This window comes from Rhinoderma darwinii, chromosome 2 (genome assembly GCF_050947455.1).
Source record: "Rhinoderma darwinii isolate aRhiDar2 chromosome 2, aRhiDar2.hap1, whole genome shotgun sequence".
NCBI classification, from domain to species: Eukaryota; Metazoa; Chordata; class Amphibia; order Anura; family Rhinodermatidae; genus Rhinoderma; species Rhinoderma darwinii.
In genome coordinates, this window is record NC_134688.1 from 252600263 (window position 1) to 252672351 (window position 72089).

The following is a 72089-nucleotide window of genomic DNA, read 5'->3' on the forward strand; positions in this document are numbered from 1 at the left end:
TTTCCACTTTTATTAGATGTGAACAATAAATGGCGAACACAGGAAGTGTAACAAGGTGGTTAGAATGGCAAATAGATAAAAGCCTACGCGTTTCGAGCACGATCCATGCTCTTATTCAAGGGCTGATTCCCTTGTGGAATAATCTATTTCTCCCCAAGCTCCTGACTTTCCTAAGCACCTCTGGATAGATAGCCGGGGGAGGGGGCTGATTATGGGGGACGTATGTGTCTGTGTGGGGGGGGTTCCAATCTTTTCAACAGCTCAAAGAGGTTTCTTCTCACTAATGACTTTTATTTACCTTATCTCCAACTAAGGCCTCATGCACACGACCGTGTTTTTGCGTCCGCAATTCCCCCGCAAATCCACGGGAGAATTGCGGACCCATTCTTTTCTATGGGGCCGTGCACACGACCGTAGTTTTTGCGGTCCGTGCACGGCCCGGGAACCCGGACCGCAGAAAGTACGGACATGTCCTATTATGGTCCGGAGTTGCGGTCCGGGCTCATTGAAAACAATGGCCCGGCCATGTGCATGTGCGGGCGGCTTGCGGCTGACAGTCCGCTGACAGTCCGCAGCCGGCCGACACGAAAATCACGGGCGTGCACACGGCTACGGTCGGGCTACGGTCGTGTGCATGAGGCCTTAAATGTGCAACCCATACTCATTTCCCTGGAGACCAATTAAGCGAGGTAGTCTTTCCCGTCCTTAACACCTTTACGCCATGCACAGTACTATTACGTCGAGCTGAGCGCACCGTTCGCAGTCACCCTCATAATAGTAGGTTGGGGCTTTAACCCAGCGCCATTCCCCCCACCCTGACACATGTAAGAGCTGTGATAACAGCTGTCTCGAGCAGTAATCACAGCTCATTCCCCAGGGACTGATTGCGGTGGTCCCCTCTGATTAACCCCTTAGATGTCGCGGTCAATTGAGACCGCGTCATCTAAGGGGCTAGAACACCATCAGCAATGGCTGCAATGCCAGAGGCAGGACCTGTGTGAAACTGACAGTTATAATACACTGGAATACATAAGTATTGAAGTGGATTATAACAGCGATCGGATAGTTGGACCTTCAAGTCCCCTAATGGCAGGGGAGTATGCAGGGGTACTTAAGCTGGGTTCACACTGTGGCTTTTTTTTTTTATGAACTAGTTTATCCACCAAAACAAAAACGCAAGATAAAACCGCAACAAAGCACACAATATGAAGCCAGCCTAAGGCTATGTTCACACGGGGTATTTTGCCGAGTTTTTTGACGCGGAAACCGCGTCGCAAAAACGGCCCGAGAACGCCTCCCATTGATTTCAATGGGAGGCGTCGGCGTCTTTTTCCCGCGAGCAGTAAAACTGCCTCGCGGGAAAAAGAAGCGACATGCCCTATCTTCGGGCGCTTCCGCCTCTGACCTCCCATTGACTTCAATGGGAGGCAGGAGAAAGCGTATTTCTCGCTGTTTTATGCCCGCGGCGCTCAATGGCCGCGGGCGAAAAACGGCGCGATAGTCGCCGCGAAAATCGGCGTAAAGGGAGAGGAATATCTGCCTCAAAGTTCCAAACGGAATTTTGAGGCAGATATTCCTCCCCCAAAATACTCCGTGTGAACATAGCCTTAGGCCTCCCCATGATGCTGTTAGTTCGGGTCAACAGACACGTGGTCGGGTAGTGAATAGTGACCGCATCACAATGAGGACTAAAACACGGGTACATTACGCCCGTCTGTTAACTGTGTAAATACAGATAAGAACCCTAAAATGTGGTGTTGTTTTAACGACCTAGAATGAAACGCCATTATCCATACAGCTCTTTGACGTTCCAGCAGCGCACGCAGCTCAGCCAGCACTGCAAGCCACGCATGCTCAGTGAAGAATCTGGCCTTTGCGTTTAGGCGTGTGATGTCATCACGCACTCAGGCGCGTTTCCCTTACGAACTGGGTCTCGTTGCGCGTCCTCGCACTTTATGACACAAGGCGCGTTCCCGCCGGACAGAAGTGGTGAGTGTTTGGGGGGGGGGGGGGGGTATTGGCTGCTGAACCTTTTGGGAGGCAAAGTAAACGAGGCCTAGGGTGCGCGAATTGGTCTGGTCCTGAGTTCCTAATATTGGGTATTTTGGTGTACAGAGGTGGTAAGAGCCTGGTGGTTTTATGTGGAGCTATTTCTGGGAGGTAGAACGCAGTGTGATACATCTTGTGGCACCGCTCCTTACTGCTGGACACTTGTGCATTGCTACTATCCCCTCAGCTTCTGCATGCTGTAGTGACTGTGCGGCTGGCTTCTGCCATGTTACGGTTGGTTTTATATCTGACTGCACAGTAATGATACATCTTGAATGCTTGTGGTCACTTTTAAGCGTTGCTTCACCATTTGTCACTTTTGGGTAGTTGCTTAAATGCCACTTCCATAATATATATTCTCACTATCAGAATCAATAATTTCTGATGCAAATGTAGGGCTGCTGAGGCCACTGCCCTGTGAATCAGTCATGTAGGTCCTGTTTATATATAGTTGTAGATTCTGTCATACTTTATGGAAGAAATAGCGCAGCACAACCTGACAGACCCCATTATATGTCAATAGAGACTGTCATTCGACAGATCAGGTACTGCGTCCTGGTTTCTGTTATGAATGAAGACCATGAAGCAGATGTGAACAGAGCTTTATAAGCCTGTATTTCTGTATATGGAGCCTGGGTATAAAAGCTAGTGCAGATGGGAAGCAGAGGTGTTGCCTTTAGGGGCCAATCAGATCTTGTCTTTCATTTTGTGATCTGTATTGAAAAAGTGAAAGATCGACTGTGCTTGAAGTGGCTAAGGCTTTGTTCACATCTGAATTGGTGTCTGTCATAGAGTCCGTAAAAAATCCCAGATGTTGCACAGCATGCACTAAAAATGCGGACACGGACATAAGGGCCTGTTCACATCAGCGTTGGCTTTCCGTTGAGGGGTTCCGTCTGAGGTTTCTGTGGGGAGTACCCCTCAACGGAAAGGCAAACGGAAACCTTAGCTTGTGTTTGCATCACCATTCCGTCAGGTTTCCGTTTTTTCGACGGAATCAATAGCGAAGTCGACAACGCTATTGATTAGTTTAAAAAAACGAAGACAAGGTCACGTTCTGGCCCCTGCCACATCTCCCCTGCTTACTAGATGCAAGTTAATTTAAACACGAAATATAAGTACGGGATACACTTTTACCGAGGTGGACTTGCTATCCGTGTGTATTGCTATGTGGTTCCAGCAATTCTGCCGAATGAAGGTGACACGTTCAGCTCTTCACAAGAGCGCTGAGATCTGCACGTGTCACCTGCGTGTCTTAAGTTCTGTTGCTAAGCAACAGTCCTAACGCACTCAGGGCATGACCTGAAGGTCCATATAATTGCTTGTTTAGGAGTTGTATTTATTGAGTAATTGAAGTGGGAAACACCAATTTTTATAAGAGTTTCCATTGATATGTGCACATGCAATATCCCTTTATGTAATGATGTTTTTTTTTTATATTTGATGTATTTTGTGCAACAGCAGGTCCATCAACCATATATGTCTTGTTTGTGACTGAGATAAGCCCAGACATGGCTGGGGGCCGCCGGGGCCCGAATCGGACATCATACTGCCGAACTCCCCTTTGTGACCCTGGATCTGCAGGAGGTGCCGTCCATGGTGGAGCTCCTACTGTGAGCGGAGTGAGATCCAGAGCCAGGTAGTGGTCAAAAAAAGTTGGATCAATCTTTTTTTAAAGGAATAATGCCAACTCTTCATGATTTATCAAAATGTTTGTCCATTAGATCAAATCCAGTTATCTGTATACTTACTACTGGTGGCAGGCCTGTGACAACCCAGTAATGAAGTGTTACGCTCCAGCACCTGCATTTTTCGTTCAGGCAGTACTCGATAGATTTATATTCAAAGGTGTTGTTTGCGACTAGAAAAACCTAGCTTCTTCCAGAAATGGCCCCACGCCTGTCAATGGGTTGTCTGTTATTACAGCTTTGCTCCATTGAAGTAAATGGGGCTGAGCTGCAATACCACACACATTTGGACAGCAGTGGCGCTGTTTTTGGAAGTAAGCAGCAATGCTTTTTTTCTAATCCTGGACAGCCCTTTAAGGGCTATCACACAAGAATGTATTGGCGATGCGTACCAGTTCTGTGTGGTATGGATCCCGAATACGGCTGTTTGTGTTATGCTTTGCCGCTATGTATAACATGGTATTTCTGTGCAGATCCCACATATAATATGTCATTTTATGCTCTATTGTATTCACAACCTAGAAGCACTTTAATGGTGCGAAAATTAGTTCTGATATATGGCACGCAGCATGGCCAGCAAATTGTCAAAATACAGTGCGCCTTATGGATCCATATTGGACACGGTAATGTGCATGAGGTCTTACTCAACCATGATTTAAAGTAAATGGATTATGCCTGTACTTTTACATTAGCGAAGGAAAAGATGAATTACTGCAGAGTTAAAGGGGTTATCCCACGAAGGACATTTATCACCTATCCACAGAATAGGTGATAAATGTCTGATTTCCTGGGACCCCACTGATCACCAGAAATGGTGAACCCCCATTCCTCCCCGCTGCACGACCGCAGTAAGGAGTTTGAATGGAGTGGTGGTCACACCTGCTCTGCCACTTTATTCAGTGTCTATAGGCTGACAGAAACAGCTGAGTATAGCGTTTGGCTGGTTTAGGTCAGCCCCATAGACATTGAATGAAGCTGCAGGGGGACATGCAGGACCACTACTCTATTCAAACTCATCCTTACTGCAATCGTGCAGTTAGGAGGGGGGCGTTGTTCCAGGGGTGGGGGGCCCCTAGTGATCAGACATTTATCACCTATCCTGTATATTAGTTCTGCACCGAGATGAGACGACTTTCCGACTATCTGAGAGGTGAGTTGAATAAAATACATAGGAGGTCTCGCCACCTATCTCGTAGCATAATACAGTCCCAATTTTGAAATTTGTGTCCTTGATGCTGTTGGACTCCACCTCGGCGTCTCAAATCAAGGCGCTTGTCCTTCACCAACTACAGATCCTCGTACTGGCCAGAATTTCACAGAAGTCGCTCCACTCCCAGAATATCCGATCAGCTGGTATGAACCGCACTGCATATGAGGAATGCAGCAACAATGCATGTTACCATTTTAAAGGTAAACAATCTGCCAGTTTTATTCTACTCACAAAATAAAACCTTGCATGACCGCATATCTGATTTAAAATCCCGTCACAGACGGTGCCCGACCGGTTTCACCTACCGGCTTTCTGAAGGGTTTAACCGCAGCGAGGACTCCTAAAGATGATAATCTGTACTGTATTACGCAGGAGCCGTGAGTTAGCCCTGTGGCGAGACTTGATGTATTTTATTTGTTTAATTTTAAAACCAAACTAGGAGTAGTTTGGTATATAACCAACTAGAATTCAAGTCGATAGTGCAGTGTGGAGCTCTGAGATAAAAAAATATATACATATTTCTATAGATGATACATGTCATTTGTGGAGTAACCCCCAAAAGACTGCCTATTTTGTACCAAAGGACACAGCAACATTTTTGTTTTTTCATCTCTGCATTCCAAAAGCCATAACTTTTTTTTTTTTTTTTTCTGTCAAAGTAGCCATATAAGCACTTGTTTCTTTAAGGGATGCATTTTTAATGGCACCATTTTGTGGTTCATACTATTGATTACGCTTTATTCAGTTTTTTTGGAAGATGGGACGATCAAAAAACAGCAAATTTAGCATTGTATTTTATTTTTAACGCCATTTACGGTCTGGGATAAATATTGTTAATTTTATTGAACTGGTGGTTAGGAATGTGGAGATACCAAATATGTATAGTGGTTTTTTTTTTGGTTTTTTTTCAAAACAAACTTGGAACATCTGACACTCTGATCGCTCACATAATACATGGCAATACTTCGTTATTGCAATGTATTAAATGTCTCCGTGTAAAACAGACAGGCAATCCAATAGGCTTCTGCATATGGCAGACCTGGTGTCCATTGTTAGACACCCAGCTGTCATAGCTACCCATCGGCGCCCCACAATTGCGGGGCACAGATTGACCGAGGGAGCCCCCTCCCTCTGTCTAACCATTACGGCGCGGTCAGCCTTGACCAGGTACATAAGGGGTTAAACGGCCGGGATTGGAGTAATGGCGCAGGCTGAGCTCTTGAGCCTGCGCCATCACATCGTAATAGTACAGCTGCTCTTTTTATGTAACCGTAAGCACAACGTAATATTACGGCGCAGAGCCGGAAGGGGTTATGGGAGCGGTGAGGCCAATATTTTTTAAGTAGCCCAACAATAAGAACTTTTGTAGACCTAATTTAAAAACAACTCCAAAAGATATGTGCTATAGCATGTTTCTAGGCGCATTGGCTATTGGATTTGTCCTGCCCTACCATGAACTTACTTGATAGTCCATGAGTAAATTCATTACGGTAAGCAGCCCTTCGGTAAAATGAATACCACACAACTTTAGCAATTTGATGATACTTCTGAACTACTCCCAACATCTTGGTAGGTAGTGATTCTCCTTGCAGAGATCCAGCTGGTAGGGTTGGAGTCTTAAAGTCAGGGAACGGTGCTGTCTACAGATGGGTGTCTCTGGTTTGTCTATAAAATTGAGTCGTGTTTCAAAGCTCTATAAAGGGTCAGACATTGACTTGCAGGCTAGTCACCTATAGGTGGCAGTAGAGAGACTGTTTTCTTCCTTCTGATGGAGAGCTAATTTGCATACTCCCACCATGTCTAAAGTTTCTACCAATAATTTATGTAAATTCATATGACTTTTCTGAATAGTAAATGAGTAAGAGGAACATGCAGAGGAGAACTTTTTCTATAAAGAAATGATTATAAATCCCTTTTGATACCAAGAAAATTCACTAGTGTAGTCGAAAAACCTGATTGTATATTAGTTCTAGCTGGCCATAGACACTGTTGTTGTTGTTGTTGTTGTTGTTGTTGTTGTTGTTGTTGTTGTTGTTGTTGTAGTAGTAGTAGTCTCTGCGGTACCAAAAGCCAAAAAGGTTCTAAGACAAATTATTCAGATAATGTTTCATGTGAAGTGATACAATGTCATATTCAGCATTTGTAAGGGGCCCGCGGCATGAGGGGGCCTGTGTCGCCCGCCGACACGGCCCCCCCCATGCCCGGTGGCGCTGCTAGCAGCCATTATGACTGCTACAGCGGTAGCAACGCCACTACAGGGCCCGTGTCGCCTGGCCTCTAATGTTTATGGGCCGGGGGCACAGGAGGGGGCCCCGGTGCTAGCGACAGCCACCCCCCTTGCAGTAATTGTACCTGCGTCTATAGCACGCAGGTACAAATACATGCATTAGTGCTGAATGACACCCGACCATTCAGCTCCTTACAATGACGGGGCAGAATGACTTGCCCCGCCAATCGGTGACTTTCAACTACGCTAGCGGCGAGATGATCTTGCGTCGTTCAGCCCCAGCAGACCTGGTCGGAAGAGAGCAGGTCTGCATTGGCCACGGACGGCGCGGGAACGGGATCATGTGAGTATGTAAAGTTTTTTTGTTGTGTTTTGTTTTTTGTTTTTTTTATAAATCTGTGAGTGGCATTCTCTACAGGGGGGGTCTATATGTGGGGATGTGGAGCACTATATACAGGGGGAGCTATATCAGGGACACTATTCTGGGGGCTATATGTGAAGCACTATCCACAGGGGGAGCTATTTGTAGGGCACTGTCTACAGGGGGAGCTATTTGTAGGGCACTGTCTACAGGGGGGGGCTATATGTAGGGCACTGTCTACAGGGGGGCTATATGTAGGGCACTGTCTACAGGGGGGCTATATGTAGGGCACTGTCTACAGGGGGGCTATATGTAGGGCACTGTCTACAGGGGGGCTATATGTAGGGCACTGTCTACAGGGGGCTATATGTAGGGCACTGTCTACAGTTTTTTTTTTTTCATATTCAAAATTTTTATTGAGTTTCAATACACACAGATACAGAACACAGTGGAGGGAAGGCCTCCATACATTAAAGAAAAACAATAAATAAGGCCAAAGCGAAAGAAAAATAAAATAAATAAAAATACAGGGGGGTTTTATGAAGGGCACTGTCTAGAGGGGGTCTTTATGTAGGGCACTGTCTACAGGGGGTCTTTATGTAGGGCAGTGTCTACAGGGGGTCTATATGTTGGGCACGGTCTACAGGGGGTCTATATGTAGGGCACTGTCTACAGGGGGTCTATATGTAGGGCGGTGTCTACAGGGGGGCTTTATGTAGGGCAGTGTCTACAGGGGGTCTATATGTAGGGCACTGTCTACAGGGGGTCTATATGTAGGGCAGTGTCTACAGGTGGGCTTTATGTAGGGCAGTGTCTACAGGGGGTCTATATGTAGGGCACTGTCTACAGGAGGGTTATATGTAGGGCACTGTCTACAGGGGTGGGCTATATGTGGGACACGGTCTATATGGGAAGCTATATGTAGTAGGGATGCACGATGCATCGAAACTTCGATACTGTGCATCCCTAAACGGTTCGATACCGCTATTTCCTGTATTTCGATACTTTGCTGCGCAGCCGCACAGCTCAGTATAGTAATACATGAATGTATGAGAGCGGGGCTGCAGCTGTGTGATACAGCCATTGCTCCGCTCCGGAGTCCTGATAAGTGCGCGGGGTCACGATGATGCGGCCGGCGCTGCACTAATGACCGGCGGCACTGAAGACAGAACATGGCGGGCGCGCTGCAAATCACCCCCATGTTCTGTCCTCAGTGCCTGAACCGCAGCTCATTAGTGCAGCGCCGGCCGCATCTCCTCATGCTGACCGCGTTCACGCACTTCCTGTCAGGAGCGGGGCAATGGCTGTATTACACAGCTGCAGCCCCGCTCTATAACGGCGGAGATCAGAGAAACCTCACCTCTCCACCGTTATTCCTCTGAATGCTGCGATCACAGCTGACTGCAGCATTCAGCAGAAAATGAGAAGGGGGGATGCCCGTGGATCGCGTCACGGGGAATTCCTGTGACGCGATCGAGGGCCATACCATATATGGGCAGACAGCCCAGGATCTATTGACGGACCCCAGGGCTGTCTTACCATTTTTCTTGTTGTTAGGGCATACTGAGGTATGTCCTAACAACAGCCTGTGTGCTATCCGTCCACAGGCTAATGTACTGGCACATATCTGATATGTCAGTACATTAAAGTTTAAAAATAAAGTAAAAACAAAGTATTGTTACATTTAAAAAAAATACACATACACATTTTTTACAATAAACATTCAAATAAGTCTCAATACATAAAATATACACATTCAGTAATGGCGCGGCCGTAATAACCTGCACAACTATTTTTTTGCATCATTTATGATGTGTACGCTCTAAAAAAAATGAAATAAACACGGCTTTCATTCACTTATTAATGTGAGGCGCGAGGTGCGATGAATTTAACCTCCATGTTCCTCACATTAATAGTAATTAACCCCATCATGTACCTCACACATTAACCCATTATGACTGACAAACAGGATGGGATTAATTACTATTACGGTGAGGCGCATTCAAAATTCATCACACGTCGCGCCTCACATCAGAAAACAGAACAATTTTTTTTTTTTTATTACTGTTGGTAAAGTATCTAAATCGCAATACTAAACTAAGTATCGGTATCGAAGTTCAAATTCTGGTATCGTGACATCCCTAATATGTAGGGCAGCACGGTGACTCGGTGGTTAGCACTATTGCCTTGCAGCTCTGGAGTCCATATATGGGCACGAACTACAGGGGGCTGTTTGTGGGGCACTATCTACAGGGGCTTCTATGTAGGGCACTATCTACAGGGGGTGTGTGTGGGACACAGTGTACGGTGTTATTATAATCAGGGACACAGTGTATGGCGCTATTACAGTTAGAGGTGCAGCTTATGGCACTGTTATATTTAGAGTTGTTGAGAATTTTATCTTCGTTTATAGGTGCAGAAATGTTTTAAAAGTGAGAAGCTGAAGACATCTGAGCAGAGAACTACAGAAATGGGTCGTGGCAGGGAGTCATCATAGAGGTCTGGACCCGGGCCATCTACAGGGGTCTGTGTGGCGCAATCTACAGGGGTCTGTGTGTGGCACTATCTACTAAGGGGGGGGGGGCTGTATGGCACTATATACAGGGGGGCGTTTATGGCGCTATCTACAGGGGGGGGCTGTATGCCACTATCTTCAAGGGGGAGGTGGGGGTGCTATCTACAAGTGGGGTGTGACACTGTATACAGGGGGGGGCTGTATAGCACGGTCCACAGAGGGGCCGTATGACACAATCTACGTGGGGCACTATAAGGGGGGCCGCGTGTGGCACCTGGGGGGGCCCCTAGTCAAAAGTTTGCTATGGGGCCCAGTATTTCCTACTTACGCCCCTGCCCCAATAAGTACAAAAAGAAATTGAGACAGCACTACCAAATATTCAAAACGAAGATCCTTTTATTCCACGTGTGTGCACACACGTGGAATAAAAGGATCTTCGTTTTGACTATTTGGTAGTGCTGTCTCAATTTCTTTTTGTCCTGATTGAGGGGTCACTCTTGGACTGTGACCTAGGAGGCGTGCACCCGCTTGAAAAATTGTCTTGTGCTGCTGATCTGCATCTATCTACTGCCCCAATAAGTAGATGTTTCCATATGGGGTAAGAAAAGTGATCTTTTACTGTAAGGCTCAGTTCACATCTTGTGCACATGTTTGTGGTATACGACGACGTTTACGTTTTTAAAGTTACCAAAACGTGTGCATTTGTAACATACGCTTAAGTTTTTTTGTAGTGTACGTTTATACATTTGTGTCCGTTCTTTCTTAGAAAAACGTATACGTTTGTAAAGTCAAGATTTGCCATATAAGATTACAAAACGGTATATGTTTTACGTATGCAAACGTAGTGTTTAATATTGCATACGTCATCCATACGTCATTGTTGACTTCAATACAAATATCAAAAACGTATACGTTTTTGAGAAGTACTGAAAATGACCAATATCAAAATATAATAAAACCTGCAAATATATTTCTAGAGACCACAGACCATATACAAAACACCAGTAATTAATATAGATAATATGAACCTTTTATTATATATATTACAACCGTGGCAGATTGTTTCAATGAATTTGATACTCACGTTGCCTTGTCTACAGTCCCTCCGGGGCCAACAATCCGGACATCTTGAAAATTTAAAAATATCAATTTATTAAAAACCCTCTTATTATACGTTGTATCTCACCAAAATCCTACACATATTTTTAAAAATAATTTCGGTTTAATGTAATTAATACCGGACATATACTAGAAGTCACAATAAAGTTCTCAGACAATTAAACATTGTGGAAACCAAGTTTTAGTGTATAATAAGGATCAAACTTGTATTCCATATAAATATAAACACATAATAATTACATTACATATATTTGTCATAAAAAATAGAATAAAATCCGTCTTCGATAATATCTCCCACAAAAAGAGCAATTTTTTATACTCACGTTACACACACTCACACTTGTTTTTAACCAGTCAACATTTCCGGTACAAGACTACCACTAGGGACGCAATTTTCATAATGTCTATAATAAAGTTCTTTATAAATACTATAAAAATACAATGACAACCAAGGTATATAATTAATAATATCCTCATAAAATTATACAATAATAGAAAATGAAGAATAAAAATTATTTACCTGAAGATCAGATACGAGAGACTAAGTTCACTCGTTTACCTGTTCTATGCAAATTTCCTCCCGTAATACAGGAAGTGATTTGCGTTCCAGGGAACTCCAAGGAGTTCCCTAGATGAACCGCAATCAACTGTTACTAAAAATAGACCGGATATAAATTGACAGACTGCTAGCGAGATACACCAGAAGCCATGACTAAGGACGCAGTCAGCGTCAGAAACGCGTAGGCACCGCTCACACTGCTCATTATCCCTCTATTTTGTACTCTGGAAATAATTTTATTTCACCGCACTTGTTTTTATCCTCTTGTCAATAAAACTTGGAAGAAGTTTCCTATTTTAAACAGACCGAAAGGACTCAACGCTGGATCCAATTTTTGCTTTTTTCCTATACTGAAAAACGTAGTAGACTACGCTTTTCAGGACATGGGGGAAAAGAAAAAGTATAGAACGTAAGCACACAAAAGGTAAGCACAAACTACACCATTAGCACATCCGTCCTCACCATAGAAATGAATGTGCACGCTGTGGTAAACCTTTTTACACTGTTTTCTCATGTCAAAACGGGCACATCAGACGTACAGTAAAAACGAGATGTGAACGTATGTAGAATAAAGATGAGATGCAGGATTGAGTCTAAAGAAAGTAGGAATCTGCATCCTTTAAAATATAAAGATATTATCTGGAAGTATGGTTAGGCTATGTTCACATGGAGTATTTTGCAGGAGGAATATCTGCCTCAAAATTCCGTTTGGAAGTTTGAGGCAGATTTTCCTCTCCCTGCACGCCGATTTTCGCGGAGTTTTTCGCCCGCGGCCATTGAGCGCCGCGGGCATAAAACACTGCTAAATACGCTTTCTCTGCCTCCCATTGAAGTCAATGGGAGGTCAGAGGCGGAAGCGCCCGAAGATAGGACATGTCGCTTCTTTTTCCTGCGAGGCAGTTTTACTGCTCGCGGGAAAAAGATGCCGACGCCTCCCATTGAAATCAATGGGAGGCATTTTCGGGCCGTTTTTGCCGAGTTTTGCGACGCGGTTTCCGCGTCAAAAAACTCGGCAAAATACTCCGTGTGAACATAGCCTTACAAGGTTTTTGTCAAAATATTTATTATTATTATTATTCTTCCTGCAAAAATGGCTCCAGACGTTTTTTGCACAGTGGTTTGACAAAAACTCGTCAAAACACTCGTCGAGCTGTTTTTTTACCCTTTCTGACTGATTGAAATGGGCGGAAACTGCCTCAAGATGGGTCATGTCGCTTCTTTTTACCGCGACAGTTTTTTTGCTCGCGGTGAAAAAACTCGTCCAACTCCCATTGAAATCAATGGGAGGCATTTCGGCCATTATTTGACGAGTTTTGCGGAGCAGTTTCCGCGCCAAAAAACATTAAAAAAAACTCTGTGTGAACAGGGCCTTAGGGTATGTTCACACAGAGTTTTTTGCAGGCAGAAAATTCTGCCTGGAAAAATCAGCTCCGGTTTTTTGTTTTTTTTAAAGAGGCTCTGTCACCAGATTTTGCAACCCCTATGTCCTATTGCAGCAGATCGGCGCTGCAATGTAGATAAGAGTAACGTTTTTAGTTTTTTTTTAAAACAAGCATTTTTGGCCTAGTTATGACCATTTTTATATTTATGTAAATGAGGCTTGCAAAAGTCCAACTGGGCGTGTATTGTGTTCGTTACATCTGGGCGTGTATTATGTGCGTACATCTGGGCGTTTTTACTTCTTTTACTAGCTGGGCGTTGGGTATAGAAGTATCATCCACTTCTCTTCAGAACGCCCAGCTTCTGGCAGTGCACGGACACAGCGTGTTCTCGAGAGATCACGCTGTGATGTCACTCACTTCCTGCCCCAGGTCCTGCATCGTGTCAGACGAGCGAGGACACATCGGCACCAGAGGCTACAGTTGATTCTGCAGCAGCATCAGCGTTTGCAGGTAAGTCGATGTAGCCGCTTACCTGCAAACGCCGATGCTGCTGCAGAATCAAATGTAGCCTCTGGTGCCGATGTGTCCGACACGATGCAGGACCTGGGGCAGGAAGTGAGTGACGTCACAGCGTGATCTCTCGAGAACACGCTGTGTGTCTGTGCACTGCCATAAGCTGGGTGGTAACGAAGAGAAGTGGATGATGCTGATTCGTCAGCATCATACACTTCTATTCACAACGCCCAGCTAGTAAAAGAAGTAAAAACGCCCAGATGTAACTAACACAATACACGCCCAGTTGGTCTTTTACTTTAAACACGCCCAGTTGTACTTTTGCAAGCCTCATTTACATAAATATAAAAATTTTCATAACTTGGCCAAAAATGCTCGTTTAAAAAAAAACTTTACTCTTATCTACATTGCAGCGCCGATCTGCTGCAATAGCAGATAGGGGTTGCAAAATCTGGTGACAGAGCCTCTTTAAGTGGTTTTGCACCACACGCGTTTTTTTTTCTCCATGTTTTAGGCTTTTTTTTTAGCTGTCTCTTCAACAGAAAGATGGAATAACCGCAAGCGTTTTTTGCCGAAAAACGCTGCAAAAATCGTGTTTATTTCCGTCTCCCATTGATTTCAATGGGGTTTTTGAGGCGGAAAACGCCTCAAGATAGGGCATGTCGCTTCTTTTTCCCCTGAGCGTTTTTTTTTTGCTCGCCGTAAAAAAAAACGCTTCCACCTCTCATTGAAATCAATGGGAGTCCATTTCGGCCGTTCTTTGCCGCGGTTTCCGCGGCAAAAACCTCTGCAAAAAACTCAGTGTGAACAGGGCCTTGGGGTCAGTTCACACGGCCAAAATCGCCCACCAGTGATTTCAATGGGAGGCAGAGGTGTTTTTTCCCCGGATGGCTTTTGGCCGCTTACAGGAAGAAAAAAAGCTGCATATTCTTTCTTGGAATCATTAGGAGGCAGAAAAAACCCATGGCACGCCCACAGTCCTTGCATTAGATTCAATGGCCGCGGGGAAAAAAACAAAAACTGGCAGTTCAAAATCTTTCTTAAAACTCCTGGCATATTTTTTTTCTGCCTGCAAAAAACTCTGTGAACAGGACCTGGTTTTTCTATAGGCAATGAACTGGCATCTTACGTTTTTATTTTTATATGGTGATCCCTTTGAAATGACTGCGTATGACAAACTATGGCTTTCAAATAAGGCCTTTACACTTCTGCCAAATAAACTTTTTAACTGTGTATTCCAGTTCAGGTTCTGATTCCAAATACTTGGTTAAGAAATTGCCAATTCAGGTTATTTTTTTTCTTTTCCCCTTAGGAGTAGTTCCAACACAGGATTGTCAAGTCCCCCTCTTGCTGCACAGACTGTAGTACCCCTGCGACATTGCAAGATCCCTGAACTACCTGCCGAGCGCCATCTACTTTTTGAGCTCCAGCTATTTCTGTGTCACTTGATTGCCTTGTTTGTGCACTATATCAATATCTACAAGACTGTTTGGTGGTACCCACCATCCCACCCACCTTCACATACTTCTCTGGTGAGTAGCCAGCACTGAAGTAAGGGTATGCTCACACTACCTATTTTCGGCCGTTTGTCGGGCCGTAAACACCCGAAAAAGCGTTTTTCGCTGCGTTTTTTTACGCGTAAAAAAACGGCCGTGAAAAAGAAGTGCAGAACACTTCTTGGGACGTTTTTGGAGCCGTTTTCCATAGACTATTGAATAAAGCCCCAAAAACGCAGCGAAAATCGCGAGTGGCACAAAAAACGTCTGAAAATCAGGAGCTGTTTTCTCTTGAAAACCGCTCCGTATTTTGAGACGTTTTCAACTGCGTGTGAACATACCCTTACAAGGAGAAATGTTTACTGTTTGTTACTAAACATTAGAATAAAAGTACTTGATAGTGAAGGCGCTGCGCAATGTCCATTATAAGGGAGCATGTGCATGATTTTGGTAAGTGAAGAATATGTGCATGCTGAGTACCCATTTAAAAGCTTTTGACATCCAGAATAAGATATGCAAATGAATGTTTGTGGTCTCAAAGTAATTAGATTCATCTAAGGGTATGTTCACACGATAGCAGGCATTTACGGCTGAAATGACAGACTGTTTTCAGGAGAAAACAGCTGCGTTGTTTCAGACGTAAAAGCTCCTCATCGCATTATGCCAGGCGTCTATGACGCTCGTATATCTTGAGCTGCGCTTCATTGAGTTCAATGAAGAACGGCTCAAATTACGTTGCAAAGAAGTGTCCTGCACTTCTTTGCCGAGGCAGTCAATTTACACGTCGTCGTTTGACAGCTGTCAAACGACGACGCGTAAATGACAGGTTGTCTGCACAGTACGTCGGCAAACCCATTCAAATGAATGGGCAGATGTTTGCCGACGTATTGTAGCCCTATTTTCAGACGTAAAACGAGGCATAATACGCCTCGTTTATGTCTGAAAATAGGTTGTGTGAACCCAGCCTAAGGCCTCATGCACACGACCGTAAAAACTCCCGTTATTACGGGTCGTAATCACGACCCGTAATAACGGGCTCATAGACTTCTATTGGCGACGGGTGCCTTCCCGTTTTCTCACGGGAAGGTGCCCGTTCCGTTAAAAAAGATAGAACATGTCCTATTTCTGGCCGTAATAACGGCACGGACAGTCCATAGAAGTCTATGGAGCTCTCGTAATGACGGGTGGCTACATGTGTGCACCCGTCATTACGGCAGCGTTGCTAAGCGACGTCAGTAAATAGTCACTGTCCAGGGAGCTGAAAGAGTTAACTGATCGGCAGTAACTCTTTCACCCCCCTGGACAGTGACTACCGATCAGTATAAACCTGTAAAAAATAAAAATAAAAGACGTTCATACTTACCGACAACTTCCTGCTTCCTCCAGTCCGGTCTCCCGCCCGTTGCCTTGGTGACGCGTCTCTCTCGACATCCGGCCCGACGTCCTGGATGACGTTTCAGGCCATGTGACCGCTGCAGCCAATCACAGGTCAATCACAGGCTGCAGCGGTCACATGGACTGCCGCGTCATCCAGGGATGTCGGGCTGGATGTGAAGAGAGGGACGCGTCACCAAGACAACGGCCGGTAAGTATGAATTTCTTTAACTTTTATTACAGAAAAGGCTGTCCCTTCTCTCTATCCTGCACTGATAGAGAGAAGGGGCTGGCGATTAGTGCAGTGCTATTTTGCCGCCAAAAACGTGCTCGTAAATACGGGTGGAATACGTGTGACACCGGACCCATGTTTACGAGCACGGGTTCGTAAATACTGGTGCAAAACGGGTGGAATACGTGTGACACCGGACCCGTATTTACGCCAGTATTTACGGGTGGGAAAAAATACGGTCGTGTGCATGAGGCCTAACAGGTAGGTCAATTAGAATTAAAGATGACTTCTTTAAAAGTAATCACATATGTTTTCTTGCCAAAAGTCCTGAAATGCTGGTAATGGCTTTTTTTTTTTTTTTTTTTTTGTTTTGCAGTGTTTCTAGCATATAAAAATAGCTTACTTGTGTTTTTTGCTTCCCTGGTGCTGCTGCCAATCTGTGCTGCTGGGGGAGGGGCTCTGAGCAGAATCAGTCTTTGCTTTCTCTCTGGCAGCTGACAATCTAGTCAATTTTTACTTCCGCTGCAGAAGTCTTCTCTGTTAAATTGGGTTCCCACAGTACAGATTTTGCATGTATTTTTTTTTATTTTTTTTATTTTATTTTTTTTAAAGCCAAAACCAGGAATGGAACCTAAACAGATGAACTATATAAAGGAAGTCCTTATAGGGATCCAATTCTGGTTTTGGCTTACAAAATGCAGGCAAAATCTGCTCTGTGGAAATCTAGCCTTAGGGCTCATCCACACGTAGTGGAATTGCTGTTTTCTTTTCCATCCGGAATTGCGGACGGAAAAAACGCAGCAGAATACAGTAGCCGCAAAGTGGGTAAGGCCTCATGCACACGGCCGTGCCTTTAATTACGGGCACGGCCGGCCTTGGGCAGCCGGTCGTTTTTACAGGCCGTGCTCTCATTATAAAGTATATATTAGCATGGCCACTAAAATAAAAAAATAGGACATATTTTTCAACGGCACGGGCACCTTCCTGTAAGCAAACGGGAAGGTGCCTGTGGCCAATAGAAGTCTAGGGGCTCGTAATTACGGGCGTTTTTACGGTCTAGTGCATTGGGCCTGAGATTTAACAAATCTCATCCAGATGCTGCGTAAGTATGCAGAGCAGAAATTGTCCTGCTGTGTGTATTTTTTGTACTGCAGCATGTCCAGTCCTGCTTCGGAAAGTGGACTGAATTGCTGCGTTTTTCAGTTGAGATGTCGCCATCTCCCAACATTGAGAAAAACTTAGAGAAATATGCACCATCTTCTGCAGTCAAAAATTCAGGAAATGGTGCGTTTTTTTGCCACCGCGGAAAGTCTATTTTCAACGGAACTGCTGCAGAAATTTTCTGCAGCATTTCTGTTCTATGTGGACAAGCCCTTATACTGCCATGCTACTGACAAGCAAGGAAGAAAGCTATTTCTATTGGCTGCTCTGCAGGGAACAAAGAATCACTATGCAGAGAACTGGCTGTAGGGGGAGTTACTGAGCATATGTGTCCAGCAGCACTCAACTCCTTAGGTGGACGTGCACATTGCTACACGCTGTAAACACTAAATGGCGCTATACTATAAGTAAATGTCATAACTCTTCACTGGATTTATTTTTTCTTAACATCATGTAAATGGCACATTGTTGTTTTTATTTTAAATGATCTATATTTAGTGGCTGGGCAACCCCGTTAAGACGTTAGTCTACCATAAACGAAATATTTGCAATGCATAATAAGGTTGTATTATACATATGTGGGATCTGTGTTCTAAAGTGATTTTCCTCTACTCCTTTTTTCTTTTTTTCTTTTACTGTAGAACTTCCACATGATAGATTTTAATGTGCTGACCCTCGCAACAATTGTGCTAGCTCGAAGATTAATTGCAGCGATTGTGCGGGAGGTATGTCTGCAACACGCTAGAATTTTAGCCAGGAAAAAAAATATTTGTGCACTCGGGTAACTGCTTATTTCTCGCTGTTTAGGCCTCACAGGGAGGAAAGTCTTCTCTCCCGCACTCATTACTCCTAGTGGCCACACGGTTTGCCGTACTAACTGGAACAGGGTGGAGTTTATGTCGCTCCCTAATCTTGTTGTTCAGAACGCACTCCTTTCTTAATCTTCTTTTCTTATGCTATCCGTAAGTAATCAGTCGTAAGTACAGAAATGCTGTAAATACAATTTTTCATGTAGCAAAATATAATAAAAAAAACAATCATTTAGTGACATGGCACAGACTACACAGGAAAGAATATGCTGTCTGGCTAATGCAATAGTTAATTTCTAGGGCAATATCACCAGTGACCACGATATAAAGGAACTGCTTGTATGGCATAGTTTAAGTTTCATGTTCTTCCTTTTTGTATCATAATTTTTTTTTTATCACTTTTCTAGATTTGGAATGTACATCCCATTTCTGCATCTGGGATATGATTTCCGGCGGTCAAGCCTTTTTGCCCATGTACCCACCACACGTGTTGGTGGAGATTTGGGGTCTGTTGATAAGGCGGGTCGTGACTACTTGACAGTTCTACAGCACATGTGGCGGCCCAGCACTGATCCTCTTCCAACACATGCGTGCTGCTTGTCTCCAGACCTAATTCGTAGTGAAGTGCACTACCTGAAGCTGGATTTCAATTGGCGTGTTCGGGAGGTGCTGCTTAGTTCAATGCTGTCTGCATACTACGTGGCATTTGTGCCTGTGTGGTTTGTTAAGGTACAATATATTTGCATGGATAGTCCATAATAGAGTATGAGCCATGAAGAACACTTTACACAATCACCCCCTTCCTCTGAGACACACCACCATAGGTCGCAATAACGTACAGGCAATTTTAGACTATAAACACAGTCTTATGTGTATTTCTACGCATCAGACTGAACCCTGTACTGAGGAGCACTGCAGCGCTTCAACAGGGTGCAGCCGTGGCAGGAGATCGAATGGGAAAGCTCCTTGCTCGCAGCCAATGGTAGGCACTTTCACAAGCAGACAGCAGCCGAGCGTTTTGTTTGGGCAGGCTGCAGGATAATGTACAGTGCAGCCTCTGAGAGGTTATGGTGAACGCCTTCTAGTAGTTGACTGGTAAGCAGTAAATTTACTTAGTCCATGTGATTCACTTCCCTCATGTAACATTGTACAGCACCAACCTGATTACATTGCTAATGCCACCCTTTCCCTATTGTCACCCATCCCCCACTCAAGCATGGCAAAGGATCTTCCTTACATATATACTTCCACTACACTGTGTAAGTGTGTATTTATATAGAGAGAGATTCTATTGCCATGCTTGAGTGGGGGAGGGATGGCAATAGGGAGAAGGCACTGACCATGTGATCTGTCACCCTCACTTAGTCAACGATTCTTCCTTTTTATCGTGCATCTGCATAAAGGAAATAACATGTGAATACATCATGTAAAGAGGTTATTTTTATTTCATGAAAGACTTTATATTATTTTCAGCTAAAATCACTTTACATATCTTGTTATCATAGCATAAGCAACATGCATTTTAAGAAGGAACTTGTCACAGTGTTTTAGGCCCCTTAACCGCCACCATGACGTTATACCGTCCCCATAACCTGTCTCCTATGTTATCTATACAATCACACAGTAACTATAGGTCGTATGCATAGTCAACCAGTTGAGTGTTAGATGCTTTTTCTTTACAAGCTAATAGTGGTAGATGACTGGTAGTGTATGGGGCATGGTAGAGGCGCTGCTCCGGTTTGAGAGGGGGGTCTAGCAGTAGTGCCCTCTCCCATTGCACCTGTGGTAAAATAGATTAAGCATTCCCTCAATTCTCTATTTATTCATAGAAGTATTGTTAGAAGTTATAGTAATGTTTATCGGCATAAATAGCGAGTTTTTAACGCCACGTATCCCTACTTATTAATTTGAATTACTGTAAATTACTTACTACTCCTCCATGGCAAAAAAGACTCTATAAATGCTAAGAGTACTCTTACCCTGCTAGAAAATATGTAGTGCGACCTCTGCATACCACTATTCTATGGTTTGTGTCTATTTCACATTAATTTTGTATTTTTTTCCCCCCATTTTGTTTGCACAGAGCACACAGTATTATGACAAGCGTTGGTCATGTGAACTTTTTCTTCAAGTTTCCCTCAGCACTTCTGTAATCCTCACCCAGCATCTCCTGCCTGCACGGTACTGTGATCTTTTGCATAAGGCCGCTGCTCACCTTGGTTGCTGGCAAAAAGTGGACCCAGCACTTTGCTCCAACATGCTTCAACACTCGTGAGTATAGAGCCATATTGAAGCAGAGTTTCAGCCTGCAAATATTATTTTGTTATTTTTATAAGCTCTTTAAATAAAACCGTTGTGAGGAAGGAGAACGAAAATAGGAGTGTCAAGGAGAGAAGCATTCTCAATGAATTAGGATATCATCAAAAAGTTTATTTCAGTAATTCAATTCAAAAAGTGAAACTCGTATTATATAGATTCATTACACACAGAGTGATCTATTTCCAGCATTTTGTTCTTTTAATGCTGATGATTATGGCTAACAGTTAATGAAAACAAGTCAGCAGTCTTCCCCATGATTGTGTAGCCTACTGAACCAGACTGTTGGACCATTTAAAGGCTTAGGAAACCTTTGCAGGTGTTTTAGCTAATTAGAGTGTGACACCATATTTTTACCCAATATTCAAATTTTCTGAGAGACTAAATTATAGGTTTTCATTAACTGTTAGCCCTAAAAGAAAAAAAATGCTGGAAATGGACCACTCTGTGTGTAATGAATCTATATAATATGAGTTTCACTTTTTTAATTTAATTACTGAAATTAACTTTTTGATATTCGAATTAATTGAGATGGACTAGTGTGTATGTGTATTTTGTGTGCGTGTATGTGTGTGTATGTATGTGTGTGTATGTATGTATATATGTATGTATATATGTATGTATATATATATATATATATAGCTCAAGGATTCTAAACCTTCCATTTTCTTAATGATACTGTTTTGATGGGTGGCACTATGGCTGTCTAACTGATGGACACGTCAACATTGTCTCGATCATGAGAATTCTCATTTCAGTAGTTGTATTGAAATTGTTAACTATTAAAGCGACCCTGCAGTCAAAATTGAAAATTTGACTTCACATGGCAAATGTAAAGCCAATATAGCCCTCCTCACCAGCCAGCGTTCATGCATTCTGGTTCCCTGTTGCATTTTTGCAAAATGGCCGCCACAGTCTGAGACTTCCCTATTCAGAGTGTGCTTAAGAAGTCTCAGACACATCACCCGCTCTCAAATTCCCTCCAATGGATCGGCGACGATAATATCTGAGGATTTAGCGCTAGTCCATCAGAGGACAGTAGAGGGAGCTCTGCATAAGGTAGCCTGAGATTGTGGCCGCTGTTTTGAAAAGATGCAAATGGGGGGACCAGAACGCACAAATGGCGTCCGGATTGTTCATTAAAAAGGCTAGAGCTTCGTTGAGTTTACATTTGCCATGTATAGTCAAATTTGGAATAGGGTTTTGGACAGGGTAGAAGAAGAGGAAGACACAGATCATGAAAGGTTAGGTATTACACATTTATAGCTTCTATTCGTAGGATCCTTTAGACCTACAGGAATTCCCTTTAGGTTTGTTCAGGTTGAGTGCCTCTAAGCATGTTAGACTGTTTTTATAATTGAACATTACCCTTGCGGATATAAGACCATGATGCCATTGATAATGTTTGTTTTGCAGGTGGATGGAGGAGTGCATGTGGCCCCAGGGAGTCTTGGTAAAACACAACAAGAATGTCTATAAAGCGGTTGGTCACTATAATGTTGCGATTCCCTCTGATATGTCTCATTTTCGGTTCCATGTAAGTTTGGCTATTAAACTTTGGTCTTGGATTCTTTTGTTGGAAAAAAGACGTGGGTTTTATTTATACAAAGAAAAGGGCGATCGATACACAAAAGGCTCTTGCATGACATTTTTACATTCTATTGAGTACCTCAGGATAAATAAGAAAAGTTTCCATTGTTTTACAATCCATTAGAGCAGTATGTGGGTGATGTCTCAGTGATAGCTGTTCAGTGGTTTCTTATGTAGCCTTACTCTATATTATATTATTATTATTATTATTGTGAAGGTTTGCCTGCTCTTCATTTCAGCCATACTAGCAGTAATCGAGATTGTCAGCCTGGTCATGGTCACTTCTTTCGACAGCACTTCAATAGTGATGTAAAGTCCTTCTTCTTTCCTCTCTTCCTCTGCCTTCGGCCTGATTTACACGAACAAAAAACCACTGCGTTTTGCGTGCGCTAAATGCACTTAACAGCTGCGTGTGTCATCCGTGTATGATGCGCGGCTGCGTGATTTTCACGCAGCCGCCATCATTATGACACTCCGTTTGGATGTTTGTAAACAGAAAAGCACGTGGTGCTTTTCTGTTTACATTCAGAGTTTGACAGCTGTTGTGCGAATCACGCAGTTCGCACGGAAGTGCTTCCGTTCGACCTGGGTGGTTTTCACGCACCCATTGGCTTCAATGGGTGCGTGATGGGCGAAAAACGCTGAAATATAGAACATGTCGTGAGTTTTACGCAGCGCACTCACGCTGCGCAAAACCCACGGACTGTCTGCACTGGCCCATAGACTAATATAGGTGCGTACGACACGCGTGAAAAGCACGCACGTATATTACGCTCGTGTAAATTATGCCTTCTAGTCAGGCTCAGCAAACTCCCTTGCCCAGCCCTTAGATCTGCTTTTGCTGTGCTTTCTCAACCTGATTGTGAATATGTAAGAGCAGCAGCATGATATCTGTGCAAGAGGAAATCCCAACACACATTGTCTGACTCCTATTTCCAGGTATCCTGTCGAGCAGGGGTGCACAATCTGCGGCCCGAGGGCCACATGAGCCTGCGATGCTGTTCTGTGCAGCCTCCAGCAATCAGGACACAGACATGCTTGTCTGTTGCCCACTAGTTCAGAAAGATACGACTGTCAAAAGACAGCCACATTCTACTGATACAGATTTCACATGTATTTTCCATTTCAGAGAAGTGTAGGGGTGCAGCAAACTGTGCAGGGACAGGTAAGTACTAATGCAGCACTGTTATGGGGGCATTGTGAGGGACATTATTATGGAGGTACTGTGTGCCTGGCATTTAGTGGGAACTGTGGACCTATGAGTTCTATTTTAAAGGGGTTATATACCTGTACATTCTGAAACACACTGGAAAAAAAAAAATCCGGATCCTGAATGTAAACGTCTCAAATGTATGCCAAAGGCATAGATTTGCCTCAAATAAAATTATGGGACCCACATCTGTATCTTGGTTTTATAAAAAAAAAAGTACTGCTCAACAGGATGGGCAAACTTAATGCGAACTCAGCCAAACAAGCTGGGATCAGTGGTATCCTCCAACCATGTCACAGAAAATTTGCTCAAAAACAAATTGAAGGGAAAATCCACGTTAAAACTATATATATATATATATATATATATATATATATATATATATATATATATATATATATATTTATTTATTTAATCTATATCCTCTTCTTACAAGTTGCTTACAAAAAATAATAATTTTGATTTCTCTTTTAATACTTAATGTGGGAGATTTATCAAAAGTAAGGGAAAGGAAAAGTGGAATTACATTCTATTTCTCATTTTCCAGAGACCTTTTGGAACATGAAAGCTTAAATCTTATTGGTTTCTATGGGCAACTACTCAACTTTTCTTTTTGCGCTATTTTTAATAAATCCCTCCCATTGTCTTTTCTAGGCGTAAACGTTCAAGTGGAACTAAAAAACGCTTAATTTCTTCTTAGTTCATTTGTTTTAATTGTATTTCACAAATTTTTCTTTTATTTGTTTCCCACAAGTTTTTCTTCAGTAACCCACTGCGAGTCCTGAACATTTTAACAGCACTAGAGGGATTTCTGATCTTTTACCAACTGTACTCGCTTCTTTCTTCAGAGAAGTGGCATCATACCATTTCCTTGGCCCTCATCCTATTCAGTAATTATTACGCCTTTTTCAAGCTGCTCCGTGACCGTATTGTACTGGGGAAAGCATATTCATATACTGGGGTCTCGGACTCGGAACAGAAGCTGAACTGACTATCACTACGCCAAAGCTCTGTATTTTTGTTACAATTGCTTTGTTTCTTTATGTAATTAAAAACAAGAGCATATTTTTTTACTCTGAAGCTGTGTGTAGTGTTATTGTGTCTGATTTATTTTTAGACTGTGTTCACATGGGGCGGATACGCTGCGTAATAGCACGCGGCATATCCGCCCTGTGCGCCGCAGGGCATTCCAGGTGAAAAAGCGCACCAAACTGGTGCAGTTTTTCGCCCGGAATGTCCGCTGGAAAACTGCTACATTAACGGCCTGTTAGCAGGCCGGACTCCTGGGATGACTTTTCATCCCAGGAGACCGCTGCAGCCTGTGATTGGCAGCGGTCACAAAGGTTGAAGCAGGAGGCTGGCTTGCTGAAAGAAACACAGACTCCTAGGTAAGTATAAGGGGGGGGTTTATTCAGAGTAGCGTTTTTTTGCGGCGGAATCGCTGCGAACTCGCCGCAAAAAACGCAACAACTGCTATTTGTTGTGGGTTTCACCTCCCAATTGAATTCAATCGGGAAAACGCGCAGCGAATAAGCAAATAGAATTGACATGCTGCGGAATAAAATTTCACACCGCAGGTCCATTTCTGAGGGTTTTTTTCTGCTCCGTATTTACGCAGCGTGTGGATGAGATTAGTTTTATCGCAACCACTTTGCTTCTACTGTATTCTGCTGCGTTTTTCCCAGGCGGAAAAAATGCAGCATTTCCGATACGTGTGGACATGCCGTTACTGTCAGACGATATCACCTACGATCTTGGTAATAGTTCTATTATACTGTAATTTTAAGTCTAGGGCAGTAGTTCCCAACTTGTTTACCATAAGGCAATCCCTGGAAAGTTCAGAAGAAACTCAACAAAAGCTGTTTACATAATGTTGCAACTGCATTCATGTTTCCTGAGCAACACCATTGCTGGGACCAGGTTTTAACATGGCTGAGAGCCATTGTATCTCTGCTATGGTACACTTGGATATGTTGCTAATAGGCTCACGTTGTGGGGGAAAAAAGGTATTCTGTGTTTTTTAAAAATATTATTTTTTTTAAATTTACTATTTATAGAGAATATCATAGTCTACTACTATTCTATGCAGAAAAATAAATAAAAGTATGCTGACAAATACTGGCCCGGTGTATGACAGAAGAAAGTTTTTGGCATACACTGCGTGAAAGGGTGGCTAACATGATGTGAACAAAGCCTTACGTGGTACAGGTTTTTTTTTTTTAAATCGGATATTTTTTATTAAAGTTTCAAAAGTATACAGCACAAACATTACAAACAAGCCCCTTCCCCAACCCTCCCCCCAGGCACAATCGTAAAATACAAAATTACAAGGTATATGAGGTAGATCATGTTGCAATTGTCGGGTACATCAATCACATAATACACGGTATATGAGATACATCATAAATTATCGGATAAACCAAGCACCCCCAAACCAGTATAACACTAAACAGATGAAGGTCAGATATATTCCTCTCTAATTCTCCCCGTTTCCCTACCCCACAACTATATATGCAAACCGTATACAGAACACCATAGAGAGGTCCTGCACAGATTTTATGATACAGATTCTAGTAGACATAACCATGGCCCCCATATGGAATCAAATTTTTTTTTACGCTTTACATAAACAGCCTTTTCTAGTACAATCATTTTATTCACTTTCGTAATGAATTTACTCCTAGTCGGTGGGGCGCTCTGTATCCAATGTAGTGCAATGAGCTTTCTCGCTATGTATAACAGCCTTGCAATAGCCAGACACTCCGGGATAGGGGATGAGATATTCGCCATACACCCCAAAACGCACTCCATAGGAGTCCCTTGAAGCAGAGGCCCATAGGCATCTTGAATCCGTTTCAGTACCTCTGTCCAATACGTGATTAGCTGTGGGCAGGACCACAACATATGTATATGATCAGCCCCATCTTCCGCACATCTGGGGCAAGTCGAATCACTCCGCACCCCAATTTGAAAAAGAAATTTAGGTGTCTTATATACTCTGTTGGTAATATATAATTGGGAAAGGTGCCCAGCCTCACTAAGAGAGACTTTTGGAACTGCTTCCATGATATCTCTCCATTGTTCTTCAGATATGGGGCCCATATCTCTTTCCCATTTTCTAGAAGCAATCGGGGTATTTATCCAAAAATTTACTAAGCAACAACTGATAAATGTGTGAAATAACCCCCGATGTAACACTCCCAGTATGTAAAACCGACAGCACCCCATCTGTGTGTATTACCAAATCCACAACCTTCTTCTGAGCATGTCTTATCTGTAAATATTGGTAGGAGTTTCGAGGTAGTGCAAACTCCTCTTGGAGCTGTTAATACGTTTTAAATACATCCTCCTGGAGCAACTGTGAGACATGGGAGATGCCTCTGGATTGCCAGCCCTCAAATCCTTCAAGAGAAAAGAACTCTGGAAGTACCTTATTCCCCCATAAAGGTGTAAAAGCCGTGCATATCCCCATATCTCTAATGGATTGGACCTTATCCCATACCTTGCACATAAGTGTATATGTGGGCATATTTCTACCCACCAGCCTAGAGTGGCCTGCTTCCAAAACTGACAATAGAACAGATGATCCGAACTGTATCTGTAGAATCGATCCATTGGATCCTTTCGGTATAATTTCCCCCCACCCCTTAAAGTGCTGACATTGTGAGGCAAGGAAGTATAACCAAGGGTTGGGTAGTGCCAGACCGCCATCTTGCTTTGCTCGTTGTAGAATTTCTAATTTAAGTCTGGGGTGACCCTTGCGCCATATTAGGTCCCTAAAAAGTGCATTAATATAGTAAGTTGCGTAAAGGAATCCATACAGGGGAATTATGTAAAATGTACAGTAATTGTGGCATTAGGATCATCTTAACAAGATTAACTCTACCCACCACTGTCAAGTACAGTTTACACCAGGCCGTTATTTTCATTTTGAATTTGACTAAAAGGGGTTGCAAATTAAGCGCAATATACTCAGAAGGAGATACCACTATCCCTAAATATTTAAAATGTTCAACACATCTTATAGGCGCCCCCTGCACCCCTGGTGTAGAGCACAGTGGATCTACAGGAAGCAGGTGGGATTTAGCCCAATTTATTTTAAACCCAGATAGTGCCCCAAAGTTCTCAACTAGGGATATTGTTTCTGCCAGGGAATTACCCGCATCTCCCAAATAGAGAAGCATATCGTCTACATAAAGCGCTACGTTTTCCTGCACAGAACCGTATAAAAATCCTTTAATATCAGACAGACAGACGTATGCACGCTGCCAAGGGCTCTAATGCCACCGCAAACAGGAGGGGCGATAACGGGCATCCCTGTCTGGTCCCTCTTTCCAAAGCAAACTGTGGAGATAATCCCCCGTTTGCCCGTATGCGGGCCAATGGGCAAGAATACAGGACCTTAATCCATGCTATAAAAGACTGTCCAAAACCTTAGCCTCCAAGGTGCACCAAAGATATTGCCATTCCACGCTATCAAACGCTTTAGCAGCGTCCAGTGATAGAATAGCTCTTTCACCTACGTTGTCCGCCGTGAGCTGCAGATTAAAAAATAAACGTCTCAAATTCATGACTGTCGACCTCGCAGGCATAAAACCGGTCTGATCCGGATGTATAATGGTAGAGATAACACCATTCAACCGCAGGGCTAAGGCTTTCGCCAGAATCTTAATATCCGTTGTTAATAACGAAATCGGTCGGTAAGAATCAACTAATTGAGGATCTTTCCCGGGTTTCGGCAAGACTACAATAATGGCTGCTTGCATGGAAGCCGGCAAAGAGCCCTGTTCCAGTGAATAATTAAACACTTCTAACAATTTAGGCAATAGCACCGCAGAGTATTTTTTATAAATTTCAACTGGCAGCCCATCTGCCCCCGGTGCCTCATCATTAGCCATCTGTTTTACCGCTTCCTCCAGTTCCTCCAACGTGAGTGGAGAATCCAAAAGTGCTTTGTCATCTCTTGACAATTTAGGTAGCTGTGCTTTATCTAGGAATGCGCCAATATCAGTTGTGGATGGATGCACCTTGGAGGTATATAGATTGGAGTAAAAGTCTCTCAAGACCTTTAAGACGTCTAAGTTCTCAGTAACCAAATGATCCTCCGCCGTTCTTAAAGCTGTGACATGCGCTACCCCCTGCTGTGCCTTTGCCACCACTGCCAGCATATGACCAGCCTTTTCTCCGTCTTCAAAAGCATTCTGCTCATAAAACTGCCGTTTTCTATTCGCTACTGCTAATAAATGTAAATTTAATGCCTCTTGTGCTCTTCGCAAATTTGTCTGTTGTACCGCAGTTGGAGTTGAAATAAATGCAGCTTCTGCCTTACTCATTTCTTCATACAATCTCGCATCCTCCGCCCTAGTAGCCGTTTTGTGCCTACTAATAGCCTGCATAAATATGCCTCTCAGATATGCCTTCATTGCATCCCATACATAAGGAATAGAAGCAGATCCACAGTTAATCTGAAAATAATCCTCCAGCTTTTGGGCAATGTAACCCTGCCCATCCACCAGAGTCAGCCAAAAAGGGTTCAGCTTCCAAATTCTCGGGCAATAGGGACCCTGATTATTAATATCAACCGTGACCCTGAGGGGGGAATGGTCTGATAACGTCCTAGGTAGATACTCCACCTGGCTAACTAAGAGCATCATACCCTCGTTCCCCAAGGCCAAATCTATACGGGATAAAGAAGAATAAGTAGATGAACAGCAGGAGAAATTCCTTTCACAAGGGTGTTGTAGTCTCCATATATCCAACAACCCCATTTCTTGCACCAGTGTACCAAACGGGGTCCGGGCCTCTCCGTCCCTTCTGTCCCCCTCTCTACATTTATCCCAGTTGGAATCAAGAATATTATTAAAATCCCCAAGTAGGAGCAGAGGGATCCCTGGTTTATCCGCCGTGTAGGACATGGCCTTCAATAAGACTTTATTAGAAAAAGGTGGAGGTATGTATATAGATATTATTATAAACATCTTTGAATAAATGGTGCAGAGCACACAGATATATCGACCTTCTGCGTCCACCTCCATGTCCAGACAATTAAATGGAATCTGTTTGTGCACTAAGAAACTTACTCCCCTAGAGTATACTGAGTACGTGGATTGACAACTGAATCCCACCCACCTCCTCTGTAAGGGCATGACCACACATGGCGGAATTCCTCCGCAACTGTCCGCATTCTGCAGCGGATCTGCACAAAATGTGCAGAAAATTGATGCGGACTGGCCGCTGCGGACTGCAGGAAAAGTGCTTCTCTTCTCCCTATTCAGTGCAGGATAGAGAGAAGGGACAGCACTTTCCCTAGTGAAAGTCAAAGAAATTCATACTTACCGCCCGTTGTCTTGGTGACGCGTCCTTCTTTCGGCATCCGGCCCGACCTCCCTGGATGACGCTCCAGTCCATGTGACCGCTGCAGCCTGTGCTTGGCCTGTGATTGGCTGCAGCCGTCACTTACACTGAAACGTCATCCTGGGAGGCCGGACTGGAGACAGACGCAGGGAGTTCTCGGTAAGTATGAACTTATATGTTTTTTTACAGATACATGTATATTGAGATCGGTAGTCACTGTCCCGGGTGCAGAAACAGTTACTGCCGATCGCGTAACTCTTTCAGCACCCTGGACAGTGACTATTTACAGACGTCTCCTAGCAACGCTCCCGTCATTACGGGAGCCCCATTGACTTCCTCACTCTGGCTGTAGACCTAGAAATACATAGGTCCAGCCAGAATGAAGAAATGTCATGGTAGTAAAAACAATACGCTCCGCAGCACACATAAGATCTGCGGACTTCATTGCGGAATTTTGACTCTCCATTGAAGTCAATGGAGAAATTCCGCCATGAGTCCGCAACCAGTCCGCCACTGCTCCGCAACAGACAGAGCATGCTGCGGACAACAAATTCCGCTCCGCAGCCTATGCTCCGCAGCGGAATTGTACGCATCGTGTAAACGAACACTGCTAAATTAAAGTGAAAGTCAATGGAGAAACGGCTCCGCTGCGGATTAACGCTGCGGAGTGTCCGCAGCGGAATTTAAGTGAAATTCCGCTATGTGTGAACCCGCCCTAACTGTTGTAATCTATCAGTTATCATATGTGTCTCTTGCAGACATACAATCGACGGCTGTTGTTCACCAATAAATTGAAAAATGGCCTGGCGCTTTGTGGCATCCGCCATACCCCTGATATTCCAACTAATAATTCTGACAGAGTCAGCCATATTCAAAGTAGAACCCAATGTTTAACCGTACATGTCTCATCTGTAAGCAAGGGTGTATTTCAGTTTTACGCTCATATAAAATCCGATTAAGTGCCAGCTTTATCCCTAAAACCCCCCCAAAAAAAACCACATATAAACATAGAAAACTTCTCTCTCGCAGAGAGTGGGCGTTGAAATTCCTACTAGTGCAATGTAAAAAACCACAATAAAATGGAGTAAATCGTACAACCATTCTATCTAAGCACTTACCTGCATTTCAACATAACAAACCTGATAGGCATAAAGCCCATCAGTGCTGCCTGAGGTACCAATAATTAGCAGCAAATCAGGTCACATACTCATTATTTTACATAACATTAATCAAGATACATGACCTGCGAGATACAATATGAGTCCTATTTCAGGGCGTCTTAACACGTAGTTGCCTCTCGTGTCCATCAAGCCATTGCATGGCCACATGTGGGTTTTCAAAAAAATGAGTACCGCCTAAAGCTGCGACACGCAACTTCGCTGGATATAGCATAGAATACGCCACCTGCAGATTTCTCAGCCTCTTCTTGACGTCTTGAAATCGTGCTCGTTTACGCTGTACTTCCGCTGAATAATCCGGGAATATGGAGACTTTCCCGCCATTCACAGCCAAATCCGGACATTCGCTCGCTTTCCGTAGAATAATATCCTGATCTTTGTAGTGTAATCTTAGCCAGTATAGGCCTCGGTGGGTGCCCAGGTGGTAATGGGCGCGTCGGCACACGATGAGCCCGCTCAATAGCAAATAATGGTGTGAAGACGTCGTCCCCAAAAGAAGTGCGCAGCCATTTTTCCATATATTCTGTGCAATTCAGACCTTCTGATTTTTCCGGTATTCCAATCAGCCTGACATTATTACGACGTAACCTATTTTCTAGGTCATCGGTTTTGTTAAATAAGGCCACAATATCTTGTGTCGACTTTTTGGAATCTTTCATGGTGTTAAACATATTATCTTCCAGGTCAGTGACCTGTCCCTCCACTTCACCCAGGCGCTTATTAACTTTTTGCATATCGTGCCTAATAATGGCAATATCTTCCTTCATGGCACCCACCTTCACATTCAAGGTAGACAGTGAGGACTTGCAGTAGTTAATAGCCAGAAGCACATCTCTCAATGTCGGCTCTGCTCCCTCCATTACTTGTTGCGACGGGACCGGCTCCCTCCTTGATTCGTCAGCCGTTTCCTCAGGAGCCCAGGAGGCAATAACACTCGCTGCTGGCCCATCGAACATAACAGGATCGGGAATATACCGTTCCCCATTGCTACTTTCCCTGGGCTCGTCGGCAGTACGGGCAAATCGCTCCAGTCTGCCCGCAATTGTGACCACCGGCTCCACGTGCTGTTCAGCCCGCCTCTCCTCCCCATCGCCATCTTGTGAGTCCCGGTCCGCGGGTCTCTGAGAGAATCGCGACTTGCTTCTGGTCATATTTTGGCTCATCGACCCGCAATCACCGCAGCAAGTGAGGATCAATGGTGGTACAGGAATTCAGGTAAGTTCCAATGAGTATAGATCACCTCAGGCAGAGTAATCGGATAAATTTAAGGAGTTCTTGCAGGAGCTCACAAACGTGCGACTCTCTACATACTCAGCAAGCCACGCCTTACGTGGTACAGTTTAACACACGTACAACACTATACTGCTGACAGCTACAGAATTGAGCCAAGTTTACCACAATGTGCATTGCACTTATTTCACAGAAAACGTGAGGGCAGAGGATGCAAACGTCCACTCAATGCCAAGCATCTCTGAACAAGCTGAAGTTCACACCACCCCCACAAGAGCTTTAGTAGAGCTTCTGGTCCTGACCCTCCTTGCTGATGGTGTTTCTCACTTGTTGTAAAGAATGGTAAATTAATGTTTTCATTTATGCTGCTCAAATACAATGAGGAAGCTAACAAAAATTGGTGCAATTTATATGAAACCTTTTACAGTTGTACATTAAAGGGGTGGTTCAGATGCTCTTGTTTTCCTTTAGTCCTAGCAGCAGCACAATAATGGGGGTGTCTCTTCCCCTGTGAACTAGTAGGACAGATGGAATTTTTAATTTAATCAACTAGAGTCTCCTCCCTACATAAGGATGTCCAGCCCCTCCTATCAGCTGTTTATTATAAAATAGTAGGCTTAATTAGGATGGGAAGATTGTGCTGTTGCTAGGACTAAGGGAAAACAGATTAACATTAGAAATCTACTCTTCCCTTACGTCCTACAGCAGCACGATAATGGGGAAATAGCAAGAAGAAACCCCATAGAGAGGGCCCTCTTGACTGGTGGAACTCAAGATTGACCTCTCAAGAGCTATCTCTTCAGAGAACAAAAATTCAGCCCATAATGGTTGATAAATATTAAGTATGATCTCCAAACTGCACAGTAAATTTGATCCAGCAAGATCAGACTTTATTCAGCCCAAGAGGTGTCCACTTCTCTAGTAGAGTAGTTTTAGACTAAATGAGGTGAATCGGAGATCTAACACTAAGCCAGACTACTGACCTCTACACTTCATCTACCCAGGGTAGGTTTAGTGGACTTTAAGTCTTTGCTTTATTACAGAAAAAATAAATTCTCAACCTTCCTAATCTCTTTTTTAAAACCAACTAGATCACAAGACAACAGCAGAGATCTAGGAATAGAGATTATGTTCCTCGTGAGGTGAAGACACGTGCCAGAACACTGGAAGGGAGTTAACCTGATTTCAGGTTACAAATGAGGAACTTTGGAGTGAAGTTGGGTAGTAGCTTCAGCAAGACCCTATCCTGGAGGAATCTGATGTATGGATCCACTGATGACAAGGATTGGAGTTCCCCTGTTCTGACAGATGTTATGGTTAGGGGCGGACACCCCTCATGTGCAAACCGTGTCGTTGCACAGGAGCCCAGTATAATAGAATTGGGGGACCGAGACCGTGCTCAGCTACTGGTGCATTGTTGGAATGACACAACCTAGTGTGTCATGGTAAACCATTAGAGTGTATTGGGTCCCACACACCCCACCCCCTACACGGGGCTCTCCACCACCTTTGTCTGCCCTTGATTATGACCAGAAGGAAATAACCTCTTAGGATAAGTAATTATGTGGGACCTCTTCCCAATGCCCAGAACTAATGCAAAGTCTCATTTTGCAATAGGTCTTAGGATAACCGGTCTCATTTATCAGACCGTTTCAGGAACCTTTTTATCAAGGGCTCTTGTGACAAGGATTTTACCCATAATGCGGCCTGGACTAAATTTTGGACCTTCCAGGTCGATAGAGTCCTTTCCCGAATTCTTCCTGCTGGAAGGAATGTTGTTAAGCCGTGGGTTGCAACTATCCACTCGTTAAATGGAATATAAAGCTGAAACAATCAATTCGCCCCTTGTGTAAGTCTTCTTGGTAGTTCCAGACCTGGACTGTGGGCAGGTCTTCATTAATTTATTGGAGAGCCCTTTAGCTTCTAAAGGGGCTGGTCAAACTTCAGGCTGTCAGGTTGAATGTCTTCAGGTCCTGGCAGAGTTGAGTGCCCTGAGACACCAAGTTCTGCACTGGTGGAAGTCTCCAGTAACACCCTCAGAAAAATATTGTCTAGAGACCCTAGTAGTTGGCAGGTATATGATTAAATACAAAGAAACAAATGTGCTAGAGCAAAATGAACCCTATTTCCCAACTACTAATATAAACCAAAAAAAATACCAACAGACAGAATATGATAACAATAGTGCTCGAAACATCAACATTTAAACTGTCAAGCACTGTTGCTAGTTATGTGAGCGGCACTCTATCATATCCTAAGTATTTGACCAAGATACACTTGGTGGGTCGATCAAAAATTGACATGAGAAACTACCAAGAAAGAATGATCGACTTGAGGCACGTGAGATTACAAAAAATGTACAATTTTTATTAAATAAAGACAATGGACAAGTTAAAAGATGGAATGGAGGATAAGTCACACAATAAAAAAGAGACGTCAAATCAATCATGAACCAAATATAGTTATTTGGTCAATGTGTTGAAATCAATAAGCAAGGTACTATAGCAGCAAAAGGGTAAATGAGATCATACCAGGCTGCAGCACATGTTATGCATATGTTTAGTAAGATGGTGGCGATTGAGGTAAGTATGAAGAAAACCTATATAAACAGCGCCAACAAGTTACAGTAGTATGAAGCAAGGTTTCAATGTGCAGAAGCCGGTTTTTAAATGGATTCAGAGAAAATTACAAGCAATATTGAATACAAGCTGCTAAAGATGGCAAATATTTGTTCAACATACCGATAGACATTGTGGTACAGAGAGAGGACGTCTACACCCGACGTGCGTTTCGGCACCTGCCTTCGTCCTACTAATAGGATAGAATTAAATTGAAAATAAGATATAACCTTTATTTATGAAGTTAAAAGTCCAAATGGAGGACTCACAACATATAGAATTTTAAAACATAGAGTCAGCTGGCACACTATTGGATAAAGGTGTATATTACTATAACATAGACATGTACGTGTGTCTCATGTAAGCGATTGTAATGGTCACGGTCAGCAGCAGCTAATGATCCCCTGAGTATGCTGCTTTTACAGTGAAACATGTCGGGGGGGCCTCTGTAATTTTATATCAGTATCTGACTGGCACGTATACTCTAAACCTCATTGTCACATAGTGTTACATATTGCACAGTGCAGCAGTCTGCAGCTGCTGACCGTGACAGTTACAATCGCTTCCCACATCCTGGTGATCTGCTTTAAGATCTCTAGATTCAGAGATATTGCTCCCGAACTGTTAGCCTTTGACTCAGTTGGAGCCCTGCCCATATACAGCAGAGGATGGGTAGATTCAACTCTGTCCATATCAAGATCATTCTCCCCTTCCTGAGAAGGGGTTCTGATAGGGTACCACCCTGCCTCTTTGAGTTCCTTTAGGACCAAGGACATAAAGCTCTAGAGGGGACTCTTTGAGGCCCAGTCTGTCTACCACTCTAGGAGTATTCCTAACCTAGTTGAGATGCATCTGTAGTCAACAAGATCCAATTCTCTCGACCAGGCATCTCACGTCACTAAGATGATTCACGTCTGATGGATTCATGAGTTTGGAATGACAAGGTACACCTATTGTACAACCACTCCGGGTTGTATTCTCTTTTGGTTCTGGATCTCTCTCTGGAGGGTTCGCCAGTGTCCTAAGGCCCAAAGAAATGCTTCTGCTGTTGCTGACATAAATATAAGCACCTCCGCTGCCAATGTTCTTTCCTGCCAAGCAGGTCGAAGGGAGAATATCTCCTGGGAATTTATGACAGCCTAAGAACTTCCTTGTTCTGGCTGGACCAATGTCTGACTTTCCCAATTTATTAACCAACAGCGTTGGAATTACTGGACAGTAGTTTGAAGATGGGAGCTTGACGCTGCCTTATCACATCTGTACTATGCCATTTTTTTCTGCCTCTCAGAAAATCGATATATGAAGGTATGCCTAATTCAAGACTAAGGAGGCCATGACCTCTCATTTCCATGAATGTAATTGTCTCCTATTTGACTTTTCTTCTTTCTGAAGAATAGGAGGTTTATACCTTTCCTTCTGGGAATTGTAGAAAGGAGACAACCAGGATGACCTGATGTAAAGCAGCAGTACGGGAAATGCTTCCAGAGGAAGTGTATTGAATAGCCGGACTGCCTGATCTTCAACCGTAGGAAGGGTTATATCGTGTCAGTATCACCGCCTCCAGGGGTAAATGCGACTTAACGCACAGCCCTAGACTGCTCGGTCGTCCTGATTGACTTTAAGGCTGGGTTCACACGACCTATTTTCAGGCGTAAACGAGGCGTATTATGCATCGATTTACGCCTGAAAATAGGGCTACAATACGTCGGCAAACATCTGCCTATTCATTTGAATGGGTTTGCCGACGTACTGTGCAGACAACCTGTAATTTACGCGTCGTCGTTTGACAGCTGTCAAACGACGACGCGTAAATTGACTGCCTCGGCAAAGAAGTGCAGGGCACTTCTTTGCAACGTAATTTGAGCCGTTCTTCATTGAACTCAATGAAGAGCAGCTCAAGATTTACGAGCGTCACAGACGCCTCGCATAATACGAGGAGGAGCTTTTACGGCTGAAACGAGGCAGCTGTTTTCTCCTGAAAACAGTCTGTCTTTTCAGACGTAAAAGCCTCTCATCGTGTGCACATACCCTAAGAGCTATGGAGCCTCTTAATTCCCTTCTAGGGAACCTAGGTCTGCCTCGGTATTGATTTCTGTGATGTCAGAGGGAGTTTCACGTTGAACTGACTGCGGTAATGATTCTACCTGCTTCTTAGAGAAGCTTTCAAAACCTTTAGTCAGCTCAGACCTTAAGAGTCTATTGACTCCTACTTTAACTCACAGTTGGTGTACTTGGAAGAATCAACTGCGGGTTAGAGAGAGAGTCTGCCAGGGCCATAGTCCTGTCCGACAACCTTACCTGTTGGGATAGTATCACCCAGGTAGTCAGGGGTCGAATTGATATCATCATGTAGCGTCCATGGCCGCGGGCCGTCGGGTTTACTCACCTCCCGACGCCCGCAGCCATGGATCTGTGAGCGCTCACTTCCGCTCCGTTCGGCTGGGTCCCGTAGGGTGCGTGCGCACGCTCACGCCCGGCCTTAAAGGGCCAGCGCGCGCAATTAGGAAATCGTCATCACTATCAACTGCCACGATTTCCTGGTCTTAAAGAAGGCCCCTGGCCTTCTAATCCTTGCCTGAGCGTTGTTAGTCTTTCCCAGCCTGTCTCGCAATGGTCCCTTAGTGTCTCCCGTTCCAGCTGTTACCCGTGCCCTGTTACCGTTCCTGTATTCCGTATTGTTCGAGTCCCTGTGCCTACCAGCATTGGAGTGTCATCTGCCACGTCAAGTGTCTTCTGCCACGTCAAGTGTCTTCTGCCACACCAAGTGTCATCTGCCGCGCCAAGTGTCATCTGCCACGTCAAGTGTCTTCCGCTTCATCGGATACTGCCCGCCACGTCTGGCGCCACCTGCCGCATCTGCCTTCATCCGTGCTGAAGCCACAGCCACCGCCTGGACTATTTCAGGTACCCAAGCATTACTGTCTGCCATTGACTTCCGCATAGACTGTGACCTGGTCAGCTGCCTCCCCGCTACGGCGGAGCGGCCTAGTGGGTCCACATACCCTGTGTCCGTGACACATCACATGTAATTCCAGCATTTATATCACCTTGAATCTGTTAGAATGCATTTTTGGTGAGCACTGGAGATTTACAGAAATCAATGGACCTAGGCACGGATTTCCAGCCAACTTTCCCATGCTGGTACTTGTGAGGATTCAAGCTGAGCAATTTCTGCGATCTGATGAGAGCAGGCACCTACAGCCTAGCCTGCCATATTTCGCCTAGCTGTAGGATAGTTATTATCTACTTGTTTAAAAATAAAGTCTTTGGATGTCAGGAAATGCGGGGAGTGGTAGTTCCACAACAGCTGGAGTTCAACAGGTTGCTGTGCACTTCTGCGGTCCGTAATGAATTGCGCCATTGGCCTTGCTCAACAGAGTAAGCCCTTCAGGCGCACACTTGGGGATTTGGCCTGACTCAGCAGGTACAATAGCCTGGACAGTCTTGGCGATATAATCTTGGAGGAGGACTTCGCTGCTTAAGTGTACATCAGGAATGTCAGAAGTTCAGCATAACAACATGAAAACACTAACACCATGCAAACAAGCACTGCAAACCCATCTTGTACAAGTCAAAAGGGCAGAAAAAAAAACACATGGTCGGAGGGGCTGGACGTCCTTATTTAGGGAGGAGACTCTAGTTAATTAGTTTGATTAAATTAAAAATTCCATCTGCCCTACTAGTTCACAGGGCCAGAAATACCCCATTATTGTGCTGCTGCAGGACGTAAGGGAATATGAAATCATAGTTTTCTAATATACATGTACTAGAAATTCTGCTCACATTTATCATAGTACATGTGACCCCAGTCACAGTAGAATGGTATAGCCCACAGATCAGTCCTATGTAATGCATCCACGGGCTAAGGGGATATAACTAGACATGGCGTTAGTCATGTCAAAACGTACGTACTTTTTGGGGCCACATAGTGGACACATTCATGGGCTATGTGCATAGGTCGGATGGTGAAATAACGAACAACTGCTTCACTGTGCCTGTATTCACTGTTTTCTAGATTTTTTAAATGGCTGCATGTCTCTAGGGGATGTTGTCATGTTATTAAATATAAAAAAAAAAAACAGAGGAGACAGTGAAGAATGTAAGAGTTGCTCCTCACAGACATGATGAGGAGATGCTGCTCTAGGTAGAAATACTTTATAACCTATTAGTCACATGCTATATATCTGGACAGTGTTACCTGAATGCTAGGGGGTCAAATGACTGCTGCCATTTTTTAGTCCATTCAGTTATCCTATGGACTACTGTGTGGGCTATAACATTTTTTTATTTTTTTTTTAGAAAAACGCAACTACACAAGAAAGTTTTGTGATCCGAATTTTTAAATAAAGTAAATATGTGTCATTTCCTATTCTATAAATCAATTAATAAAACAAATTAAAAGTGGTCATCCCCTTTAACTGTTCATGTCAGCGCATTTATGCCTGTTTTTTTTATCAAATGTGGGCACAGTTCACAGTGGAAGGGGATTGGATAAAAGCATTCTAGGGTGTAGATTACTCTTTAAAGGACAGGTGTCGCAAATTATTATTTTTTATATCAATTTGCTTTTAGTGTTTTATTTAAAAAAAAAATATTTATTTGTGTGTTTGTGTTTTACTTTTTTTTTTCTCTAACTTTTTCTTCACTATGGGGGCTGTCATTTTTTTTTTTTCATCTCTGTATGTGTCGATTAAAGACACACACAGAGATGGAATACGGCACATACATCCCCATAGAGAATGCGAACGGGAGCCGTTCGCATTCACTATAGTGTACGCCGTCTGTGTGGGAACGGCGCATGCGCCGCTCCCACACAGTCCAAATGGAAGGTCTTCGGCCGAGCGACATCCGGCGCCATTTTCTTGTGGACCGGAAGCCGCGGGCGGACAGTAAGTTGACTACTTCCGGTCGCGGCTTCCGGACATGTGTTCAGAAGCGAGCGGACGGACCGGAGGGAGCAGCGGCTGCAGCAGGATCAGGTAAGTTATGTTTGTGTATGTTCGTGTTTTCGTGTGTGATTACCACTGTATGTAAGCCTACTACACTGTATTCGCTCAAAAAATGGCGACACAGTGTAGGAGGTTTGAACATGCAATCCCCTCCTTTCTCCTGGCACTAGCCAGGATAAAGGAGGGGGGATTGTGTCTTCTCAAATTTTGCAGCATAAAGCAATGTGGTTGCTTTACCACATGCCAATGCTGCAATTTTGGGAATTGCTCCCTCTAGTGACCAGCACAGGGAAATGTTATAAATTAGAATCTAATTTATAATATTTCCTGACTTGTGAAAAAATGTAAAAAATTAGAACAATGTCTAATCATGTATACACTAACTGTTGAACTAAAAAAAAAAAAAAAAAAAAAAATTCTAGCGCCACATTCCCTTTAAGATTTGACCTGATCTTGTCACTTATCTTATATTGCTGCAGATGTTTTGACTAACAGAAGCTTTTACACTTAAAGAGGCTCTGTCACCAGATTTTGCAACCCCTATCTGCTATTGCAGCAGATAGGCGCTGCAATGTAGATTACAGTAACGTTTTTATTTTAAAAAAACGAGCATTTTTGGCCAAGTTATGACCATTTTTGTAGTTATGCAAATGAGGCTTGCAAAAGTCCAAGTGGGTGTGTTTAAAAGTAAAAGTCCAAGTGGGCGTGTATTAGGTGCGTACATCGGGGCGTTTTTAATACTTTTACTAGCTGGGCGCTTTGAAGAGAAGTAACATCCTCTTCTCTTCAGAACGCCCAGCTTCTGACAGTGCAGATCTGTGACGTCACTCACAGGTCCTGCATCGTGACGGCCACATCGGCACCAGAGGCTACAGTTGATTCTGCAGCAGCATCAGCGTTTGCAGGTAAGATCGACTTACCTGCAAACGCTGATGCTGCTGCAGAATCAACTGTAGCCTCTGGTGCCGTCACGATGCAGGACCTGTGAGTGACGTCACAGATCTGCACTGTCAGAAGCTGGGCGTTCTGAAGAGAAGAGGATGTTACTTCTCTTCAAAGTGCCCAGCTAGTAAAAGTATTAAAAACGCCCCGATGTACGCACCTAATACACGCCCACTTGGACTTTTACTTTTAAACACACCCACTTGGACTTTTGCAAGCCTCATTTGCATAACTACAAAAATGGTCATAACTTGGCCAAAAATGCTCGTTTTTTAAAAATAAAAACGTTACTGTAATCTACATTGCAGCGCCTATCTGCTGCAATAGCAGATAGGGGTTGCAAAATCTGGTGACAGAGCCTCTTTAAATGAGGCTAAATTGAGTAAGTAGCAGATTCCCAAAGCACCAGGAGTGAAACAGAATAACATGCAGAGAAATAGAGAAGTTGCTTTTACTCTGAATGCTGATGCTCTTCCTGGGGACTGGCCCTGGGGGAGCTCCTGACGTAACTGTCCATGTAGCAGGAGCTTCCCCGGGCAGAGCATGAGGATTCCGAGGGGGCACGCAATCTGGATCCCGATGCGAAGGCTGCGGGTAAGCGATGTATCCCACTGTATACCTATACAGTATTCTTCTGATGGAAGGCTCACAGTGTGAAAGCGGCCTAATTTAAATTATTATATTATAATTATTTTAGCCTGTGTTCCAATTACACAAAGCAAGAACACAGCCCACGTCGCAAGCCAAGAGAAATCGGAAGGAGTCGCTTGGATATGGAGAGAACCTGGGCAGAAGCTTTACTACCCACGCCCGGAAGAGAGCGCGGAGGAAGATCCAGGAACAGAGGGGATTCTCCGAAACCGCAGAGAAGGCCACGGGACCGCACCAGGTGCATGTCTCCTGATTGAAGAGCGAAGTTTTTTTTTAGGACCTTTATGTCTTAGAGAGAAGGTTCTGAGGACGCTGTAGACCACTTGCAGGTTCCGATCCGATCTTGAGCAGATAAGTTGCCAGTTATTGCAGATAAGGCTTGATGATTGCATATGTTTGTCTATTACTACAGCATTTTAGTCTGTTGTTAAATGTTAAAGAGGCTCTGTCACCAGATTTTGCAGCCCCTATCTGCTATTGCAGCAGATCGGCGCTGCAATGTAGATTACAGTAACGTTTTTATTTTTAAAAAACGAGCATTTTTGGCCAAGTTATGACCATTTTCGTATTTATGCAAATGAGGCTTGCAAAAGTACAACTGGGCGTGTTGAAAAGTAAAAGTACAACTGGGCGTGTATTATGTGCGTACATCGGGGCGTGTTTACTACTATTACTAGCTGGGCGTTGTGTATAGAAGTGTCATCCTCTTCTCTTCAGAACGCCCAGCTTCTGGCAGTGCAGCACTGTGACGTCACTCACAGGTCCTGCATCGTGTCGGCACCAGAGGCTACACTTGATTCTGCAGCAGCATCCGCATTTGCAGGTAAGTAGCTACATCGACTTACCTGCAAACGCCGATGCTGCTGCAGACTCATCTGTAGCCTCTGGTGCCGACACGATGCAGGACCTGTGAGTGACATCACAGTGCTGCACTGCCAGAAGCTGGGCGTTGTGAAGAGAAGTGGATGACACTTCTATACACAACGCCCAGCTAGTAATAGTAGTAAACACGCCCCGATGTACGCACATAATACACGCCCAGTTGTACTTTTACTTTTCAACACGCCCAGTTGTACTTTTGCAAGCCTCATTTGCATAAATACGAAAATGGTCATAACTTGGCCAAAAATGCTCGTTTTTTAAAAATAAAAACGTTACTGTAATCTACATTGCAGCGCCGATCTGCTGCAATAGCAGATAGGGGTTGCAAAATCTGGTGACAGAGCCTCTTTAAATGTCCTCAGATCAAAATGTATGCATACGGATATAATGCTGTATTCACATTACACGGGGTTGGAATCAGAGCAGTGGCGTAACTACCGCCGTAGCAGCAGTAGCGGCTGCTACGGGGCCCGCGGCATGAGGGGGCCCGTGTCGCCCGCCGGCACGGGCCCCCACCATGGCCGGAGGCTCCGCTAGCAGCCGCTATGGCTGCTACAGCGGGACGCCACTGAACAGTACGGCAGAGCAGGGAGGTATCTCCCCGCTCTGCCATTAAACAAAAGACATGTATCCCCTATACACAGGATATACACAGGACAGGGGATACATGTGTCATCGCTGGCAGCGATAGGGAGAACGGGGGACTGAAAGTCCCCTGAAGTTCTCCATCACAAACCTCGGACATCCGGGGTCTGTGTCGGCAGCTCCGTAGAAATGAATGGAGCGCCGGTCCCGCTTGTGCGCATGCGTGACCAGCGCTCCATTCATTTCTACAGAGCTGCGCAGACGCCGGAAATCAGAGGTTAGTCATGGAGAACTTCAGGGGGACTTTCGGTCCCCCGTTCTCCCTATCGCTGCCAGCGATCACACATGTCTCCCCTATCCTGTGGATAGGGGATACATGTCTTTTATTAGGACACACTGTAGGTCGCATTTTTTTGGGAGGGGGGACGCTGTATGGCGTTCCCTACAGGGGGGACGCTGTATGGCGTTCCCTACAGGGGGGACGCTGTATGGCGTTCCCTACAGGGGGGCTGTATGGCGTTCCCTACAGGGGGGGCTGTATGGCGTTCCCTACAGACCCCCCCTGTAGGGAGCGCCATACATACTCCCTGTAGGTAACGCCATACAGTCCCCCCGTAGATAACGCCATACTGTCCCCCCTCTAGATAACGCCATACAGCCCCCTCTGTAGATAGCGCCATACAGTTCCCCCTGTAGATAGCGCCATACAGTCCCCCTGTAGATAGCGCCATACAGTCCCCCTGTATATAGCGCCATACAGCCCCCCTATAGATAGCGCTATACAGCCCCCTGTAGATAGCGCCATACAGCCCCCCTGTAGATAGCGCCATACAGCCCCCCTGTAGATAGCGCCATACAGCCCCCTGTAGATAACGCCATACAGCCCCCCTGTAGATAACGCCATACAGCCCCCTGTAGATAGGCGTTATCTACGGGGGGGCTGTATGGCGTTATGTACAGGGGGGCTGTATGGCGTTATCTACAGGGGGGCTGTATGGCGTTATCTATGGGGGGCTGTATGGCGTTATCAAGAGGGGGGGTTTGTAAAAAAGGCACTATCTACAAGGGGGGGGGGTTGTGTGACACCCAGGGGAGGGGGGGCCCCAGTCAAAAGTTTGCTATGGGGCCCAGTCTTTCCTAGTTACGCCCCTGAATCAGAGTTAGGGCCTGTTCTAAGTTCTAAGCACGCTCACTGGTGGGATACTCTGAGAGTTCCACAAGGCCGGTTCTCCCCTGAAGGGGTTTATTTGGGTAGCCGTTTGGGGCAACGTTGAAGTGAAGCAGTGTTCAGGTCGATATGGCGCGTGGTAATCTGAGCGGCAGCGGAAGGGCGTGACCCTTTGATAAAAGACCGAGTATCGGCTGCAAGAAATGGTTGGTCGGCGAAGGGCTGGTGCAGCTTGATCACGATAAGTGATTTGTAATCTCGGCTGCGCAGGTCTGGGAGGGAGGGGGAGGGAGGGACGTGTTAGTGCACAACAGAAAAAAGTGAAGTTTCCTATGCCAGTGTGTACTAGGGGGGTGACCGCCCTTGGCACAGGCGTTTTTTATATTCCTTTTCAACAACGTCTGTTGGCTTTGAGTTGGAGTTTGGCTTTGTTTGATAGGCCGTGTTCTGGCCATGTTTTCTATGTTTATACATGGCGATTAGGGAAAGATGGATCCGACTCCCCGAACCGATCACGGCTTTTTGACACCTTAGCTCATCTTAGACATAGTCCAATAACATGAAAATAGTCTCATGGAATGTTAAGGGGCTCAGATCCCCACAGAAACGGACCAAACTCTTGCGACATATGAAGAGATTGCATCCAGATGTAGCCCTGTTACAGGAAACTCACCTTACCGAGTTAGAATTTAAATATCTACAAAAATTCTGGGTGGGCCACGTTTTTGGCTCGCCGGCAAGAGATGGCAAGGCGGGAGTTATAATATTGATACATAAAAATTTTGCTTTCACATTGGTGTCCCAGGAACGTGATGATGAGGGTCGTTGGGTCCATCTAGTGGTGGAACATGCAGGGGAAACTATTAGTATCCATAATGTCTATGGGCCAAATGCGGCCAGCACAGGTTTTTTTGACCAATTGGAAGCCCAACTCCAGCAGGATCGCACTAAATTATTGATATTAGGGGGAGACTTTAATACTGTAAGGTCATCTAGGGAAGATAGAAGTGTAGGGGCTGCTTCGCAGAAACAGAGGGATAGGATCTTGCCGGACTTTTTAAGACACACTGCCCTTGCGGATGACTGGAGGAGTTTACATCCTGATGCTAGGAAGTATCGCACGTGCATCAATCGTGGTCACGTATTGATTACTTACTGGTGAACGAAGCTTGCTCCCGCAGATTGCGCGACGCGACGATAGAAGATCTTGTCATCTCTGACCACTCCCCGAATACCATTACCCTGGCTGACACAGTAGCTCAGTGAATGGATTTTATATGGAAGTTTCCCTCATTTCTGGCGACGGACGAAGATTTTTTACAAAAACTAAGGGGATGGTGGACGGAATTTGAAGGGGATAATGCGACACACCGTACGGACCCGTCGTTGTATTGGCGTACAGCAAAAGCGGTAATTCGCGGGAAAATTATACAATTTATGGCCAATCTAAAACGTAAGACCACTGAGGGGTACAAGACGGCAAGCGAGCGATTAAGGTGTGCCTATACGGCATTTTTACAACAGCCGTCGGCGTCTCTGGGGGAGGCATGGAGGGCGGCCAAGCGACAATTTGATCAATGGCTAGATAAAAGAGAAAGCATCTATCGATCTCAATTTGATGCTGACCTTATGCGCTTTGGCAACAAAGCGGGCAAATTATTAGCACGCCTGGCGAAGGGGAGGTATTCACCGTCGCACGTTGTATCCCTTAGAGACACCGACGGAATCCCTACAGCGGATACGAAAAAAATTAACACTATTCTGCGTACGTATTATCAAGCCCTTTATTCGGACACGCGCATTGACCCTCAAAAAGGGAGGGAGTTCTTGGAGAAGGTTAAGTTACCGGGGCTCACGCAGGAGCAGAACGATCTGCTGAGCGCAGAAATCACGGTGGAGGAACTCACGAGCACAATTAGGACCCTACATAACGGAAAGGCCCCGGGGCCGGATGGGTTCACGGGAGAATTTTATAAGTCACTAAGAGAGGAAGTCAGCCCCACTTTAGTGGAGTATTATAATATTTTACTAAAGACCGGTACTTTCCCAGCGGAGGCCAAAATAGCGCATATAAAGGAGCTGCCTAAGAAGGGGAAAGATCCTCTTGACCCGGGGTCATATCGCCCGATCTCATTGATAGATCAAGACCAGAAGCTACTTACAAAAATCTTAGCTAACCGCTTGGTCATATTTTTGCCAGCATTGGTGGGGAAAGCTCAGGTGGGGTTTGTAAAGGGTAGGGCGGCAGTGACTAATCTGCGTAAGGTGTTGACGGTCCTAGAAACAGTAAGGCACGATCCTCAGCCAGGGGCCCGACCGGCACTCTTGGCGCTAGACGCAGAGAAAGCTTTTGATAACATACAATGGGAATGGCTGGGGATGGTGCTGGATAAGATGGCGGTCCAGGGAGCCTTTCGGATCTTTTTGAAAGGGGTCTATAATAATCCCCAAGCGCGCGTCTACTCCTCAGGGTTTTTATCGGCTCCCTTCCAATTGCATAAAGGAACCCGGCAGGGATGCCCACTGTCGCCACTTTTATTTAATCTAGCACTGGAACCTATGGCTAAATTTCTGGAAGAGTCCGCAGTATTTAAAGGTATCCAGGTGGGGTCTCGGGCAGTTAAGTTAGCCTTATTTGCTGACGATGTTATACTGTTTATGTCAAATCCCCAAGAACACTTAATGCCGGTCTTTCATTTTTTGCAGGACTTTGGGCAATGCTCGGGATACAAAATCAATATGGCTAAAAGTGAACTGCTGGAGTTGGGCAAGCCGTTACCCGGGGCATTTTGGCAGTCCTTGGGATGCGGAATGTCCCCGGTGAAACAATGCATAACTTATCTAGGCATTAAGATAGTGAAGGGGCCTGAAACCCTGTATGGTCTGAATTATCCACCGCTGTTTAAAAAAATTCAGGCGGAACTCGCCAGATGGTGCCAGTTACCCCTATCCCTGCTGGGGAGGTGCCACCTAATCAAGATGGTTAGTTTCCCCAGACTGTTATATCCCTTTCAAACGCTCCCGCTCTTGCTGAAGCATGGGGATGTCTCCAAACTGAACTCTGCATTCACAAAATTTGTATGGGCCGGAAAGAGGCCTCGTATTGCACTTACTAAACTCATGATGGGCAAGCAGGAGGGGGGACGGAAGTTTCCCAATATTAGGGGATATAATGTGGTATGCCTCTTTCGTCATGTAGTGGATTGGCTCCATGAAACGAGCCATTATTCCAACTTAGAGCTGGAAGGGGAGTATGCCTCACCCTGGAATTTAAAAGCGTTATTGCATTGTAAAGTGGCCTCCCTTCCGTGCCGTCTCAAAACCTCCATTGTCCTGAGAGATACAGTCCTGGCCTGGAAAGCGATTCGTAAATGTTTTGGCTTGCCTCACCTGCTCTCTAAACACATGCCGCTATGGGGACACCCGGAATTCCTGCCGGGAGTAGAGAGTAGGAATAAATTTGCCTCTTGGGGGGAAGTAGGTATTAGTAACGCAGGGGATCTTATGCATAAAGAGGAAAGGAGATGGTTAACAGGGTCGGAAATTAGAGCTAAACTCAATTCATTAGAGGGCAATGTTAATGTTAATGCTGATTTCATACAAGTTTTCCAGGTGCGGTCGTTCTGTACTTCTAGGCTCAGAGATTTGAATAAGGAAGCTACCACTCATACTCTGGATGAGGTCATAGGCCCAACGGTTCTTCGGGTGACTATCTCGAGGCTGTATAGTGCACTAGGGGATTATTTTGTCCGCCCGCGCCCACGGGCTATGTTCAAAATATGGGAACGATGGACGCAAGATCCGGCGATAGGAGAGACCATATTGGAAGGTTGGGAGACGGTACGGAAGGTGATAGTGAACGAGAGCTGGACGGAAACCTATTTTAAACTAATAAATTCGGCCATATATGGCTTTAATATTTTACCTTCGCAGTCCTTCCCCGATCGCATTACGAGCTGTCCCAAATGCAACACACCCCTGACAAATTTGTGGCACGGATTAGTGAGCTGTGTTCAGACTGAACGATACTGGGTGATGGTACGCAGATATATTGTGGATCATTGGAAGGCGAAACTTCCGATGACGCCTCAAGCGCTGCTGTTCCATCAGGCGCGACCGCCAGAGGAAGAGGGGGCTCGAGGAACGAGATCTCCGCTCCCCTTGGTGCACACAATTCTGCTGGTGGCCTTGAGGTGCCTTCTGTGTAAATGGCTGGAAGCGGATACACCGGGTCTCGACATGATAGTGACTCGCTTGAAACAATTACTGGCTCTCGAACGGGTGGAGGTAGAAAGAAGGAAGGAAACGGGAACCAAGAAGTTATTTGCTAAATGGCAAATATTTATAGAAACGCAATGCACAGCGACTGAGGTGGTGGAAATTGTTGCGCCCTTTAGACACACAGCGTGGTATCATACGAAATTTCTGGCAGGCACATTAGGAGGCTTACAAATGGAGCCTAGATAATAGAAGGGGAATGGATGGGACGGAGATATTATCTGATGGCCTGGGTTGTGTTCGGGGATAGGGGGAGTCAGGTTGTTAGCGTTTTTAGTCGCTGGACAGATGCAAAGTGATATGCCATGAATATATGTTATGTTGTGTTATGTTATTTTATTTTGTTTTAGTTATATTCGCAAGTATGCGAGATTCAAATTGTGACGCAATTTTTCTGTGAAATGTCTGTAAAAAAAGTGAAAAAATGTTAATAAAAATGATGTTTTAAAAAAAAAAAAGATTCTGTCTCGTTGGTATAGGGTGCCTTCCAGATTGCACGCTATGATTCCAGCGGTTTCACCTCTGTGTTGGAGATGTGGGGACCATGTGGGTACGATCTTACATATTTTTTGGGACTGTCCACTCTTGGCTGATTTCTGGTCCGAGGTGTGGCGCATTTCCTCTAAATTTATGGATTTTTCCCTTCCAAGATCACCGGACCTTTTCCTGCTCCATCTGTGTGAGATGCCTTTGTCCATGTATAGGCGCTCAGTCGTTCGCCACTTGGTGAACGCGGCGAGAGCATGTGTACCCACGTTGTGGAGACAGACCTGTCCCCCGTCGGTTGGCATGTGGTGTCGCAAGATCCAGGAGATTATGATAATGGAGGACCTCACAGCATCGATGAAAGGGTCCCATTCATCCTTCCTCAAAACATGGCGGGAATGGATCAGATTTCAATCCTCCGAGGAATATAAGGCCATCATGGCTCCGGGTCTCCTTCCCTAGGCTCAAATATGTCAGACCTGTGCCTATCCTTCCCTTTCTTTCCTTCTGTCCTTGTATTTATTTATTTATTTTTTCTTTCTTTACTATATCTCTGTTTTACAATGGAGTCTTATGTATCGCTGCGGGTTCAGGGTGCATAGCTGCATGCCTTCCAAAACCACTCTGAGAGATATTGCACTTGTTTTTGTACTCACTGAAATTTTTGTTATGGAAGTTACTGGCCTGAGGCCGATGTCAATACCACATTGGTGTGTTCTGAAGGTTTTGTCTGAAAATATCCAGTTGTGTCGGCCCGAGGGGAACATTTCTTCTGTTTCAAAAGGCGATGTATCAAGGCACTAAAATTAGGGAACCAGGAAGGGGAGGGCCCAAACATATCTGCTGGAAGTGAGGGTGCCCGTATTATACCAGGACAACACTTTCCCAGCAAAATTCCCCAAACTGCAAAGGTGCGGAGTGCGGACCAAAAGGGGGATAAGAAAGGACACCATTTATCAGTGCGACACCGGCCTGTGCAGAAAGGATTGTGTCACAGCGTAACACACATCTATTGATCATTTTATTATTTTTATTACCTTATTATTATACCACCTAACTATGCCCCTGATGTACTCGGCCGAGCTCACATATGCCCCACATTATAAACGGAAACACCAGTGATACTCCAAACAAAACTATTACCAAGCAAATTCCACGCTCCAAAAGCCAAATGGTGCTCCCACCCATCTGAGCCCTACAGTGTGCCCAAACAGCAGTTTACTTCCACATATATGGCATCGCCATATCCGGGAGAACCCTTTTAACAATTTTTGGGTGTGTGCCCCCAGTGGCACAAGCTGGGCACGACATATTTGACACTGAATTGGCATATCTAGGGAAAAAATTTAATTTGTACCTTCCGCAGCGCAATCATTTATGGAGTAGACACGTGGGGTGAAAATGCTCACTACACCCCTTAATAAATGCCTTGAGGGGTACAGTTTCCAAAATGGGGTCACTTCTCAGGGGTTTCTTTTATTATTTCACATCAAAGCCTCTGCAATTGTGAACCAATACTTTATATATCGCCAAATTAGGCCTCAATTTTACATGGTACTCTTTCACTCCTGAGCCCTGTCGAATGTCCAAGCAAAAGATTAGTGCCACATGTAGGGTGATTCTAAAACAGGGAAACAACGCATAATAATTGAGAGCTGTCTTGTTATGGTGGCACAAGCCGGGCACCACATATTGGCGTATCTAAGAAAAAATTCCCATTTTCACTCTGCAACATCGAGTGCACACTAATTTCTGCAAAACACCTGTGGGGTTAACATGCTCACTACACCCCTAGGTGAATACCTTGAGGGTGTTGTTTCCAAAATGGGGTCACTTCTGGGGGGGATCCACTGTTTTGGTCCCACAGGGACTTTGCAAATGCAACATAGCGACCAGAAACATAATGCAGCTCCTTCCCTTCTGAGCCCTGCCGTGTGCCCAAACAGCAGTTTATGACCACATGTGGGGTATTGCCGTACTCCAGAGAAGTTGCTTTACAAATGTTGGGGTTCTTTTTTTCCTTTATTTGTTGAGAAAATTAAAAATTTGGAGCTAAAGATTGGTCTTATTTTCACTGCCCAATTCTAATAAAATCTATGAAACACCTGTGGGGTCAAAATGCTCACTACACCCCTAGATGGATTCCTCAAGGGGTGTAGTTTTCTCAATGGAGTCACTTTTTTGGAGTTTTCACTGTTTTGATCCCCTAGGGGCTTTGCAAATGTGACATGGCCTCCGCAAACCATTCCTGCTAAATTTGAGCTCCAAAAGCCAAATGGCGCTCTTTCCCTTCTAAACCCTGCCGTGTGTCCAAACAGCCATTTATTACCACATTTGGGGTATTGTTTTACTCGGGAGAAATTGCTTTACAAATGTTGCGGTGCTTTTTCTCCTTTAGTCCTTGTGGAAATTAGAAAAAATTAGCTAAACCTACATTTTCTTTGAAAGAATGTAGATTTTCATTTTCACGGCCTACTTCCAATAATTTCTGCAAAAAACCTGCGGGGTCAAAATGCTCACTATACCCCTAGATAATTTCCTCAAGGGGTGTAGTTTCCCAAATGGGGTCACTTTTGATGGATTTCCACTGTTTTGGCACCGAAAGAGCCCTTCAAAAACCCAAAATCCTCCCTTGCTTCTGAGGCCGGTGCTTCAGTCCATTACCACACTAGGGCCACATGTGGGATATTTCTAAAAACTGCAGAATCTGATTAAAATAGATTAAAAATGAATTTCTGCAAAAAAAAAAATGAAATTTGAACATTTCACCTCTACGTTGCTTTAAAGGGAATGTGTTGCCAGCAAAACATGTTGTTTTTTTTTTAGTTAAACAATTAGTGTGTGGGTGATTAAACATTGTTCTAATTTTTTTTATTTTTTTCACTTGTCAGGAAATATAAATTGGATTCAATTTATAATATTTCCCAGCACTGGTCACTAGATGGAGCAATTCCCAAAATTGCAGCATTGCATGTGGTAAAGCAACCACATTGCTTTATGCTGCAAAATTGGGAACAAATCCCTCGCTCTAGTGAGCTCTCAGAATCCCCCCTCCTTTATCCTGGCTAGTGCCGGGAGAAACGAGGGGTTTGAACGGTCTAACCTCCTACACTGTGTGTCGTCATTTTTTGAGCTAACACACAGTGTAGAAGGTTTACATACACTAGTAAACACACAGTATAACACTTACATACACAGAAATCACTTACCTGCTCCACTCGCCGCCGCTCCCTCCGGTCCGTCCACTCCGTCTGCTGCCGCTGCTCCATGTGCATAAGTCCGGAAGCCGCGACCGGAAGTAGTAATCTTACTGTCCGGCCGCGACTTCCGGTCCACAGGAAAATGGCGCCGAACGGCGCGCATTTCAAATTGGACTGTGTGGGAGCGGCGCATGCGCCGTTCCCACACACACGGCGTACACCATAGTGGATGGAACGGGCCCCGTTCGCATTCCCTATGGGACTGGAGCTGCCGTATTCCATGTCTGTATGTGTCGTTAATCGACACACACAGAAATGGAAAAAAAAATGTCAGCCCCCATAGGGAAGAAAAAGTGTAAAAATAGAAAAAAGTAACACACAAACACACAAATAAATATAAACGTTTTTAATAAAACCCTAACATAAAACTGATATAAAAAAAAAATTTTTGGTGACACTGTTCCTTTCATTCCTGTGAAATGTTTCAAGGGTTAAGAAACTTTCTAAATGCTGTTTTGAATACTTTGAGGGGTGAAGATTTTAAAATGGGGTGACTTTTTGGCGATTTCTAATATAGCCCTAAAAGCCGCTTCACAACTGAACTGGCCCCTGTAAAAATAGCCTTTTGAAATTTTCTTGAAAATGTGAGAAATTGCTGCTAAAGTTCTAAGCCTTGTGATGTCATAGAAAAATAAAAGGACGTTCAAAAAACGATGCCAATCTAAAGTAGACATGTGGGGGATGTTAATTAGCAACAATTTTGTGTGGTATAACTGCCTGTCTTACAAGCAGATACATTTACATTTAGAAAAATGCTAATTTTTGCCATTATTCACAAAATTTTGATGTTTTTCACTGATAAATATTGAATTTATCGACAAAATTTTTCCACTATCATAAAGTCCAATGTGTCACGAGAAAACAATCTCAGAATCGCTTTGATAGATAAAAGCATTCCGGAGTTATTACCACATAAAACTAAATATGTCAGATTTGAAAAAATGGGTCTGGTCCTGAAGGCCAATATGAGCTTGGTCCTGAAGGGATTAAAGCGACACTCCTGTCCCGGGACAACATTTTATATATGATGGGGTATATGAAGTAATATTACCTGTTGCCCTCCAGCTGTGCCACTCTGCGTGGGTCCGCTGTCCCAAAATGGCTGCAACGCTTCTCAGACTACGAGTCTGAGACACTCCCATTGTTCTCAGATTGGCCAGGGCTGCTCATGTGAGCAGTTCTGTGCAATTAGTAAACAGAGTGGCCATTTTGAGACAACACAAAGGGGACCCTAAAACGGTGGATACACAGCAGACGGGCACAATTGGAGGGCACCAGGTAATATTACTCCATATACCCCATCGAATTTAACCCCTTAAGGACGCAGCCTAGTTTGGGCCTTAAAGAGGCTCTGTCACCAGATTTTTCAACCCCTATCTGCTATTGCAGCAGATAGGCGCTGCAATGTAGATTACAGTAACGTTTTTATTTTTAAAAAACGAGCATTTTTGGCCAAGTTATGACCATTTTTGTATTTATGCAAATGAGGCTTGCAAAAGTCCAAGTGGGCGTGTTTAAAAGTAAAAGTCCAAGTGGGCGTGTATTATGTGCGTACATCGGGGCGTTTTTACTACTTTTTTCATCCACTTCTCTTCAGAATGCCCAGCTTCTGGCAGATCACGCTGTGATGTCACTTCCCCAGGTCCTGCATCGTGTCAGACGAGCGAGGACACATCGGCACCAGAGGCTACAGTTGATTCTGCAGCAGCATCGGCGTTTGCAGGTACCTCTCAGATTTCTTCTAGCAGTGCCGCATGCCGCAGGACTGGAAGCGAGGCAGTTGAAGAGTGGGAGGCTGGTATAAAAATTATCCAGGTAGAGGTGGTAACCCTGGTCCAGTAGTGGGTGCACCAAATCCCACACAATTTTTGCATTAACTCTCAGTAAGGGGGGGGCATTCTGAGGGCTGAATACTGGTGTCCTTCCCTTCATATATCCTAAATTTGTAGGTATACCCTGATGCACTGTCGCACAGCTTATACATCTTCACACCATACCTTGCCCTCTTACTCGGCAGGAATTGAAGCCTCCCTTTAAAATGTACCAAGGACTCATCAATAGAAATACACTTCTCGGGTTGTATGATTGGGAAAATCGGGCACTGAAATGGTCTAATAGGGGTCTCCGTTTATACAAACGGTCAAAACTGGGGTCATCTTGGGGTGGACACGGCTCATTATCAGTATAATGTAAGAAGTGAAGTATTGCCTAATTTATTTATTTATTTAGGTTACAGTTCAGTTCTGAAGTTGCTTTGAGGGGCCCATATATTAGAAACCCCTATGAAACACCCCATTTTAGAAACTAGACCCCTCAACGTATTCACAACAGCATTAAGAAAGTTTATGAACCCTTTAGGTGTTTCACGGGAATTTAGAGCAAAGTAGAGGTGAAATGTAAAAAAATTTTTTGTCAGAAAATCCTTTTTATACCATTTTTTTTTCTAACACAAAAGGTTTTACCAGAGAAACGCAACTTAGTACTTATTGCCGAGATTCTTCAGTTTTGAGAAATATCCCACATGTGGCCCTCGGGCGGTAATGGACTGAAGCACCGGCCTCCGAAGCAAAGGAGCACCTAGAGGATTTTGAGCCCTCCTTTTTATTAGGCACCATGTCCGGTTTGAAGAGGTCTTGTGGTGCCAAAACAGTGGAAACCCCCCAAAAGTGACCCCAATTTGGAAACTAGACCCCTTGAGGAATCCATTGTCGTTTTCTTGGGGTGCATGCGGCTTTTTGATCAGTTTTTATTCTATTTTTAGGTGGCGCGGTGACTAATAAACAGCAATTCTACTATTGTTTTTTTAATTCAATTTTTTTTACAGCGTTCACCGTGCGCTATAAATGACATATTCACTTTATTCTGCGGTGCAATACGATTACGGCGATACCAGATGTTTATAGTTTTTTTTATGTCTTATGGCGTTTGCACAATATAATACATTTTGTAAAAAATAATTTACTTTTTGTGTTACCTTATTCTAAGAACCATAACTTTTTTATTTTTCCATCAATAAAGCCGTGCGAGGACTTATTTTTTGCGTAACGAACTGTAGTTTCCATCAGTACCATTTTTAGGTACATACAACGTTTTGATCTCTTTTTATTCCATTTTTTGAGAGGTGAAGTGACCAAACAATTGTGATTCTGGTACGGTTTTACGGCGTTCACCGCGCGGGATAAATAACGAAATAATTTTGTAGTTCAGCCCATTACGGACGCAGCGATACCAATTATGTATAGTTTATTTGTTTGTTTATATATTTTTATTAATAATAAAGGACTGATAAGGGAAAAAGGGGGATTTTTACTTTTATTACTTTTAAATCTTTTATTTTCTTATTTTTACACATCTTTTTTTAACTTTTTTTTAACTTTATTACTTTGTCCCACTAGGGGACTTGAGGGCAGGAGGCCCTGATCGCTATTCTAATACACTGCACTACTTGCGTAGTGCAGTGTATTAGAGCTGTCAGCTACTCACTGACAGCAAGCATAGTGGGTCCTGACTTCGTCAGGACCCACTAGGCTTCCGTCGATGGCATAGCCAGACGGCATTGTTTGGTGTCCGGTTGCCATAGTCACCATCGCCGGCCGCTATCGTGTAGCAGGCCGGCGATGGCAGCTTAACCCATAAAAAGCTGCGATCTCTATTGAACGCGGCTTTTAAGGGGTTAATCAGCGGGGACACAGCGATCGGTGCCCGCTGTAGGAGCTGTGACAGCTGCTGTACGAGACAGCAGCTGTCACAGCTCCTGTATGTGTCGGGAGGACGGCCTAAATGGCCGTTACTCCCGAGACGTACTATTAGGTCATGGAGTGCGAACGCTATGGTTACCATGACCTAATAGTACGTCCAGGAGCGGGAAGGGGTTAAAATAAAATTTATAATTTTATCCCGGGACTGGAGGATCGCTTTAAGGCCAGGATCACACACACAGTTTTGATGCAGTTTTTGTGGCAGATATTGTCTCAGGTTTTTTTGATCCAAACACAGAAGTGGACACAAAAGAAAGGAGATGCATCAGTCTTTTATTTATACCTTTTCATTTTTTTTGTAGTCATTTCTGGATTTGGCTAAACTGAACCAAAAACTGCATCAAAACTGTGTGTGATCTTGACCTAAAGAAGGATATCCCAAGCAATGCAGTCCCTCTACTAATTTTTTTGAAAAACCTCTTGAATCTGTGACTTATTTTCTCTCCCCCCACCCCAGTAAAGTAAGCCAATATGGATTGCACCTTGCAGCCATTTTTCAGTTTTCATTTTTGTTTCTTCCTCTTCCCTTTACAAAAACGATTTCATTTTTTTTTCTGTCAATATAGCTGTATGAGGACTTTTTTTTGTGGTTTTTGAGTTGTCGTTTTTCACAGCACCTTTTATTGTACCATATAACCTAATATAATCATTTATTGTAATCATATAATCTGCTGGGAACCTTTAAAAAAAATAAAAATCTTTGTCGAGTGGAATAGGAAAAAAAGTGATTCCTCCCATAGTTTTTTTGGTTTTGTTTTTACAGCGTTCCTCGTGCAATAAAATTGACATGTTAACTTCATTCTGTGGTTCAATGTGATTACGGCGATACCAAATTCATATTCATATTCATTTTCTTTGTTTTCCTACTGTTGCAGAGAAAAAACTAATTGTTAAAAAAAAGGTTTGTGTCACCGTATTCTGAGACCCATAACTTTTTTATTTTTCCGTAGCTTGAGCAATGTGAAGGCTTTTTTTTTACGGGAGGAGCTGTAGTTTGTATTGGTACATTTTGGGGTACATGCAACTTTTGATCACTTTTTATTCCAAAAATCAGCAATTCAAGCGTCTTTTATTGGGGTTTTTTTTACGGCGTTCACCGTACGGGTTAAACTGTGTTATATTGTAATAGTTTAGACTTTTACAGATGCAGCGATACCAATTGTTTACTCTACTTTTTTTTTTACATTACTTTAGGGGAAAAATAGGAAGGTTTTTTTTTTCCTTACTTTTATTGTGTATAAAAAAAAAACCTTTATATACCTGTTTTCTTACTTTTTTTTATTAGTCCTCCAAGGGGACTTGAACAAGCGATCGTTGGATCACTATCACAGTATACTGCAATACTTATTGCATACTGTATTGCAGTATGTTGTCTTTTTTATAGTAGCTATAGGGGTCACAGCGCCCCCTGCACCACATCTGAATGAGTTGACTCACGTAAAGATGTTGTAGAAGCTCCGTACCATAGAAAAAGCCCGCCCACCAGTCAGGTCCTTGTACAGAGCCAGCTGGCCCTGCAGGCTAGTGAGTGCTTCCCCCCCACCTCCATACTTCTTCACATGTAACTCCTGACCGCACTCGTAAGGTACTGTATGTTAAAGTGTTTTCAGTTTCTTCGTGTTTGGGAATTTATAAAAATTGCTGAAAAAACGTTACAGAACACTAAAAAACAGTACTGCTATATTCACACAATGCGGTGATATCACTTTTTAGCGTGATTTTGCAAAAACCATGGTAAAAAAATTAGATTTCACCGCACTGTAAATACTGTATACCCTAATATCACAAGTACCAAGAAAACCCGGGTATGATGAGCGCTGCAGAATGAAGCCAGTAGTCCTTGGATCTATTTAACCCGTTAGTGACCGGCCCATCGTGTTTCTACGTCGGTCACTAACGGGCCTTATTCCGATGCCATAGACTTTTTACGTCGCGGCATCGGAATAAGTTAACAGAGCAGGGAGCTGTCAAATCTCCCTGCTCTCAGCTGCCAGAGGCAGCTGAGGGCTGGGAGCGTCCCTGCTCTGCCGGGTGAGATCGATATTAGTATCGATCTCACCCGTTTAAACCCTCAGATGCGTTGCTCAATAGCGAGCACCGCATCTGAGTGGTTTTGGAGAGAGGGAGGAAGCTCCCTCTCTCCCCCACCGACACCCGGCGATAAGATCGCCGAGTGTCTGTGTCTCCAATGGCAGTCGGGGGTCTAATAAAGGCCCCCAGGTCTGCCTGGGGTGAATGCCTGCTAGATCATGCCGCAGGCATGACCTAGCAGATGCCTGTCTGTGTAAAACGGACAGGCAGTAATACACTGCAATACAGAAGTATTGCAGTGTATTATAAATGCGATCGCAGAATCGCATATTATAGTCCCCTAGTGGGACTAGTAAAAAAGTGAAAAAAAAGTTTAATAAAGTTAATTTAAAAAAAAATGAAAAACCCAGCTTTTCCCCTTACAAAATGCTTTACTATTATTAAAAAAACAAAATAAAGTTACACATATTTGGTATCGCCGCGTCCGTAACGACCCCGACTATAAATCTATTACATTATTTAACCCGCACGGTGAACGCCGTAAAAAATGTAATAAAAAACTATGGAAAAATTGCTGTTTTCTGTGAATACTGACTTTAAAAAAATGTGATAAAAAGTGATCAAAAAGTCGCATCTACTCCAAAATGGTACCAATAAAAACTACAAGTCTTCCCGCAAAAAAAAGCCCTCACACAACTGCATCGGCAAAAAAATAAAAACGTTACGGCTCTTCAAACATGGAGACTAAAAAAACAAATCATTTTGAAAAAAAAGCGTTTTTACTGTGTAAAAGTAGTAAAACACACAAAAACTATACAAATTTGGTATCGTTGCAATCATAACAACCGGCTGAATAAAGTTATTGTGTTATTTATACCACACGGTAAACGGCGTAGATTTAAGACGCGAAAAAGAGTGGCGAAATTTCAGGCTTTTTTCTATTTCCCCCCAAATAAAAGTTAATAAAAGTTAATCAATAAATAATATGTCCCCCAAAATGGCGCTATTAAAAAATACAACTCGTCCCGCAAAAAACAAGACCTTATACAGCTTTGTCGACGCAAAAATAAAAAGGTTATAGCTCTTGGAATGCGACGATGGAAAAACTTAAAAAATGGCCTGGTCATTAAGGTCTAAAATAGGCTGGTCATTAAGGGGTTAAATGATTACTTTATTGATAAATAGTACGTATTGCAGCATCGGTTCGCAAGGCATAGTATTTATCAATAAAATATCATCCAAATAAATCCAAGGACTACTGGCCTCACCCTGTAGCGCTCATCATACCTGGGCTGTCTAGCTACTTGTGATATGATCATACGGACGTACACAAATTACGGATCCACCCAACAGGTACAGCAGCAGCGCATGCCATCTATTCTACACTAAACTCTTTATGGTATTGTGCAGTTGATGCATAATCATAAAGGGTAAGCATTGTGGGCATAGACACCACCGCTATCCAGCTCTATACTGTTTTACACTATGCAATGCTGTGTTTCCTCTTCTCTAGTTTGAATAAATATACCCTAAGGCACTGTTCATACTGAGTTTTTTTGCAGGCGGAAAAATCTGCCTCAAAATTCCTTCAGGAATTTTGAGGCAGATTTTGACCTGCCTGCACTCTCTTTGCCGCGTTTCTCGTCGAAATACAACATTTTTGAACTTATTAACCCGGTGTCCTTTCGCCTGGCTCTTCTAAAATTCATGATGTTTTTCACAAATCTCTCATTTCTACCACCATCTAATCCACTCAAGAAACCCCCTACTCCAGTTCAGGTAGAAGGAGAAATGGAATTTGAGGTTCAAAGGATTGTGGATTCCAGAAGAGTCAGGGGTACACTCTAGTACTTGGTGCACTGGAAGGGGTATGGGCCAGAAGAACTAACTTGGGTACCTGCTTATTCAGTTCATGCTGATCGTTTAGTTAAAGAGCCTCTGTCACCAGATTCTCAAATCCCTATCTCCTATTGCATGTGATCGGCGCTGCAATGTAGAGAACAGTAAGGTTTTTTTTTTTTTTTAAACGTTCATTTTTGGCCAAGTTATGAGCAATTTTATATATATGCAAATGAGCCTTTCTAATGGACAATTGGGCGTGTTTTCTCTTATTTCCAACTGGGCGTGTATTGTTTTTTTAACTGGGCGTGTTTACTTGTTTTACTAACTGGGCGTTGTGAATAGAAGTGTATGACGCTGACGAATCAGTGACCAATCAGCATCATGCACTCCTCTCCATTCATTTACACAGCACATAGTGTTCTTACTAGAACGATATGCAGCCACATACACAAGTGTCCTGATAATGAATACATATGACCTCCAGCCTGGACGTCATGTATAATCAGAATCCTGACACTTCTGAATCTTTTATGTGAGATTCTAGCAAGCCACGCGTAATCTCGCGAGATTATGAGGTAAACGAGATTTTGTTTCCCTTGCTGGAAATCTCACAGAAAAGATTCAGAAGTGTCAGGATTCTGAATACACATGACGTCCAGGCTGGAGGTCATGTGTATTCATTATCAGGACACTTGTGTATGTGGCTGCACATCGTCCTAGTAAGAACACTATGTGCTGTGTAAATGAATGGAGAGGAGTGCATGATGCTGACTGGTCACTGATTGCTCAGCATCATACACTTTTATTCACGACGCCCAGTTAGTGAAACAAGTAATCACGCCCAGTTAAAAACACAATACACGCCCAGTTGGACATACGGAAAAAAAACACGCCCAGTTGTCTATTTCAAAGCTCATTTGCATATATATAAAATAGCTCATAACTTGGCCAAAAATGAACGTTTTTTAAAAAAGAAAAACGTTCCTGTTATCTACAGTGCAGCGACGATCACATGCAATAGGAGATAGGGATTTGAGAATCTGGTGACAGAGCCTCTTTAAAGTTTTTCATTTGAAGATTCCTTTAAAACCTAGCCCGAGTTTTAGGGGTCCAGTGGCCCCTCGGAGAAAGGGGGGGGGGTACTGTTAGGAAACATCCATCACTTTTAGGTTGTCATGACTACTAGCCAAGCTTCTGGGTGGCCCTGATTTGAGGATCTCCCTGCAATAGGGAAATGATGAGACCAACTCGTTGCTGCTCAGTTCCAGAGGAAAAAGGCCTTAGACGAAAATACAATTTACAACTCTCACGAAAGTTAATGAAAGACTTAGGCCTCATGCACACGACCGTAGCCGTGTGCACGGCCGTGATTTTCGGGTCGGCCGGCTGCGGACTGTCAGCCGCAGGCCACATGCACATGGCCGCAGCCATTGTTTTCAATGAGCCCGGACCGCAGAACCGGGCCGTAATAAGACATGCCCATTCTTTCTGCGGTCCGGGCTCCCGGGCCGTGCACGGACCGCAAAAACTACGGTCGTGTGCACGGCCCCATAGAAAAGAATGGGGCCGCAATTCTCCCGTGGATTTTCGGGGGAATTGTGGCCGCAAAAACACGGTCGTGTGCATGAGGCCTTAAGATCACCGGAAAAACTATCAGGTAAGTTCATCTTAAGTTCAACCGGAGTTGCAGCTGGAACCACTGCTTGGACCTGAGCAGTTTCATGGTGTTGAATCCTTTCGGCCAGATTCTGTACCAGCTGAGTCAGACCGTTCATCTGCTCCACCAGGGCGCATATAGGTTCCATAGTGGAAAATAAAATTTTAAGGGCTTGTAATTATGTCAAGGAATCACTACTTGAACAATTCTCCAGAGTGAAAGTTTATGGAATTGCTATACGAGCAATTCCCCAAAGGCAGCTGACGACTGTCAGGTTCAAGCATACAAGTCAATCAGCTACCTCAAGTCCGTCACCACTCTGGTCAGCAGAGTCTAAAGCTACTCTATGGTCTCCACCAGAGCCCACCGCAAGGTGTGTTTTGGACCGAGGACAGGTGTTATGGAATCACTGGTTGCGCAATTCCCAAAAAGCTGCATGAGACTATCGGGATTAAGCGTGCAAATAAAACCGCAACCCCAAATCCGTCCCAACTCTGATCCACAGAATCTAAGGCTACTCCGAGGTATTCGCCAGACCCAGCGCAAGGCAAGATGGTTTTTGCTGCACAGAACCCAGGTTGTTCTAACAAAGTTCAGTGTTGGATAAGGAGTGCAATGCAGGCTATGCCTGAACAGGTAACCAGACAGCCAGAGGGTAGACAGAAAGTCCAAATCAGAGAGCAAGGGGATAATCCAGAGGCAAGCTGAGGTCGGTTTCAAGAAGTCTAGGGCACAGGGTAAGTGAGAGCTTGATCACAACACCTAAGTAAGGAGAAAATTCACAAACAAAGAAAAAAGGGGGAAGAGGCAGAGGAGGCCTACACCTGACCGGAAGAAGACAGAAACGTGGGATAGGCTCAAGAAGTAAACAGAACTGCCCAGAATCTAGATCAGTAGTCATGGCGATCTTAACCCCTTAGTGACCACTAATACGCCTTTTTACGTCGGTCACTAATGGGCTTTAGGCTAGGCTGACGCCTTTTCACGTCAGCCTAGTCTAAGTCCTGAATGAAGAAAGGGAGAGAACCTCCAGCTCACCAGTGTGCGTCTCCAGACAGCGTCAGTCGGATCCCCGCGACGGCCCGCGGTGTAAGGCAATGGATGTAGAGAAGAATTGATCCAGCGCTGATGGTAAGTTAAAAGGGAAAACGAAGTCCCATGTTTATTGAAGAAAAAAGCATAAAACAGAAGGGAGACGCAGTCCCAAGGTGTGAGTAGTCAGGGCTTGAACCTGAGCCTACGCGTTTCGATCGCAGTCTGCGATCTTAGTCATGGCAAATGAGTAGAAGACCGTGTGTCTGAGATATCCTTATATGCTAATCAATCAGCAGGAAAGGCCAATATGCAAATGCTGGTAATTGGTAGATACCAAGAATTAAGGAGTGGCTAGTAGTATGAGTAAATACGAACCAAAGCTAGTTGAAAACCTAGCCCTCATATGTATATTAACATTGTCATATTGGTATAATATAATAGGAAGAATACTAAAAGTAACGGGTATAAGTGTAACAATATCGTTAATGATAGTAGATGGTAAACCCGTATATCTTAAATGAGTGCATACAAAAGAGACTGAGACACACGGCCTTATCAGTACTTATACATAAAAAGCAAACATGACATGTTGACAAATTGAAACATTGAAAAATGTGAGAAAATATAAAGAGATTAAAAACAGAAATGAAGAAGGATCAAAATGCTGTAGTATTATAGAATGTAAGTGGTCTATGGTAATTCAATTCATTTATGTCAATAGTTGTTCGAGACAACTGTCAGTCTAAAATAAATGCACATTATGTTAGGTAAATTGGTTAATATAGAATGGAAACGAATGGCTCAAAAATATAAACCCAAAATACATCATATAACCTGTCGGATCACAGAGAAAAAACCCCTGTGGCCGAGCGAACCGCAACGGATAAAGAGCTGATGAAAAAGAAAAAGGCTGATGAAAAAAATGCGCGTTAACAAAGCTCAGTGAGTGTGAATATGGACTTATATAGTATGCAAAACAAGCTGTGTTTGCTGATAGAAAGAGCATCAAGTAAGATCAGTTAAAGTCCGCTGATAGTTAATAATGGTAATAGACAACAACAACAACAGAGTTAGAGAATGAAAGGATGTGAGTATTCATAGAAAGGGACATTCAACGAGTTACGATGGTGTACCTTGATTACGTTTTATAACTCATCAATACAAGTCACATTGTCATAAAATAGTGTAATAATAAATATTGTTGATTACATACCTAAAAACCTAACAAATGAATTAAACACTAGTTGTATATATAACCATAGGAAAAGTCATATGCAGATGGTAATGTTGTGCATAGACTGATATTGGAAAATAAGTTCAAAATGTATAGAACCATGTACAAGTGGTATATATATGTATAGACTGGTGTTAGAAAATAAATTCGAAATGAATAAAACCAACTAGTGGCTGGTAATAATATCATAAATGTACAAAAACGTAGGCAAATATCAGAAACTGTAAATCTGGAATCCCAAGGAGTAGGCTATAAATTCCTTTACAAAATATACTGCGCGATCCTATGATACCATTGAATGTATAATGGGCTAATTCAAATTTTCTTGCTAATTTATAATGCTGAGAAATTAATTAACTAAGCATTGAATAGTCATAATAAGTGTGACAATAATTCAGTGAAGAGTATGTATGTGATCTTAATCGTCATGAAAAAACATACACTCAATACAGTAGCATAGGTACTTGATGATAATGACCCAAAGTGGCCCATTAATATGTAGCTATAATGGATTGATCTAGGTACATATAGCAAAATGTAAGTATGTATTTACCTTATGTATGGAAACTTAATGTAAAATGGCACTAAGAAAACAGAACTGCAATAAATGCCATACTGGAAAGATTTATTGAGGTGTGTGTACCTGCCGGCACAAGCAATAAGGGTAGGAGTCTATAGTCTAGTTCATATAAATTGCGATGTTTCAATAATGAAACATGAGATCCTTCCTAAGGTTGAGTCCTTTGGGGAAGCGAGTCTCCAAACTATAAATCCAAAAGGCCTCCCTGGTAAGTAAACGCTGTTTTAAATCACCCCCTCTTTTTGTACCCCTTACTTTTTCAATAGCATATGTGGAAAAAGAGCTGACATTTCTATTGTGGCAAGTCACAAAATGCCTGGCTGCATTAGAAATATTGACGATGGATGGATTGCGTATATAACTGAGGTGTTCTAATATGCGAATTTTAAATTTCCTGGTAGTGCAGCCGACGTATTTGAGATTGCATGTTGTGCATTCGATAATATACACTACATGGTCGCTGTTACAGTTCATATATGTTTTAATAGCAAAGGTGGTGGTTTCTGAAGAGTTGGAATATTGTTTATTAATTTTAGCAAAAGTGCAAACTTTGCAGGGATTAATCCCACACCTATAAAATCCTTTATAAGTTAGCCATGAAGGTTTAGGGTTATTAGTTGGCAGTAATGATGGAGACAATATGTTGCCCAAGGTTTGTGCCCTACGAGATACTATTCTGCATCCATTTTTTAAAAGGTTTTCTAGTGTTGGATCGTCGTACAGTAAGGGGATGTATTTCAACACCATGTTTTTGATGGTGTTGAACTGCTTACTGTATTGCAAAACTAGAGTTGGAATATTTTGACTCTGGGTTGAAATGGTTTGAGTATTATCCATTGATATAAGGGAATCTCTATTTTTGGTAGCGACTATGTTTTTAGCCCTTGATAGGGTCCAGTTCTTGTAGCCTCTTGCTTTTAACCTATTGCAGATGATAGACTCTTCTTTGATATAGCTCATATGGGAACTACAATTGCGTTTGGCGCGTGTGAGTTCACCGATGGGAATGGCAGAAACCGTGTGTGTGGGATGACAGCTTGATGCATGCAGTATTGTATTTCCTGATATAGATTTGCGGTAGATGTTAGACTGAATTATATCAGGAAATACAATACTGCATGCATCAAGCTGTCATCCCACACACACGGTTTCTGCCATTCCCATCGGTGAACTCACACGCGCCAAACGCAATTGTAGTTCCCATATGAGCTATATCAAAGAAGAGTCTATCATCTGCAATAGGTTAAAAGCAAGAGGCTACAAGAACTGGACCCTATCAAGGGCTAAAAACATAGTCGCTACCAAAAATAGAGATTCCCTTATATCAATGGATAATACTCAAACCATTTCAACCCAGAGTCAAAATATTCCAACTCTAGTTTTGCAATACAGTAAGCAGTTCAACACCATCAAAAACATGGTGTTGAAATACATCCCCTTACTGTACGACGATCCAACACTAGAAAACCTTTTAAAAAATGGATGCAGAATAGTATCTCGTAGGGCACAAACCTTGGGCAACATATTGTCTCCATCATTACTGCCAACTAATAACCCTAAACCTTCATGGCTAACTTATAAAGGATTTTATAGGTGTGGGATTAATCCCTGCAAAGTTTGCACTTTTGCTAAAATTAATAAACAATATTCCAACTCTTCAGAAACCACCACCTTTGCTATTAAAACATATATGAACTGTAACAGCGACCATGTAGTGTATATTATCGAATGCACAACATGCAATCTCAAATACGTCGGCTGCACTACCAGGAAATTTAAAATTCGCATATTAGAACACCTCAGTTATATACGCAATCCATCCATCGTCAATATTTCTAATGCAGCCAGGCATTTTGTGACTTGCCACAATAGAAATGTCAGCTCTTTTTCCACATATGCTATTGAAAAAGTAAGGGGTACAAAAAGAGGGGGTGATTTAAAACAGCGTTTACTTACCAGGGAGGCCTTTTGGATTTATAGTTTGGAGACTCGCTTCCCCAAAGGACTCAACCTTAGGAAGGATCTCATGTTTCATTATTGAAACATCGCAATTTATATGAACTAGACTATAGACTCCTACCCTTATTGCTTGTGCCGGCAGGTACACACACCTCAATAAATCTTTCCAGTATGGCATTTATTGCAGTTCTGTTTTCTTAGTGCCATTTTACATTAAGTTTCCATACATAAGGTAAATACATACTTACATTTTGCTATATGTACCTAGATCAATCCATTATAGCTACATATTAATGGGCCACTTTGGGTCATTATCATCAAGTACCTATGCTACTGTATTGAGTGTATGTTTTTTCATGACGATTAAGATCACATACATACTCTTCACTGAATTATTGTCACACTTATTATGACTATTCAATGCTTAGTTAATTAATTTCTCAGCATTATAAATTAGCAAGAAAATTTGAATTAGCCCATTATACATTCAATGGTATCATAGGATCGCGCAGTATATTTTGTAAAGGAATTTATAGCCTACTCCTTGGGATTCCAGATTTACAGTTTCTGATATTTGCCTACGTTTTTGTACATTTATGATATTATTACCAGCCACTAGTTGGTTTTATTCATTTCGAATTTATTTTCTAACACCAGTCTATACATATATATACCACTTGTACATGGTTCTATACATTTTGAACTTATTTTCCAATATCAGTCTATGCACAACATTACCATCTGCATATGACTTTTCCTATGGTTATATATACAACTAGTGTTTAATTCATTTGTTAGGTTTTTAGGTATGTAATCAACAATATTTATTATTACACTATTTTATGACAATGTGACTTGTATTGATGAGTTATAAAACGTAATCAAGGTACACCATCGTAACTCGTTGAATGTCCCTTTCTATGAATACTCACATCCTTTCATTCTCTAACTCTGTTGTTGTTGTTGTCTATTACCATTATTAACTATCAGCGGACTTTAACTGATCTTACTTGATGCTCTTTCTATCAGCAAACACAGCTTGTTTTGCATACTATATAAGTCCATATTCACACTCACTGAGCTTTGTTAACGCGCATTTTTTTCATCAGCCTTTTTCTTTTTCATCAGCTCTTTATCCGTTGCGGTTCGCTCGGCCACAGGGGTTTTTTCTCTGTGATCCGACAGGTTATATGATGTATTTTGGGTTTATATTTTTGAGCCATTCGTTTCCATTCTATATTAACCAATTTACCTAACATAATGTGCATTTATTTTAGACTGACAGTTGTCTCGAACAACTATTGACATAAATGAATTGAATTACCATAGACCACTTACATTCTATAATACTACAGCATTTTGATCCTTCTTCATTTCTGTTTTTAATCTCTTTATATTTTCTCACATTTTTCAATGTTTCAATTTGTCAACATGTCATGTTTGCTTTTTATGTATAAGTACTGATAAGGCCGTGTGTCTCAGTCTCTTTTGTATGCACTCATTTAAGATATACGGGTTTACCATCTACTATCATTAACGATATTGTTACACTTATACCCGTTACTTTTAGTATTCTTCCTATTATATTATACCAATATGACAATGTTAATATACATATGAGGGCTAGGTTTTCAACTAGCTTTGGTTCGTATTTACTCATACTACTAGCCACTCCTTAATTCTTGGTATCTACCAATTACCAGCATTTGCATATTGGCCTTTCCTGCTGATTGATTAGCATATAAGGATATCTCAGACACACGGTCTTCTACTCATTTGCCATGACTAAGATCGCAGACTGCGATCGAAACGCGTAGGCTCAGGTTCAAGCCCTGACTACTCACACCTTGGGACTGCGTCTCCCTTCTGTTTTATGCTTTTTTCTTCAATAAACATGGGACTTCGTTTTCCCTTTTAACTTACCATCAGCGCTGGATCAATTCTTCTCTACATCCATAGTCTAAGTCCTGCACGGGTCTCCCGTGCAGGCAGGAGCCGGGGCTCTGCTGTCTGATGACAGCTGAGCTCCTGCTCCAACGCCCGCGATCGAAGTTTACTTAGATCGCGGCCGTTTAACCCGTTAAATGCCGCCGTCAATAGCGACCGCGGCATTTAACTTTGTTTACAAAGGGAGTGAGCTCCCTCTGTCACCCATCGGCGGCCCGCGAATGCAATCGCGGGTCTCCGATGGGGTGTCATGGCAGCCGGGGGCTTGATAAAAGCCTCCAGGTCTGCCCTGGACATATGCCTGTTAGGACGCGCCGGAGGCACGTCCTAACAGATTGCCTGTCAGATTTACACTGACAGCCAATAATGCTCTGGTATACGAAGTATACCAGAGCATTATAGCAGCGATCGGAATATCGCACAGTAAAGTCCCCTAGTGGGACTAATAAAATAAGTCATCAAAGTGAAATAAAGATTAATAATAAAAGTTACAGTAAAAAAATAAATACATTTTTTTTTTTCCATAAAAAGTGGTTTTATTTAGTAAAGGTGTAAAAAAAAAAAAAAAAGTACACATATGTGGTATCGCCGCGACCGTAATGACTCCATTAATAAAGTTAATATGTCATTTAAACCGCAAAGTGAACACCATAAAAAAAAAACGCAAAAAAACATGGCGAAATTGCAATTTTTTTCCATTGCCCCCCAAAAAAGTCATAATAAAAATGAATAAATAAGTCCCATGCACCCCAAAACAGTACCATTCAAAACTACGTCTTGTCCCGCAGAAAACAAGCCCAAAAAATCACTACATTGATGGAAAAATAAAAAAATTACGCCTCTTGGAAAGCGGCGATGCAAAAACAAATAATTTTAGTTCAAAAGTGTTTTTATTGTGCAAAAGTCGTAAAACATAAAAAACCTCCACATATGTGGTATCGCCGTAATCGTACCGACCCATAGAATAAAGGTAACATGTTATTTACGTCGCATAGTGAACGGCGTCAATTTAAAAACACATAGAACAATGGCGGAATTTCAGTTTTTTTTATAATCCCCCCCAAAAAGGTTAATAAAAGTTAATATAAAAATTATATGTACCCAAAAATGGTGCTATTAAAAAGCACAACTAATCCCGCAAAAAACAAGTCCTCATACAGCTATGTAGACGAAAAAATAAAAAGGTTATAGCTCTTTGAATGCGACTATGGAAAAACAAATAAAATAGCTTGGTCATTAGGGCCTAAAATGGGCTGGTCACTAAGGGGTTAAAGACACAGACGCTTCCTAACAACAGGTTGTTTTTTTGTGTGCTTTGTTTTTATTTTCGGTTGTAAACTGACAAAATCTTTAATAAAAATGTATTCTGATTTACAAAAAATATATATAATTAAACAGAGGGAGAAATTAACTAGAAATGCCTGTAGTTTCTGTCATGTAGCACCCATAACAGCAGTAATAGCCATGCAGAAGTGAGACCTTATTCACATGAACGGTGAAAACAGCCACAGCCGTGTCACAGATGTTTTTTTTACGGCGGTCACACGGCTACATAAAGATCAATGCATTTCTGTGGGGCTATTCACATGGACCGTGTGAACGCACATGAAAAAATAGGACGTGTCCTATTTTTGTCCGTTTTCACAGATCCTGCAATGGACTCAAGTCTATGAAGGATCCGTGAAAACGGGTGGGTCCCACACAGATGCAAGTCAGCCGTAAAAAACTGCAGTTTTTTTACGGCCGATTTAACATACGTTCGTGTGAATAAAGCCTAAGGGACCTGACTAGACAACCAAAGCCACAGGGGAGTATGTAATTCACGAAGGGAGTGGGAGATGGAGAGGAGAGCAAGGCTGTCTCATAGGGGATTACCAGACTGTCTGCATCCATCCATTTTATGCCCTTTAGGCAGCACCACACAAGAGGAAAAGGTAAAACTTCACGGGGGGGGGGGGTGGGCTAGGACTTTGTTGCAGTGCTGCCCCACACTAAGGCTGGATTCACACGAGCACATTACGTCCGTAATGGACGGAACGTATTTCGGCCGCTAATCCCGGACCGAACACAGTGCAGGGAGCCGGGCTCCTAGCATCATAGTTATGTACTACGCTAGGAGTCCCTGCCTCTCCGTGGAACTACTGTCCCGTACTGAAAACATGATTACAGTTCGGGACAGTTGTCCGGCAGCGAGGCAGGGACTCCTAGCGTCGTACAGAACTATGATGCTAGGAGCCCGGCTCCCTGCAGTGTGTTCGGTCCGGGATTAGCGGCCGAAATACGTTCCGTCCATTACGGACGTAATGTGCTCGTGTGAATCCAGCCTAAGGGCAGATTTACACGAACGTGTAATACGTCCGTGCAACGCTCGTGTTTTGTCACGCGCGTCGCACGGACCTATGCTAGTCTATGGGGCAGTACAGACTGTCAGTGATTTTTGCGCAGCGTGAGTCTGCTGCGTAAAACTCACGACATGTCCTATATTTGTGCGTTTTTTGCGCAGTACGCACCCATTGAAGTCAATGGGTGCGTGATAATCACGAGCACCACACGGAAGCACTTCCGTGGGACGCGCGTGATTCGCGCAACAGCAGTCAAAAGTATGTTTGGAAACAGAAAGGCACCACGTTCTTTTCTGTTTACAAACATCCAAACAGAGTGTCATAATGATGGCGGCTGCACGAAAATCACGCAGCCGCACATCCTATGTGATGACACACGGAGCTGTTAAGTGCCTTTTGCGCACGCAAAATGCCGCATTTTTTGCATGCGCAAAACGCACACGCTCGTGTGAATCCGCCCTAACACAATTTAAATACTGATTCAGCAGGGATCCTCAGCGATACATGGACCCAAAATAGCAGCGTAATAACATTTTACAAAGTTGCACCAATCACATTAAGACATTTTTATTATAAAAAAACAAAACAAAAATAAAACACGTTTTCAGTGGTGTACATAGCACTTAACTTTTCTGTGTAAATAAAATGATGCATAGCCCTACATGAAGGTAGATCCTCTGTGTAGTGGTCCGTGATCATACAGTGATTGGCTGCTATGGGGCACACATTATTATGTAGGAGCGTAAACAAAGTGATGGTAGGGGGCCAGGGCAAAATCTCTGTGGTAAGTGTAATGCTAAATTTTATGTATGAGCCAGTGGCGGACACAGACTGCAAAAGGCCCCTGTGCAGATAATGTGCCAGGGCCCCCCCGCCCCCCCCCCAATACCGACAAAGTTACCTAAACATATATATGCATATAAAAATAAACCTTACTAATAAAAATTATGAAGGAAGATTTATATTGTACATTTTATTACCAGTTTAGAACACAAGTAACACATTTTTTTCCGGGTTAAATTCTTATCTAAACTAAGTCCCTAAATGTGGGCAAAGAAAATGAAAAACCTATACTCACCTCCTCCGGCGCCTCCGTTCCCCCTCCGCAGCCCCTATCCCTTTCTGTGTTTACAAAGCTGCTGTGGTGACGCGCGGTCGATGGCACATGACCGCTGCAGCCAATCAATGCCCTCAACAGCGATTTGCTGTGGAACTACTGTCCTCAGCAGCACACCAATGAGGAGTTATTGGCAGCAGCGGTCACGTGCCATCGGCAGCGCGTCACCAGTGCAGCCTTGTACACTTGTAACAC

General features: G+C 43.4%; 1 protein-coding gene across 7 annotated transcripts; it reads left to right on the forward strand.

Annotated features, from left to right (window-relative positions):
• The first annotated feature begins 1895 nt into the window (after positions 1-1895).
• Positions 1896-24891, forward strand: TMEM39B (transmembrane protein 39B). 7 transcript variants are annotated; one of them, XM_075853138.1, is made up of 9 exons: positions 1896-1989; positions 3511-3688; positions 14936-15155; positions 18528-18611; positions 18694-18848; positions 19103-19424; positions 20779-20966; positions 22428-22548; positions 24566-24891. In XM_075853138.1, the coding sequence occupies exons 1-9, from the start codon at positions 1956-1958 to the stop codon at positions 24800-24802; spliced, it is 1539 nt and encodes a 512-aa protein (XP_075709253.1). In that variant the 5' UTR covers positions 1896-1955; the 3' UTR covers positions 24803-24891. The 7 variants fall into 7 exon arrangements, with proteins under 7 accessions (XP_075709253.1, XP_075709254.1, XP_075709255.1 ...); XM_075853139.1 differs by having other exon boundaries at positions 3514-3688; XM_075853140.1 differs by lacking the exon at positions 24566-24891 and adding an exon at positions 23731-24142.
• The last annotated feature ends 47198 nt before the right edge of the window (positions 24892-72089 follow it).

Bases quoted from the DNA above. Each gene is read 5' to 3' on its own strand.
- TMEM39B (XM_075853138.1), top strand. From the start codon at position 1,956: ATGACACAAGGCGCGTTCCCGCCGGACAGAAGTG. The intron at 15,156-18,527 runs GTGAGTAGCCAG...CTTTTACTGTAG, and splicing joins CACCTTCACATACTTCTCTG to AACTTCCACATGATAGATTT. The intron at 18,612-18,693 runs GTATGTCTGCAA...CTCGCTGTTTAG, and splicing joins TTGCAGCGATTGTGCGGGAG to GCCTCACAGGGAGGAAAGTC.